The sequence below is a fragment of the Xyrauchen texanus genome, chromosome 3, assembly GCF_025860055.1.
Source record: "Xyrauchen texanus isolate HMW12.3.18 chromosome 3, RBS_HiC_50CHRs, whole genome shotgun sequence".
Lineage (NCBI taxonomy): Eukaryota > Metazoa > Chordata > Actinopteri > Cypriniformes > Catostomidae > Xyrauchen > Xyrauchen texanus.
In genome coordinates, this window is record NC_068278.1 from 4,232,729 (window position 1) to 4,293,676 (window position 60,948).

Sequence of the window (60,948 nt, forward strand, 5' to 3'; positions counted from 1 at the left end):
ACTCGCGTCATTACTGCAGAATACATTGAAGTCTATGAAGTGAGTGATATTTATACGTGTAAAGGTCATCACATGACTCGCGTCAGCACTGCAGAATACATTGAAGTCTATGAAGTGAGTGATATTTATACGTGTAAACGTCATCACATGACTCGCGTCAGCACTGCAGAATACATTGAAGTCTATGAAGTGAGTGATATTTATACGTGTAAAGGTCATGACATGACTCGCGTCAGCGCTGCAGAATGCATTAAGTCTATGAAGTGAGTGATATTTATACGTGTAAACGTCATCACATGACTCGCGTCAGCACTGCAGAATACATTGAAGTCTATGAAGTGAGTGATATTTATACGTGTAAAGCGTCATCACATGACTCGCGTCAGCACTGCAGAATACATTAAAGTCTATGAAGTGAGTGATATTTATACATGTAAACGTCATCACATGACTCGCGTCAGCACTGCAGAATACATTAAAGTCTATGAAGTGAGTGATATTTATACGGGTAAAGGGTCATCACATGACTCACGTCAGCGCTGCAGAATACATTGAAGTCTATGAAGTGAGTGATATTTATACGTGTAAAGGGTCATCACGACTCGCGTCAGCGCTGCAGAATACATTGAAGTCTATGAAGTGAGTGATATTTATACGTGTAAATGGTCATCACGACTCGCGTCAGCGCTGCAGAATACATTAAAGTCTATGAAGTGAGTGATATTTATACGTGTAAAGGTCATCACATGACTCGCGTCAGCACTGCAGAATACATTGAAGTCTATGAAGTGAGTGATATTTATACGTGTAAACGTCATCACATGACTCGCGTCAGCACTGCAGAATACATTGAAGTCTATGAAGTGAGTGATATTTATACGTGTAAATGGTCATCACATGATTCGCGTCAGACCTGCAGAATACATTAAAGTCTATGAAGTGAGTGATATTTATACGTGTAAACGGTCATCACATGACTCACGTCAGCACTGCAGAATACACTGAAGTCTATGAAGTGAGTGATATTTATACGTGTAAACGTCATCACATGACTCACGTCAGCACTGCAGAATACATTAAAGTCTATGAAGTGAGTGATATTTATAAGTGTAAAGGTCATCACGACTCGCGTCAGCGCTGCAGAATACATTGACGTCTATGAAGTGAGTGATATTTATACGTGTAAAGGTCATCACATGACTCGCATCAGCGCTGCAGAATACATTGAAGTCTATGAAGTGAGTTATATTTATACGTGTAAATGGTCATCACGACTCGCGTCAGCGCTGCAGAATACATTAAAGTCTATGAAGTGAGTGATATTTATACGTGTAAACGTCATCACATGACTCGCGTCAGCACTGCAGAATACACTGAAGTCTATGAAGTGAGTGATATTTATACGTGTAAAGGTCATGACATGACTCGCGTCAGCGCTGCAGAATGCATTAGTCTATGAAGTGAGTGATATTTATACGTGTAAACGTCATCACATGACTCGCGTCAGCACTGCAGAATACATTGAAGTCTATGAAGTGAGTGATATTTATACGTGTAAACGTCATCACATGACTCGCGTCAGCACTGCAGAATACATTAAAGTGTATGAAGTGAGTGATATTTATACATGTAAACGTCATCACATGACTCGCGTCAGCACTGCAGAATACATTAAAGTCTATGAAGTGAGTGATATTTATACGGGTAAAGGGTCATCACATGACTCACGTCAGCGCTGCAGAATACATTGAAGTCTATGAAGTGAGTGATATTTATACGGGTAAAGGGTCATCACATGACTCACGTCAGCACTGCGGAATACATTGAAGTCTATGAAGTGAGTGATATTTATACGTGTAAAGGGTCATCACATGACTCGCGTCAGCGCTGCAGAATACATTGAAGTCTATGAAGTGAGTGATATTTATACGTGTAAATGGTCATCACATGACTCGCATCAGCGCTGCAGAATACATTGAAGTCTATGAAGTGAGTGATATTTATATGTGTAAAGGTCATCACATGACTCGTATCAGCGCTGCAGAATACATTGAAGTCTATGGAGTTATATTTATACGTGTAAAGGTCATCACATGACTCACGTCAGCACTGCAGAATACATTAAAGTCTATGAAGTGAGTGATATTTATAAGTGTAAAGGTCATCACGACTCGCGTCAGCGCTGCAGAATACATTGACGTCTATGAAGTGAGTGATATTTATACGTGTAAAGGTCATCACATGACTCGCATCAGCGCTGCAGAATACATTGAAGTCTATGAAGTGAGTGATATTTATACGTGTAAATGGTCATCATGACTCGCGTCAGCGCTGCAGAATACATTAAAGTCTATGAAGTGAGTGATATTTATACGTGTAAACGTCATCACATGACTCGCGTCAGCACTGCAGAATACACTGAAGTCTATGAAGTGAGTGATATTTATACGTGTAAACGTCATCACATGACTCGCGTCAGCACTGCAGAATACATTGAAGTCTATGAAGTGAGTGATATTTATACGTGTAAATGGTCATCACGACTCGCGTCAGCGCTGCAGAATACATTAAAGTCTATGAAGTGAGTGATATTTATACGTGTAAACGTCATCACATGACTCACGTCAGCACTGCAGAATACACTGAAGTCTATGAAGTGAGTGATATTTATACGTGTAAAGCGTCATCACATGACTCACGTCAGCACTGCAGAATACATTAAAGTCTATGAAGTGAGTGATATTTATAAGTGTAAAGGTCATCACATGACTCGCGTCAGCGCTGCAGAATACATTGACGTCTATGAAGTGAGTGATATTTATACGTGTAAAGGTCATCACATGACTCGCATCAGCTGCAGAATACATTGAAGTCTATGAAGTGAGTGATATTTATACGTGTAAATGGTCATCACTGACTCGCGTCAGCCTGCAGAATACATTAAAGTCTATGAAGTGAGTGATATTTATACGTGTAAACGTCATCACATGACTCGCGTCAGCACTGCAGAATACACTGAAGTCTATGAAGTGAGTGATATTTATACGTGTAAAGGTCATGACATGACTCGCGTCAGCGCTGCAGAATGCATTAGTCTATGAAGTGAGTGATATTTATACGTGTAAACGTCATCACATGACTCGCGTCAGCACTGCAGAATACATTGAAGTCTATGAAGTGAGTGATATTTATACGTGTAAACGTCATCACATGACTCGCGTCAGCACTGCAGAATACATTAAAGTGTATGAAGTGAGTGATATTTATACATGTAAACGTCATCACATGACTCGCGTCAGCACTGCAGAATACATTAAAGTCTATGAAGTGAGTGATATTTATACGGGTAAAGGGTCATCACATGACTCACGTCAGCGCTGCAGAATACATTGAAGTCTATGAAGTGAGTGATATTTATACGGGTAAAGGGTCATCACATGACTCACGTCAGCACTGCGGAATACATTGAAGTCTATGAAGTGAGTGATATTTATACGGGTAAAGGGTCATCACATGACTCGCGTCAGCGCTGCAGAATACATTGAAGTCTATGAAGTGAGTGATATTTATACATGTAAAGGTCATCACATGACTCGCGTCAGCGCTGCAGAATACATTGAAGTCTATGAAGTGAGTGATATTTATACATGTAAAGGTCATCACATGACTCGCGTCAGCGCTGCAGAATACATTGAAGTCTATGAAGTGAGTGATATTTATAAGTGTAAAGGTCATCACGACTCGCGTCAGCGCTGCAGAATACATTGACGTCTATGAAGTGAGTGATATTTATACGTGTAAAGGTCATCACATGACTCGCATCAGCGCTGCAGAATACATTGAAGTCTATGAAGTGAGTGATATTTATACGTGTAAATGGTCATCACATGACTCGCGTCAGCCTGCAGAATACATTAAAGTCTATGAAGTGAGTGATATTTATACGTGTAAACGTCATCACATGACTCGCGTCAGCACTGCAGAATACACTGAAGTCTATGAAGTGAGTGATATTTATACGTGTAAAGGTCATGACATGACTCGCGTCAGCACTGCAGAATGCATTAAGTCTATGAAGTGAGTGATATTTATACGTGTAAACGTCATCACATGACTCGCGTCAGCACTGCAGAATACATTGAAGTCTATGAAGTGAGTGATATTTATACGTGTAAAGCGTCATCACATGACTCGCGTCAGCACTGCAGAATACATTAAAGTGTATGAAGTGAGTGATATTTATACATGTAAACGTCATCACATGACTCGCGTCAGCACTGCAGAATACATTAAAGTCTATGAAGTGAGTGATATTTATACGTGTAAAGGGTCATCACATGACTCACGTCAGCGCTGCAGAATACATTGAAGTCTATGAAGTGAGTGATATTTATACGGGTAAAGGGTCATCACATGACTCACGTCAGCACTGCAGAATACATTGAAGTCTATGAAGTGAGTGATATTTATACGGGTAAAGGGTCATCACATGACTCGCGTCAGCGCTGCAGAATACATTGAAGTCTATGAAGTGAGTGATATTTATACATGTAAAGGTCATCACATGACTCGCGTCAGCTGCAGAATACATTGAAGTCTATGAAGTGAGTGATATTTATACGTGTAAAGGTCATCACATGACTCGCGTCAGCCTGCAGAATACATTGAAGTCTATGAAGTGAGTGATATTTATAAGTGTAAAGGTCATCACATGACTCAGCGTCAGCTGCAGAATACATTGACGTCTATGAAGTGAGTGATATTTATACGTGTAAAGGTCATCACATGACTCGCATCAGCTGCAGAATACATTGAAGTCTATGAAGTGAGTGATATTTATACGTGTAAATGGTCATCACATGACTCGCGTCAGCCTGCAGAATACATTAAAGTCTATGAAGTGAGTGATATTTATACGTGTAAACGTCATCACATGACTCGCGTCAGCACTGCAGAATACACTGAAGTCTATGAAGTGAGTGATATTTATACGTGTAAAGGTCATGACATGACTCGCGTCAGCCTGCAGAATACATTGAAGTCTATGAAGTGAGTGATATTTATACGTGTAAAGGTCATCACATGACTCACGTCAGCACTGCAGAATACATTGAAGTCTATGAAGTGAGTGATATTTATACGTGTAAAGCGTCATCACATGACTCGCGTCAGCACTGCAGAATACATTAAAGTCTATGAAGTGAGTGATATTTATACGTGTAAACGTCATCACATGACTCGCGTCAGCACTGCAGAATACATTAAAGTCTATGAAGTGAGTGATATTTATACGTGTAAAGGGTCATCACATGACTCACGTCAGCTGCAGAATACATTGAAGTCTATGAAGTGAGTGATATTTATACGTGTAAAGGTCATCACATGACTCACGTCAGCACTGCAGAATACATTGAAGTCTATGAAGTGAGTGATATTTATACGTGTAAATGGTCATCACATGACTCGCGTCAGCCTGCAGAATACATTGAAGTCTATGAAGTGAGTGATATTTATACGTGTAAAGGTCATCACATGACTCGCGTCAGCACTGCAGAATACATTGAAGTCTATGAAGTGAGTGATATTTATACATGTAAAGGTCATCACATGACTCGCGTCAGCGCTGCAGAATACATTGAAGTCTATGAAGTGAGTGATATTTATAAGTGTAAAGGTCATCACGACTCGCGTCAGCGCTGCAGAATACATTGAAGTCTATGAAGTGAGTGATATTTATACGTGTAAAGGTCATCACATGACTCGCATCAGCGCTGCAGAATACATTGAAGTCTATGAAGTGAGTGATATTTATACGTGTAAATGGTCATCACATGACTCGCGTCAGCGCTGCAGAATACATTAAAGTCTATGAAGTGAGTGATATTTATACGTGTAAACGTCATCACATGACTCGCGTCAGCACTGCAGAATACACTGAAGTCTATGAAGTGAGTGATATTTATACGTGTAAAGGTCATGACATGACTCGCATCAGCGCTGCAGAATACATTGAAGTCTATGAAGTGAGTGATATTTATACGTGTAAAGGTCATCACATGACTCGCGTCAGCACTGCAGAATACATTGAAGTCTATGAAGTGAGTGATATTTATACGTGTAAAGGTCATCACATGACTCGCATCAGCGCTGCAGAATACATTGAAGTCTATGAAGTGAGTGATATTTATACGTGTAAATGGTCATCACATGACTCGCATCAGCGCTGCAGAATACATTGAAGTCTATGAAGTGAGTGATATTTATACGTGTAAAGGTCATGACATGACTCGCGTCAGCGCTGCAGAATGCATTAAAGTCTATGAAGTGAGTGATATTTATACGTGTAAATGGTCATCACATGACTCGCATCAGCGCTGCAGAATACATTGAAGTCTATGAAGTGAGTGATATTTATACGTGTAAAGGTCATCACATGACTCGCATCAACGCTGCAGAATACATTGAAGTCTATGAGTGAGTGATATTTATACGTGTAAAGGTCATCACATGACTCGCATCAACGCTGCAGAATACATTGAAGTCAATGAAGTGAGTGATATTTATACGTGTAAATGTCATCACATGACTCGCGTCAGCCCTGCAGAATACATTAAAGTCTATGAAGTGAGTGATATTTATACGTGTAAAGGTCATCACATGACTCGCGTCAGCCCTGCAGAATACATTAGTCTATGAAGTGAGTGATATTTATACGTGTAAAGGTCATCACATGACTACGTCAGCACTGCAGAATACATTGAAGTCTATGAAGTGAGTGATATTTATACGTGTAAAGGTCATCACATGACTCGCGTCAGCACTGCAGAATACATTGAAGTCTATGAAGTGAGTGATATTTATACGTGTAAAGGTCATCACATGACTCGCGTCAGCACTGCAGAATACATTGAAGTCTATGAAGTGAGTGATATTTATACATGTAAAGGTCATCACATGACTCGCGTCAGCACTGCAGAATACATTGAAGTCTATGAAGTGAGTGATATTTATACATGTAAAGGTCATCACATGACTCGCGTCAGTGCTGCAGAATACATTGAAGTCTATGAAGTGAGTGATATTTATACCTGTAAAGGTCATCACATGACTCGCGTCATTACTGCAGAATACATTGAAGTCTATGAAGTGAGTGATATTTATACGTGTAAAGGTCATCACATGACTCGCGTCAGCACTGCAGAATACATTGAAGTCTATGAAGTGAGTGATATTTATATGTGTAAACGTCATCACATGACTCGCGTCAGCACTGCAGAATACACTGAAGTCTATGAAGTGAGTGATATTTATACGTGTAAAGGTCATGACATGACTCGCGTCAGCGCTGCAGAATGCATTAGTCTATGAAGTGAGTGATATTTATACGTGTAAACGTCATCACATGACTCGCGTCAGCACTGCAGAATACATTGAAGTCTATGAAGTGAGTGATATTTATACGTGTAAACGTCATCACATGACTCGCGTCAGCACTGCAGAATACATTAAAGTGTATGAAGTGAGTGATATTTATACATGTAAACGTCATCACATGACTCGCGTCAGCACTGCAGAATACATTAAAGTCTATGAAGTGAGTGATATTTATACGGGTAAAGGGTCATCACATGACTCACGTCAGCGCTGCAGAATACATTGAAGTCTATGAAGTGAGTGATATTTATACGGGTAAAGGGTCATCACATGACTCGCGTCAGCACTGCGGAATACATTGAAGTCTATGAAGTGAGTGATATTTATACGGGTAAAGGGTCATCACATGACTCGCGTCAGCGCTGCAGAATACATTGAAGTCTATGAAGTGAGTGATATTTATACATGTAAAAGTCATCACATGACTCGCGTCAGCGCTGCAGAATACATTGAAGTCTATGAAGTGAGTGATATTTATACATGTAAAGGTCATCACATGACTCGCGTCAGTGCTGCAGAATACATTGAAGTCTATGAAGTGAGTGATATTTATACGTGTAAACTTCATCACATGACTCGCGTCATTACTGCAGAATACATTGAAGTCTATGAAGTGAGTGATATTTATACGTGTAAAGGTCATCACATGACTCGCGTCAGCACTGCAGAATACATTGAAGTCTATGAAGTGAGTGATATTTATATGTGTAAACGTCATCACATGACTCGCATCATCACTGCAGAATACATTGAAGTCTATGAAGTGAGTGATATTTATATGTGTAAAGGTCATCACATGACTCGCGTCAGCACTGCAGAATACATTAAAGTCTATGAAGTGAGTGATATTTATACATGTAAACGTCATCACATGACTCGTGTCAGCGCTGCAGAATACATTGAAGTCTATGAAGTGAGTGATATTTATACGTGTAAAGGTCATCACATGAGTCGCGTCAGCACTGCAGAATACATTAAAGTCTATGAAGTGAGTGATATTTATACGGGTAAAGGGTCATCACATGACTCGCGTCAGCGCTGCAGAATACATTGAAGTCTATGAAGTGAGTGATATTTATACATGTAAAGGTCATCACATGACTCGCGTCAGCGCTGCAGAATACATTGAAGTCTATGAAGTGAGTGATATTTATACATGTAAAGGTCATCACATGACTCGCGTCAGCGCTGCAGAATACATTGAAGTCTATGAATTGAGTGATATTTATACATGTAAAGGTCATCACATGACTCGCGTCAGCGCTGAAGAATACATTGAAGTCTATGAAGTGTTTGATATTTATACGTGTAAAGGTCATCACATGACTCGCGTCAGCGCTGCGGAATACATTGAAGTCTATGAAGTGAGTGATATTTATACGTGTAAAGGTCATCACATGACTCGCGTCAGCACTGCGGAATATATTGAAGTCTATGAAGTGAGTGATATTTATACGTGTAAAGGGTCATCACATGACTCGCGTCAGCACTGCGGAATACATTGAAGTCTATGAAGTGAGTGATATTTATACACGTAAAGGTCATCACATGACTCGCATCAGCGCTGCAGAATACATTGAAGTCTATGAAGTGAGTGATATTTATACACGTAAACGTCATCACATGACTCGCGTCAGCACTGCGGAATACATTGAAGTCTATGAAGTGAGTGATATTTATATGTGTAAACTTCATCACATGACTCGCGTCATTACTGCAGAATACATTGAAGTCTATGAAGTGAGTGATATTTATACGTGTAAAGGTCATCACATGACTCACGTCAGCACTGCAGAATACATTGAAGTCTATGAAGTGAGTGATATTTATATGTGTATAGGTCATCACATGACTCGCGTCAGCACTGCAGAATACATTAAAGTCTATGAAGTGAGTGATTTTATATGTGTAAAGGTCATCACATGACTCGCGTCAGCACTGCAGAATACATTGAAGTCTATGAAGTGAGTGATATTTATACATGTAAACGTCATCACATGACTCGCGTCAGCGCTGCAGAATACATTGAAGTCAATGAAGTGAGTGATATTTATACGTGTAAACGTCATCACATGACTCGCGTCAGCGCTGCAGAATACATTGAAGTTTATGAAGTGAGTGATATTTATACGTGTAAAGGGTCATCACATGACTCGCGTCAGCGCTGCGGAATACATTCAAGTCTATGAAGTGAGTGATATTTATACATGTAAAGGGTCATCACATGACTCGCGTCAGCACTGCGGAATACATTGAAGTCTATGAAGTGAGTGATATTTATACGTGTAAAGGGTCATCACATGACTCGCGTCAGCACTGCGGAATACATTGAAGTCTATGAAGTGAGTGATATTTATACGTGTAAAGGGTCATCAGGACTCGCGTCAGCACTGCAGAATACATTGAAGTCTATGAAGTGAGTGATATTTATACGTGTAAAGGGTCATCACATGACTCGCGTCAGCACTGCGGAATACATTGAAGTCTATGAAGTGAGTGATATTTATACGTGTAAACGTCATCACATGACTCGTGTCAGCGCTGCAGAATACATTGAAGTCTATGAAGTGAGTGATATTTATACGTGTAAAGGTCATCACATGAGTCGCGTCAGCACTGCAGAATACATTAAAGTCTATGAAGTGAGTGATATTTATACATGTAAACGTCATCACATGACTCGCATCAGCACTGCAGAATACATTGAAGTCTATGAAGTGAGTGATATTTATATGTGTATAGGTCATCACATGACTCGCGTCAGCACTGCAGAATACATTGAAGTCTATGAAGTGAGTGATATTTATACACGTAAAGGTCATCACATGACTCGCATCAGCACTGCAGAATACATTGATGTCTATGAAGTGAGTGATATTTATACGTGTAAACGTCATCACATGACTCGCGTCAGCACTGCAGAATACATTGAAGTCTATGAAGTGAGTGATATTTATACGTGTAAACGTCATCACATGACTCGCGTCAGCACTGCAGAATACATTGAAGTCAATGAAGTGAGTGATATTTATACGTGTAAACGTCATCACATGACTCGCGTCAGCGCTGCAGAATACATTGAAGTTTATGAAGTGAGTGATATTTATACGTGTAAAGGGTCATCACATGCCTCGCGTCAGCGCTGCGGAATACATTCAAGTCTATGAAGTGAGTGATATTTATACATGTAAAGGGTCATCACATGACTCGCGTCAGCACTGCGGAATACATTGAAGTCTATGAAGTGAGTGATATTTATACGTGTAAAGGGTCATCACATGACTCGCGTCAGCACTGCGGAATACATTGAAGTCTATGAAGTGAGTGATATTTATACGTGTAAAGGGTCATCAGGACTCGCGTCAGCACTGCAGAATACATTGAAGTCTATGAAGTGAGTGATATTTATACGTGTAAAGGGTCATCACATGACTCGCGTCAGCACTGCGGAATACATTGAAGTCTATGAAGTGAGTGATATTTATACGTGTAAACGTCATCACATGACTCGTGTCAGCGCTGCAGAATACATTGAAGTCTATGAAGTGAGTGATATTTATACGTGTAAAGGTCATCACATGAGTCGCGTCAGCACTGCAGAATACATTAAAGTCTATGAAGTGAGTGATATTTATACATGTAAACGTCATCACATGACTCGCATCAGCACTGCAGAATACATTGAAGTCTATGAAGTGAGTGATATTTATACGTGTATAGGTCATCACATGACTCGCGTCAGCACTGCAGAATACATTGAAGTCTATGAAGTGAGTGATATTTATACACGTAAAGGTCATCACATGACTCGCATCAGCACTGCAGAATACATTGATGTCTATGAAGTGAGTGATATTTATACGTGTAAACGTCATCACATGACTCGCGTCAGCACTGCAGAATACATTGAAGTCTATGAAGTGAGTGATATTTATACGTATAAAGGTCATCACATGACTCGCATCAGCGCTGCAGAATACATTGAAGTCTATGAAGTGAGTGATATTTATACTGGTAAATGGTCATCACATGACTCGCGTCAGCACTGCGGAATACATTGAAGTCTATGAAGTGAGTGACATTTATACGTGTAAACTTCATCACATGACTCGCGTCAACGCTGCGGAATACATTAAAGTCTATGAAGTGAGTGATATTTATACGTGTAAACTTCATCACATGACTCGCGTCAGCGCTGCAGAATACATTGAAGTCTATGAAGTGAGTGATATTTATACGTGTAAACTTCATCACATGACTCGCATCAGCGCTGCGGAATACATTGAAGTCTATGAAGTGACGTCACAATATCAGAGACCTCAGTTATTAAACTCATTTAAATTCACCAAGAAAACTCTTCTAAACATAAACAAGTTCTTTTATTACTTTCTGCTATCAAAGCGACTGCAATGTCCTCCTTGGCTTGGGTGAAGTGTGTGTCCTGGGAGGATATCTGTCTAGCTGCAGGCTGGGCTTCACCTAATACTTTTGCCAGGTTTTATAATATGGATGTTTCTTCTCTCTCTTCCAATATCCTTGCTGTGAAGGAGAGATCATATCTCTATGTTCACTACCCAGAGTGCTGGTGTCATTGTATATGCTCGTGGCCTGCCATCTTTGCCTCTTCTGGTGTAACGAGTTATATTTTTTCTACCCTGTTGTTTAGTGGCTTTACATTATTCTGTTTCTCTTTGACCATTCTGAACACTTTTCCCACCTCTTCCCCACCCATTGTTAAGTATTTCTGTACAATGTTTTACTACTATGTATGTAGTATTGTTGGTATATTTTCTAGCCATATGTGGTTATTAAATTCTCTCATTTATTCAGAGTTTTCAATATGAACGGAGACCATGTCGATGCTTTTCAAATATCCTATTGGCTAGTAAGCATTCCTTTGTGACTCCTTGATACATTGTGTGGTATGCAGTTCCCATAGCATTGGCTTCTTAATATTTAAAAAATTGCGACAACATTTGTAGGTCTCCTGAATAATTAACAGCATAAGCTGAGAGCCTATTTATTGTCTATGTACGCAAAATGGACATTACAGCTGAAATATCCACATAATAATGAAACTGAATTGGAATCTAATCAAATCGGGATGTCACTAGATCAAACCAATACTTATTTATAAATAATAAACAGTATTATTGATCATGTAAAATGATATAGTCTTTTGTACACTTCTTTGATTTTGTGTTGATAAAGGGGTATTTCAGCCTTACTGAGAAGTATATGTATATGCAGAACAAAAATGGCGGTTTCCTAATCAGTGGTTCCACGGTTTAAACCACTTTACTTGATTTGCTAAAATCGAGTGGTTGGTTCTCAATACCTTTCTCACCTCAACTTGTCTTAGCTCACATAGGTTAGGTTTCAAAAGTTGCCTATTTTGATTAGACGGTTGAAAAACATCCATCCCAGTTTGAAAACATCAATTTGATACTCTAATTTTGTTATTCTCCTTACTGATGGTGATGTGGGGTACTTACTTAAAAGGTTGGGAAACACTGCTTTAGATCTGTGGTTTCTAACTCTGTTTCTGGAGGCCCCCCAACACTACACATTTTGGATATCACCCTAATTAATCAAACACACCTGATTCAACTCATTAGCTTGTTAGTACAAACTCTAGGACCTGAATAGGGTGTGTCAGATAATGGAGATATACAAAATGTGCAGTGTTGGGAGGCCTCCAGGAACAGGGTTGGAACCACTGCTTTTGATAATAGAGTTCTTACGTGCATGCGTTGGCATTTCTCACCTAATAATACACCACATCAACAAGACCATTGCTGTCCTACTACACAGTAACACACATACATTTATGACAGACATGAGCTGATGGTAGAGATATCACAATCCCTGTTTGTCTTCATGTGTCTCTTTGTCTCTATTTGTTGGGTGTTTTTGTATCTGCTGTGCTTGTGACTTGTATGCTTGTATGTCCATCATGTCAGTGTTTGAAAATGTCAGTCACCATGACCACCACTAATTGCTCTTGTAACATCAACGGTCATTGCAGGAAATGTTCAGTCTGACCAGAAAGCTTTTATCGGCTAGTTAAATCTGCGAATTTTCATACTTCTCCCTGCTTTTGGATGAAGACCTCTCAGGCCAGTCTGTCTTTAGATGAGACAGCATATAAAGATCACATGCACTATCTGTATGTTTGGCAGAGGCCATTTGCTGAAGAGGGAGCTAAAGGTGAATGGACATCATCTAATAGGCCATCTGTATGTGCAACACAATTAGCCCAGACTTGCTCTTGAACATTACTGCCATTAGACTGCAGCACAACTTTTAAAGTGACTCTTCAGCCTCTATTCAATGGCCAGTGCACCCAAAGCCTCCTTATTGTGCCTTCAGCTCCCTTCATTATTTGTCTATATGAGCAACAAGGTCCTGTGTTATTGAAATTCCAGGGTCGCTCTTAAGTGGGTTCCCCTTTCAGCTAACCCACATCCTCAAATGGGCACTCACGCGTCTCTCTGCCGGCCATGAGAGTCATCTGTTGAGGTTCCTGCACGTCTGTCGCTGTCTGTGCTTTCATTATAAACTGCAGCTCTGTTGGGCTTTACATCAGCTCATTGTGTACTGATGAAAGTCAATGAAGTCGACTGACTATTGATCTGAGAGAGGTTAGAGCTCAAATCCAGCCAAAAGTTTCATCAGCACTTTTGAGGAGTGAAAACGATCAAACATGTTGTGCACAGCGGTCATGTGATTCTCTCGTTATCTTTGAAACCAACAACAAAGCTGTGATACTCCAGTTATAATATCAATGTTTTTGAATGATCTGCGAGCAGAGGCAAGATCTCAGTGGTCACAAAGACAAATCCAAATCAAATCCAATCAGACGCTTATCTATCATGCTCAGCTTGATGACAGAATGTTGCAAATAATTGCATTATTAAGAGCTGTAATCTCTATAATATGTCCAATCAACACTTCAACAATCAAGAAGAGAGTGAAAAGACAAACTCCTGAACACACAAGGGTAAATTTGCCACAAACATTTGATTTCCGTCATTTGTGACCCAGAGCAAAAATCACCTGCAGTTATATATTGGGAAATAATTCTATGAATTCTACTGAAATGATAAAAATCCCAAGGCAGATTTAGCTGGAACAGTGAATAAGCGATGTCCTTGTCTACATTAGGTTGCGCTATGACCTGATGTTCAGGGAAAACTATTGTTTATTCGTGTAACAGGAACCTGAAAATTCCATTCTGGTGTGCCTCCAAATAAAGGTCCTCATTACTTCTCCTTTTGGCTGAGTTTCCCATTGAATAACGATGTAGCTTCTCAGTTTTATCCAAGCTGAAGGGTCAGATCCCTCATCCAATCAGGAAAAACCTCTTCACTACTTAATCACATTTTGACTCATTCAACCAATCAGGAGGACTCAGTAACTTCAAAGGGGGCACAAGATAAGTTTAATTAAGTTATGTTAATAAAATAAGATCTTATTTGAATGTGTAGACATCCCTAGCACTTTTATCACCATGTCAGCAGAAGCTCATGAAGAAATATCAGTGCCTGTGTGAAGTGCTTTCAAATATTGTTTTGGCTCATTAGCTTTAAATGATGCATCATGTGGGGTCCGTGAAAGGCCTTCATAATATTTAATAATACTGATGAGAACATGTTTCAGGTCATTCCGGTTTCTAATGACAGGAAAAACTTTTCCCACAAAATGTGACTGTTTCAATGTGGTTTTGATGTTAACAGGGAACATTCAAATATACCATGAACACAATAATTTTGATCTGGTGAGACAGAGGCAAATTTTAAACATGGCAACAACAAAAAAAAAAACAGAATCCTGAGATTTCCCTTTTAATAATGTTATCTGATTTACATTCATGTTCTTTCCTGCATAACTCCAACAGCATTCCTCTGATGGGCTGTTCATTTCCAGTAAATGGTGGCTATAAATTTCGCAAAAATTTTGAATCAATATTCTGAATAATCCTGCAGGCTTGGATCATTTATTTTAATTACACTATGATGTAATGAACAACAGTTTTTCACTGGTCACATTGCAAACCGATTTATACACTTCCAGACCATAATCTCCACTATCTCTAGCATGCTACACTGTCTCTTAGCTTAACTTTTATTTTAGCCATTATTTTTTAGTGTTATTGTAGTCAAAAATAATAGTAAGTGGGGATGTTGCTGGTTTCAGTAGCATTATTAGCATTTTATTTTCAGATGGCATACAGTATGATTATACATCTATTTGAATATATGTATGAACATTTCTATTGGGACGTTTTCCTGATCAAATGAAGAGTTGATCCAGGGTAGGAAAAGGTCTTTTTTTCATCATCTTTCTGGGCTGAAAAAGAGCCGCACCACTCAATTTCAGAATGGTGGGTTATATTAAATGATTTATTATTTGGAGCTGTGGTGTGCCAATATTCTTAAAGAAAAAAAGAATTTGATTACTACCAACTTCAAACATGTGTTTTGACTGAGTCTCTTAATGTGACCTGATGTTTCCCTCTGGTGGACAAACTGCAATTACACAAGCAGTGATGTTATACTGAAGGAAACTGCAACAATGTCAGCATATTTATTGAAAATACAAGTAAAGCATCAGTATTTTGTCAGTAGATCTCTGCTGAGTCTGTAACCCATACGTCCTCCTCTCCAGAAACACAGATAGTAACTCACAGCCACAACACCCAGAATGCTCACCAAAACCGCCATGACGGTGACCACGACCAGCCACACTGTAGATCCACTCGAACCTGACAATATAAATCACAAATATATGACACTCATGATGCCAATGACAACCTTTAATAAACTCCTGTTTTACATGACCGACCGGGTTTCAAGCTCTGTGTGTTCAGTGTGGTGCTGCTCTGAGACTCATCCGCCACAATCATAAATGGCCCAAGAACCTCCCGTACTGAGAGTCCTTGGGGAGAAAATGAGGTCAGTAAAGAAAAATAAAAAGTACACTCCCGTAGTTTCAAACCCATATCACTTTCTTCAGTGAATCAGGATCTCAAAGCAGCTCTCATCCATACAATGTATATCTTAACTTCGTCAAGCTCCAAAAATGAAGAACAACTCCCTTCCAGACGTACAACACACTCACAATATAGATGACTGAACATCAGCATATGGAGTGGAGACGCTTTGCTGTATATCAATCATGGGACAAATGTATAAATGTGAGAAAAGTGATGGAACGGAGGTCACGTGACACCATGCAAGCAGACGTGTAAAAGGCAAACTCTTCTCAATACACCCCAGCTACATGTTTGTTTGAGGTAAACATGGCAAAGAAGTCAAAATCCTCGAGCTCTGGAGACATTAAAAGACACTTACGTGCTCTAGCTGAAACCTCTGATGGGCCTGCAGACCAGGGACTCTGTTTGGACAGCGTGGCGGGAGAAATCCAGCATCACGGACATGTTGGACAAAGTCATTTCTGACTTTGAGGATCTCGCCGTAATCGATGGATCATATATTACAGCGAGATCCTCAGAGTTGGTTACAAGAGTGGCAGATGTTGATAAATGGATCAATTATCAGAAGTCATCGAAAAGGGAATAATCAGCTCATCCGCTAGAGACCAAGATAGACGTGGACAGCATTTCAGAAAAACTGGAAGATCTTGAAATTTGGAGCCAATGAAATAACGTTTTGGATTGTTGGAATTCCTGAGCATGGAGGCAGAGATCTGGTGAAATTCCTAGATGAGCTATTCCTGAATCTGCTCTACATAACAGGCCATAAGCTGAAAATCGAGCGAGCTCACAGAGTCCCGGCTCGCAGATCTGCTGGAGGGAGATAGGCCCCAATAGGGAGATAATCCGATAAAGATCTTGTTTTGTGCCACGATTATATAAAAAAAAATTATATTCTAGAATATATCTTATGGACGGATTCAGAAGTCGCCAAATATCTGTAAGACCAAGATTTTTACACATCCTATTTGGCGACTTCTGAATCAGTCCATAAGATATATTCCAGAATATAATTTTTTTATATCCAAGTCTCATTTCATCTGTTGCTCAATTGGAAACATTTTAGTCTCAGATCACGCTCTGGTGAGTTTAGAGATGTTGCCACATACAGAGAAAAATAAATCATATAGTTGCCGCTTTAAATGCATCCCTTTTGCAAAATCCTGATTTCCAACAAATGTTAAAAAGGCTGAAATCAATGTCTATATGGAGACCATCTGGTCCTCAGTATCCTCTGTGGGGCGTGGCTTGGGAGACACCTTATGCCATTTTTAGGGGTCAGATCATACAGTACGCCTCATTCAGCAAAAAGTCTCATGGTGTTGGGAATATTAAAAGTGCAGAGGCAGAGCTGAAGCGGCGAATGTCGTCTGATGGCCTCAGAGAATTGACCTGACTGAAATGCAGATAAAACACTATTTTGTCGTGGAATGTGGAGTTTTGGCTATTCAGGGCAAGACAGTCATACTTTGAGTCAGGGGACAAAGCAGGGAAGCTTTAGGCAAGATATATAAAAGCAGAGAGTGTGTCTTTCTACCATTCCCTCAGTGAAATCTGCTGGGGGGGTGAATGGTTTACCTCAGCCATTGATATTCTATCTTGATCTTTATAGTTCCAAGTCTTCATCTACTGAAGATATTATAACATTTGTGGAACCATTAGAACTTCCTAAATTGACGACGGAGCAAAAAAAAAAAAATTCCGGGATAACCTGGGAGGAGCTTGACAAGGTAATTAAGGGCTTACCTACAGACAAGGCTCTGGGGTCAGATGGCTTTGCCGCTGAATTTTTTATATCTTATGCTTCAGAATTGTCTCCACTTTTGTTAGAAGTTTATACGGAAAAAATGGAAAGCTTCCCCCAACCATAACACAAGCCCGGATTAGACTGATTCTTAAAAAGGACAAAGATCCAAGCGAGTGTAAGAGTTAGTCCAATTTCCCTGATCCAGCTAGATGTAAAAATTATCAAATTTTGGCTAACTGATATTGAGTTGAGATCTTTTATACATATATATCAGGTGGAGTTTATTTGGAGCCGTAGCTCTTCTGATAACAATAGGAGTTTCATCAATATCATGTGGTCAGTAGCCAATGATCAGTGTCCGGTCACTGCCATTTGATATGGTAGAATGGGATTATCTTTAAGATTTTGGAATTGTATGGGTTTGGGAGTATATTTATTGGTTAAATTAAGTTACTTTATAGACACCCTGTAGCAGCAGTACAAACAAATGGATTAATTTCAGATTATTTTAATTCTGAATAGGGGCACCTGGCAGGGGATATTTTATTATTAGTTGCAGACTTCACTAGATCCTTGCCTCCACAGAATTATTAATTCCTTTTCCAAGTTTTCAGGATATAGTGTTTATTGGTATAAATCTGAAGTTTTTGCTCTGACAGCATACTGCCCAGTAATGGCTTTTCAGCTGGGTGCTTTCCAGTGGCCCAAACAGGGCATTAAGTATTTGGGCATTTTATTCCCAGCAAAATTGTGTGATTTAGTTCATTCATTTTGACCCCTTAAAACTGTTTGCGATGCGATGTGGGCAGGTGAGCTTCATTACATTTATCTATGATTGGGAAGGTTAATGTTATTAAAATGAATTTTATTCCAAAATTCAATTACTTGCTACAATCTCTCCCTGTAGTTGTCCCCCTCTCATATTTCATGCAAATTGATAGCATAGCGAAGTCCTTCATTTGGAATGGTAAACGGCCCAGATTACATTTCAATAAATGACATGGGCCAATTCACAAAAGTTGGGCTTGGTCTACCAAAGATTGCATTCGGTCTCAGACATTTGGCTCGTTGGTCACTTCCACCTGAGAGAGCCCCTCCCTGGTTTTGTATTGAACAGAATGTTCTTGCCCCTATCTCGCCATTGCAAAGCCTTTCTATCAAACTAATCAGAAAAGTTACAACCCTTTAGCTCACATTTGAACTTGGTATGGACAAGTGTCCAGAATGTTTGATTTAATTTTTTTATGTTGCCCCGAGCATACGGCTGAACTCCAAATTATGTATCAACAAGTCCCCTTTGTGCTGGTCAGAGTGGATTGGGAGGAGGGTTACTTCACTCCGTGACCTATATGAGAGCGGAGTGTTGAGATCCCTTCAAAATTTTGTTCAACTTTATGGGATTCTCAGTTCTATAAGTATTTACAGCTGTGCCACCTGCTCTGTACTATTTTTGGGGATAGTTTACACCCCCTAAAGCAGCAGATACTATGGGAGAGGTGATTACTGCTTTTGCAAAAGGTCATGAGGCATCAGTGTATCACTCACTGCTAATTCAGAGTCTAAGGGAAAGAACTACAACTTCTCTTAAGAGATTAAGGGAGAAAGATCTAAACTTGGTATTGGAGAGGGAGTGTGGACTAGGATTCTAAAAACGTCGAGTCTGCATCCAGAGATGCAAGGGTGCACCTTATGCAATTTAAGATTTGACAGTCTACTGGACCCCCTCTAGATTGCATAGGCTTGGCCCACCTCCTGGCAAGGTCTTTTGGGGATGTGTTAATATTCAAAAATTTTGGTGTAAGAGGTTGAGCTTTCATTTTATTTTGCTCTTCGCTATTTTACTTTCATTTTACCCCAGACTGTTTTTTTTAAGGGCAGTTAATGATGGGGCAGTCATTAATTTCGGAGAATAAGCATGTGAAAAACTGGGTCCTAACTAGGATCATGATTTCCAGACAGATTATTTTAAGGAGTTGGAAGTCGGCTGGAGCACGCCCATTTCAGGGGTGGTGTTCAGAGATGGCAAGAGTGGCAGCTTTTGAGGGGGTATCCAGAAGACTGGGGAGTCTAGACATGTTTGTGGAGAAATGGGGCAAATACAAGTCTTTTTTGGAGGGCTCTCGCGGAGGGACAGTGGAACGAGAGGTGTAGTCGAGGTGCGATTAGTCTATATATTTTTTCGTTTTTTTGTTTGTTTGCGTGTCTATAATTGTGACGGGTGTTGTTGGGAATGGGTAGTGAGGGTTAAAAATGTATTCTGCATGTATGTTTTGCTGTTCTTTAATTGATGAATCAAGAAAAAGTTAAACAAAAACAAAAAAAAAAAAAAGCAAAAAAGGAACAGTTTGCAAATGAACGATTCTGATGTTTTGTTCAAACTTATGAGAATCAAGTGAAAGTGGGCATTACAACCAAAACCAGGACTATGAGAACTTTTCTAAATGTATTCTTACAAGGAATGTTTAATACAAGTTACACTTTATTGACCGTGTTTGTGACATTATGTTGGTTAAATCGTGTTCAGTAAGGCACATAATGAAAAGTCAATTCCGGTACACAAAACATTAACTACAAACAGTTTCAAAAGTACAGCAACAATACTTAAACATAAATAAGTGTTAACATGACATGCGTGATAAAATATCACTTTGTGTAAAGTGTAGTATTTCAACTTAATTTTCTTTTTGCAATTTGAATACAATAGGCATAAACTCCAGTAACTTTTGCATGATTTAAACAAAAACAAGGGTTGACATGATTTGAGATTTGGGTTTTCATCATTATCTTCTGTTTTTGAACAAGCCGTTGTGTTATTCTGTCCATGATCAGAGGTACGGAGAAGATTTGATGGGAAATGTGCATCTAAACAAACAACTGCTTAATGTTTGGAGTGCCAGTAGCAGAACAGCAGTCAAGAAACACGCTAGCCCTGGTCTGGTTATAGACTGTGGTCCATCGGACCAGAGATTCTGATCTCCATACAGTCTTTTATACTAAAGTCAGCTTTCATATCTGGACCAGGAACCGCTGGTCACGTCCACGTGTGATTTTGAATTCTCCACTGAAATGCAACCTCATGCATGAGGCAGTGCTGTGCTTCAATGAAAGCGTTCCCTCTCATGAATAATGCTGAGAAACACTCAGAATCTAACGATGTAGACACGTACTTTAAACCAAATCACATTGCGTTTACACTTATACCTCATATTTTACGACATTGGTTCCAACTTTCATTTTTGAACCTAAAGAACAAAATTTGCTCAAAATAATAAAACGTGTGCCATCAATATTTTCAATGACGTGCAACATCTGCATAACTATCAATGAGAGAGAGATTCAGGTGAGTGTTCGAATACTCCCTCACCTTCATTAATGCAAACACACTAAATGTGACAAATGAAGCGTTTTGTGATGCTACAGTCCTACCTATTGGAAAATGTTGCTCATTACTGGGAAGACACACACTATTTAGAAAATAGCTGAACTACTGTAACCTACATTTTAGTAGTGTAACTTTTAGTTACTTTACACACTGGTTGATGTCACGCACCATTTTTGAACTTGAACAAATTATTTGATAGCTTCAGTGGTGGGGAAGAGCTTCAATGCATAGTAACTTCAATTTATATCCGTTCCTCTACTAGCTATTTGTTTACTACAGAAAACTTTTAATATCATGGAATATCACTGTTCTGTTTTATTCTGCTTTTCAGGCATTTGTCCATTTTGGAGCTTGACAGACATGTTCACAATGAACTGTTGCTGTATGGAAAAAGAGCTGCAAGTTTAAATATTAATTTTGTGTTCAACAGAAGAATGAATGTCATATGGGTTTGGAACTACATGAGGGGGAGTAAATGACAGTTTTATTTTCAAACAAACTACTCCTGTAATGCAGGAGTTTGTACCGTTCAGATTGTCTTTAATCCATGGGCAGGTTGACTCGCAGCATCTACATGCCATCCAACTCTGGGAAAGATCATCAAGGAGCTCCCATCTACAAGAAAGAAAATGTGGATTTCTTACGACACTGAATCCAATCAGAACTTCAGAGTAAAAATCTTCAACTCAACTCGTGGAATTAGTTTTTCCCTGATTAATTCACACATGGGGGGGGGAACTCTTTTAAATGAGTTTAACCTGCGGTGCACCTTCTTGTAGTAACAAGCCTTCATGTCGTTGTTCTTGAGCCACATGTCTCGCACCATTACGTCACAGTGCAGGAAAATCTGCAAATGAAAAGTGTTAGCTGAGAAAGACACTATACAGACCGATAAATCCTTCAACTAGTGCTTTAATAACGAAAACGTATCGGTTAACGTAACCTCGGTTCTCTCTAGATGAGGGAACGAGTATTGCGTAAGCTAGCTTACGCTACGAGAAAGATTCATCTTTTCTGAGATATTGAAGCCAAAAAATTATCCTTAATTTTTGTATCCATTGTCAACGCAGTGCGGTAGCTGCAGACCTTGAGCGGGCTAGCTAGTGAGCTCATAGGTTGCTCTGTGGCAACTGCTGCAGCCTATAGACGAGCTTGGGCGAACTCGCATCCAATGAGAGGCGTCCGCGAGCTCACTGCATCAAAGCCCGCCAAAATGGGCGTGACTAGAGTGCATATAAGCGTAGTTCGTAGGCTGGAACCCTGGTTTTCATTGACTGAAGCGAAAAGTCAGCGTAGGCGCGAAGCACGGCCGGCTACGCAATACTCGTTCCCTCATCTAGAGAGAACCGAGGTTACGTTAGGTAACCGATACGTTCTCTTCACGAGAGGTTCTCTCGTATTGCGTAAGCTAGCTTACGCTACGGGAACCCATTGTCAGCGCCGTCGCGTCAAGCATCCACTGTATGAGCCCCAGGGAATTAAGGGGGATCCGGGGAGCCCTTATGAGTGGGGAAATAATATTTGGCCGGCAAGAATGCGGGTCATTGATTGTGTAATACATAAGCACATAGTAGGACGGGAGCGACAGAGGCGGTGCCGGTCTGTGTGGAATGTGTCCCATCAGTGCAGCTCACCAGGGGAGCTGTAGCGTATTAAACCGCTAGTAGTTTTGCCTGCAGAGCGGGCACTTCCATATTGTATAAATGTATAAATCTGACAAAGGTGGAGGGAAGTCCATCCCGCTGCCACACATATGTCGTGAATGGAAATTCCGCTGGACCATGCCCACGAGGATGCCATGCCTCTAGTGGAGTGAGCCCTAATGCCCAACGGGCATGGCAGGTCTTTGTGCGCGTATGCAGCAGCAATAGCGTCCACTATCCATCTAGATAGTGTCTGTTTAGGCGGCGAGACCTTTGGTGCGCCCTCGAGCGAAGCGAAAAGCTGCTCGAGCGTCTGAAAGCAGCGGAGCGCGCAGTATACAATCTCAGTGCTCTGACCGGGCAAAGGAGATTGGCGTCGCGTTCGCTATCCGGTGCTGGCAGCGCCGATAGGAAATGACCTGTGCTCTGAAAGGAGTACCGATCACCTTGGGAACATAGCCCTGTCTAGGCTTTAAAATGACCTTGGAGTCACTTGGTCCAAACTCAAGACACGCATGGCTGACAGACAGCGTGAAGGTCTCCCACACGTTTGACTGATGACAGGGCAGTCAGAAAAGCGGTTTTGAGTGAAAGGTATTTCAAATCCACGGATTGAAGTGGTTCGAAAGGGGGCTTTCATAGTTTCGAGAACTATAGAAAGATCCCAGATAGGAACCGATGGAGGCGCGGGGTTCATCCTTCTAGCTCCCCTGAGGAAGCGGATGACCAGCTCGTTTTACCCCATGACTGGCCGTGCAGGGGTTCAGCGAACGCCGCAGCGGCCGCCACATACACTTTGGCGTGGATGGGGATCTGCCCTTATCCAGCAGCTCTTGTAGAAATACTGAGCAGCGGCGACACCCCACATGTCCAGCGGGTCCAGGTCTCTGTCGGTGCACCATTTTGAGAACACAGACCATTTTGGCGCATAGAGTCTTCTCGTGGAAGGGGCTCTAGCGTGTATGATGGTGTTTATTACTCCTTCTGGCAGAGCGACGGGTAGTCGTTGATCACCCACGCATGCAGCGCCCAGCGCTCTGGGTGGGGATGCCAGATTGTGCCGCTGAGCTTGAGAGAGGAGATCTGCTCTCACTGGGATGGGCCACGCGCTGTCAGTGACAGCTGCGTAAGCTCCGGGAACCATGTCTGATTCTCCCAGCGGGGCTATGAGGAGCACCGAGTGGCGCGTTTCCCTGATCCTCTGCATTACCTGTGGCAATAGCGAGGCGGGAGGGAAGGCGTAAGCGGGCGTCTGGGCCAGTCCTGGGCCAGCGGCGTCCTCGCTTCGAGAAAAATATTGGGCAGTGAGAGTTCTCTTTGGGCGCAAAGAGGTCTATCTCTGCTCTGCCGAATAGGTGCCATAGCGTCTGGACTGTTTGAGCGTGCAGGGACCATTCCCTGGGGAATATTGTCTCTGGACAGTCTGTCGGGCCGTCGTTCAGGTGGCCTGGCACGTGCGTCGCCCTCAGCGGCGCAGGTGGCGCTGGGACCAACTCAGTATGCGTTTTGTCAGATGGAAGAGGTTCCTGGATCTGACACCGCCCTGGCGGTTTAGGTAGGATACCACAGATCTGTTGTCGAGCGGACCAGGGCGTGGTGACCCTGAATGACCGGGAGAAAGCGCACGGCGCGTACTCGACCGCTATCATTTCCAGACAATTTATGTGAAGGAGCTTTTCCTGAACTGACCATAGGCGAAAACCGGAGAGCCCTCGCGGACCGCGCCCCAACCCGTGTTGGACGCGTCTGTCGAGATGACTTTCGGCGAGATACAGCTCCCATTGTCACTCCCGCTGATACCATTCGGCCACTGTCCAGGGCTGCAGAGCTGATATGCAGGTCTGAGTCACCTTGATGGGCTGGCGGCCTGTGGCCCAAGCCCGGCGAGGCAGCAGGTGTTTAGCCAATGCTGAAGCGGGCATGTGCAGTAAACCCAGCTGAAGTACTGCTGCGGCTGAGGCCATGTAACCTAGCACTCTCTGGAATTTCTTCAGAAGCGTGAGGCTGTTCATCTGAAAAGATGCGGCTAGTCAGCTGAACACGGCGTCGTGCGCTGTGTAGATAAGCGAGCCGTCATTGCCACGGAGTCTAGTTCTATTCCCAGGAAGGAAATGGTCTGACTGGGCTGTAGTGAGCTCTTGGTCCAATTGACTGCAAGACCCAAACTGTTCAGATGGCTGAGGAGAACTGCTCTGTGAGACAGAAGCTCCATATGTGACTGAGCCATAATCAGCCAGTCGTCCAAATAGTTCAGAATTCGCAAACCCTGACTCCGCCAGGAGTGCGGCGCCGCATCCATGCACGCCGTGAAAGTACGAGGTGCTAAGGACAGGCCGAGCGGAAGGACGGTGTATTGATAAACCTGGCCGTCGAGGCGAATCTCAAGAATGGCCTGTGGCGGGATTTATCTGAATCTGAAAGTATGCATCTTTCAGATCGAGAGAAATAAACCAGTCCCCTAGGCACATCGTGCGAGGAGTTTCCTGATTGTAAGCATTTTGAGCGGTCTTTTGCAAGCACCTTGTTCAAAACCCTGAGATCTAATATGGGTCTGAGGCGCCGTCTTTCTTGGGAACAAGAAAATAATGGCTGTAAAGCCCGACTTCAGCTCAGAGAGGGTGGCACTTTTTCTATGGCCCTTTTGCACAGAAGGCTTGCTATTTCTGAGCGAAGCATGCACGCTGCTTCCGTGTTCACAGTGGTTTCGAGCAGCTCTGAGGCGAGGGGGCTGTGATCGAACTGTAGCAAATAGCCCTGTTGTATTGTGCTTAACACCCACTTGGATATCCCTGGAATAGCTTCCCATGCTTTGAAGCGTAGCAGCTAGAGGGTGAATGGCCAATTCAGCTCTGATTGCCGCACACAGAGCTGAACAAAATGTGTGGCGGCGTTTAGTGTGTTCATGCATGATTGCTTCGCAGACAGCATGAACAGGCTGTTTTGTGAGTGACTTCCGATTGGAATGAATGGGGAAAGAGTCACATCTGTTACGTGATGCATAGTATAGCACGGGACTTACACACAGAGGAATGGTTGCTGGCCGTGTAACAGAGCGGGCAGAGAATGGTAGCGCATGCGCATTTGTGGGCGCATTTATTGACTCTAGCGCTCGGCGGTTCAGTAACCGCTTTATGTGGCGTGCTCTGGTGGGGACCACGAGACATGCAGTGCTTGTGTGCAGAAGTGAACACTGGATTGTGGGCACATTTTCTACACATAGGGCTGGTCGTGTGACAGAGCGGGCAGAGAATGGTAGCGCATGCGCATTTGTGAGCGCCTTCATTGACTCTGGCGCTTCGAGCGGTTCAGTAACCGCTTTATGAGGCGTGCTCTGATAGGGGCACGGGATGTGTTATGCTTGTGTGTAGGGCGAACACTGGGTTGTGGGCACTTTTTCTACACATAAGACCTGTTTGCTCTTTACAAGATTTATTTGGGTCGCCGTGAAAGCGGCGTTTGAGTCTGAGCAAGCGGGCAGTGTCACCGGCTTGTTGGCTGCTAAATTCACCACTGTAGTAGCCTGAGAGAAGGGGACTGACAGGGGGCAAAGCTTTGACGGTGGTCCGGCCGCGGCGGGACTGAGCCGTCGTTTGTTCAACACAGTTAGGAAGACTTCGGCTGCTCGGGTTTCAGCGTTACCTTAGATCGAGGCCAGCGGGCGGCAGTCTGCGGTGGCTGTCTGAGCCTGATCGAGGCGGCCGCCCTGTCGACGCTGAGAAGTCTGAGATTGTTGAACTGGACGCTGTGAAGAGGCTGCGTGCAGGAGGCTGATCACGTGAGCGGCCTGCAGAGGAGCTAGCGCGACGCGGCAGGAAGAGGTTCATGGCTTGGGTGGCTTTCTGGACTTCTGAGAAGCGGTCAACAATGCCACTCACCGCGGAGCCGAAGAGACCGGTTGGAGAGGCGGTGCGTTGAGGAACGTGGAGCGCTCTGCTTCTCCCATGTCGGCTAGTGTTAGCCATAAGTGTCTCTCGGTCACAGTCAGCGAGGCCATGCACTTCCCTAGAGCTTGGGCTGCAGCTTTGGTAGCCTGAAGGGCGAGGTCTGTCGCGCCGTAGATCAGTAACAGCCTCTGGGTGCCTGCCTTTCTCATCCCACTCCGAAGAAGGTCTGCTTGTAGGATCTGTAAAGCGGCCATTGAGTGCAGAGCAGATCGCGGCTTGGCGGCGGCGGAATAGGCGCGGCCAATATAGGCGGAAGTCGCTCTGCAGGCCTTAGGCGGGAGCACAGGCTTGGAGCGCCATCTCGCGGAGGCGGACAAAGGTGTGCTGCTACCGAGTCCTCGACCGGGGGATGGAGGAGTAGCCTCTCTCAGTGGCGCCGTCCACCGACGAGAGAGGTGGAGGCGTGTGAAGCGGGTCCTGGCTGAAAAAGGGCGTTCCACGACTTTGCAAGCTCCGTATGTAATTCCGGCAGGAAGGGAGCGGCCGGGCGCTGGGTGTAGAGCGGCGATGGCTTTGAAGAAAGCAGCCGTCGAGTCTGTTGGGTGCCTGCTCAGGGGCGGTGACCACTTCGAGCCCGAGGCGGTCGGCGGCCTGTGTGAGAGGCGTGTTTACTCCCGCCGACTCGGCGCGGGTCCTGCTGGATTCCTGGGCGAGGAGGAGGCTTGGGAGCCTGTCCACTCCTCGCTGTCGAAGCCATGATGGAACAGCGGCCCTTATCCTCCGCCTCGTCATCCGAGATGGCAGCAGTCGCGGCCGCTCGGCGGCAACTGCGGCGTCCGAGGCGGGGAGGGTGAGCGATGCTTTCGAGGGAGAGGCTCGGCGAGGCAGTCGCTTCAACCACAGTTTCCGGCAGCCTTTGTGGCGGCGCTTCTTCCTCTTGTGGCTGAGGGTAAAGCGGCGTGGCGGTTTCTGCTTTGACCGCCGAGTCGAGCCCGCAGGGTCGACACCGGTAGCTCCTCGCAGAAATCGCATCCGCCCTCAGTGAGGCGAGCTCTGCGTGCCCCAGTCCCAGGCAGAGGCGCCAGATGATGTGGCGGTCTCCTGTGCTGAGAAGGGCGACATGAGGCGCAAGTGGAGCGAGGCATCTTGAAAAAGACGCTCGTACTCTTTTGTGAATAGTTACGTGAGAACTAGCTTGCTGAATAAAAGGATACGTCGTCGGAGGGCGTAGCTTCGCAGGATGGCTGAAGGTGGCTGAGGCGGCCGGCTTCTTCTAGCGCTGTCCACGCTTGCTAGATGCCCCTCGAGCGGCGAGCGGCTTCCAGGTCAGCGATCGCGGAGAGCTTCGCTGAAGAGATGAAAATCAGGGTTCCAGCCTACTGAACTATGCTTATATGCACTCTAGTCACGCCCATTTTGGCGGGCTTTGATGCAGTGAGCCGGATGCCTCTCATTGGATCTTGAGTTACGCCCAAGCTCGATCTATAGGCTGCAGCAGTTGCCACAGAGCAACCTATGAGCTCGCTAGCTAGCCCGCTCAAGGTCTGCAGCTGCCGCACTGCGTTGACAATGGATACAAAAATTAAGGATCATTTTTTGGCTTCAATATCTCAGAAAAGATGAATCTTTCCCGTAGCGTAAGCTAGCTTACGCAATACGAGAGAACCTCTCGTAAGAGAACTACAGTTCTCACATTCTCTCCAAGAGCAAACTTAAAAGCTTCAATATAAAGACGGAGCTCAGACGGTTTTCTTCTCGGCAGAAACGTTGAGTTTCCTTCTTTACTTTCCATCAGACACCTACAAGAGCACAAAGATCCCAGAGTCAGATTAACATCAACAGCACTTCATTTACCTGTGCTGATCATTCCGGTTATACTGAACATTAATGATCCCTCAATACACTGAACAAAATATTCAACTCTTCTGTACTAAGTTTTTAATATTTTAATTACTTTGGTTTGAGCAGATGTTGTCATATTAACCTGCAGTTAATTTACCCACTTTTTAAAGTTTTGCATAAACTACATGTTTAAATGTCCAATTAAAGTGATCATTACATTATTTGAAAGCTCTCAATCGTATGTTTTGATGGCTGAAAGCGGTTTCATGATCAATATCTTATAACATATTTCGATAATATATGTAAAGAATAAACATCAAAACATTTGTAGCATACATCCCATTTTATGAAATAATTCTGCAAAAACATCTGTAATCATGTAAGATCCAGTATACTGGTCATTTGATGGCTTCACTAAACATCCTCCATTAGATCCTGTAGTCCAAAAGTGTGCAAAATAGTAGAAATTGGTGGATTTTTGGAAGTCTACTTCACATTTCTTTAGACCGAAACAATTCTTTTAAATATTCTACCAATTTATGCAACGAGTGTATTAGTGTGCTTCAAATAGTGTGTTGTCCATTCATCCAGAAAGAGATCACATGACAGTAGGATTTACTCGAGACTAATATGTTATGAATTTATAGATAATTATGAAAATATATGGTTTAGCTACATTTTTCCAATTGATTTCTGGTATTTTTATTGGTTTGATGTCTGTATCCTTTAAGAATTCTCCATCCATTTCTGAACCGGTTGTTTGCTATAGGCTGCATATTCACATTGAGCTCCATTGGATCTCTAGTTCCTTTAAGGAAAGTTTCATGTACAATTTCATAAAAATATTTAATGAAAAATAATTTCTAGGTCAATTCCTTTAAAAATTAGCTTTTATAACATTGTTTCTATATTAATTTAGTTAAATCTGACATCTGGGCAACAAACTTACAAGTGTCTGTCAAAATGGACCACAAATTATAAACATCCCTTTTTCAGGACACTGTATTTAAAAGATAATTTTGTACAAATCCAAATATCTTTACAGCTCTTTATTTTAAAGGGTTTTCCATGCTTGTTCAATGAACCATAAACAGTTAATGAACATGCACCTGTGGAACGGTTGTTAAGACAGTAACAGCTTACAGACAGGAGGAAATTAATGTCACAGTTATAAAAACTAAAAGACCTTTCTACTGACTCTGAAAAACACCAAAAGAAAGATGCCCAGGGTCCTGCTCATCTGTGTGAACGTGCCTTAGGAATGCTGCATGGAGGCATGAGGACTGCAGATGTGGCCAGGGTAATAAACTGCAATGTCTGTACTGTGAGACAGTGCTACAGGGAGACAGGAAGGACAGCTGATCATTCACGCAGTGACAGACCACGGGTAACAACACCTGCACAGGATCGGTACATCCGAATATCACACGTGCAGGACAGGTACAGGATGGCGACAACAACTGCCCGATTTACTCCAGGAATGCCCAATCTCTCCATCAGTGCTTAGACTGTCCGCAATAGGTTGAGAGAGGCTGGACTGAGGGCTTGTAGGCCTGTTGTAAGGCAGGTCCTTACCAGACATCACCGGAAACAACGTCGCCTATGTGCACAAATCCACCTTCGCTGGACCAGACAGGACTGGCAAAAAGTGCTCTTCACTGACGAGTCACGGTATTGTCTCCCCAGGGCTGATGGTCAGACTCGCGTTTATCATCGAAGGAGTGAGCGTTACACTGAGGCCTGCACTCTGGAGCGGGATCGATTTGGAGTTGCAGGGTCCATCATGGTCTGGGGTGGTGTGTTACAGCATCATCGGACTGAGCTTGTGATTGCAGACCATCTCAACGCTGTGTGTTACAGGGAAGACATCCTCCTCCCTCATGTGGTACTCTTCCTTCAGTCTCATCCTGACATGACCCTCCAGCATGACAATGCCGCCAGCCATACTGCTTGTTCTGTGTGTGATTTCCTGCAAGACAAGAATGTCAGTGTTTGGCCAGAGAAGAGCCCGGATCTCAATCCCATTGAGCACGTCGGAGACCTGTTGGATCAGAGGGTGAGGGCTAGGGCCATTCCCCCCAGAAATGTCTAGGAACTTGCAAGTGTCTTGGTGGAAGAGTGGGGTAACATCTCCCAGCAAGAACTGGTAAATCTGGTGCAGTCCATGAGGAGGAGATGCTCTGCAGAACTTAATGCAGCTGGTGCCACACCAGATACTGACTGTTATTTTTGTTAGTCACAGTCACAGTCTGTGAAACTTCAGTTTATGTCTTGATCATTTTATGTTCATAGGTTCTTTTTATGACGAGTTTACAAAGAGGTGATGAACTGCAGCCATTATAGGGGCAGTAGGAACAGGTTAAGAACTGGTAACTTAAAGGAAATTTATTTTTTATTATTTTAAATTGATTAAAATTGCCAATTTATATACATATATAATTTTAATTGGTAATTAAGATCTTCATGGGTTCTGGATCACTTTACATTTTTTGTGCTGCTGTAACAAAAACAGCACCACAAACAAAGTATCAAAGGATAACTATGTATTTGATCAATTGTGATGTTTCAATGTATTAATTGGTTTGTCTCACTTTAAAACATTCCATACTCTTTGAAACAAAGATTTAACAGAGCATCAATGACAGGACCACACCCAGCCAATATCCACCAAGTCAATGTAAAGAGTTCAAGCAATCCAGAAGTGCAACTTTATGACTTGCTGGGTAGGGTTCAAAACTCTGAACAAAGCCAAAAGATATGGATCTGTTTTTATGGTGGAAAGGAACTGTGAAGCAGTACGTCAAACTCGGAAGCTTATCAGACCAGTTTGTGCGGTAAATATCTGAACACGGGAGGAGCGCATTTTAGTCAAATTTCACCACTTTCTGAATAACATGTGAAATTTTAAAAATGTGTTCACTCAGACACAAACAATTCTGTCACTGATCACCTCTTAATGTTATTGGTTGTACAAAACAAGCACAGATAGGACTTGTGACAGAAATAAAGTACAGGGGCTGCAAAGTAATGCACAATTGAATTACCACAGAAGCACATTAAGTCTTAACGATCACGAAAATGCAGAACATGACGTTGTTTGCGAGCACTTTTCATGTGGAGCTCAAAGCAGTTCTTTTAGGGAAAGGGTTAGGTTCTCTATACCTTTGCTGGCAGTTTAGGTTCCCACCCTTTTTTGGAACTCTGCCTGTAGCTATATCCTTCTCTCAAATGGGCGAGAAAACTCCAAAAGAGGGTGGGGTAACTCCAGAAGGGGGCGGCACTTGCACACAGTTAGGGAATGGGTTAAGGGCTCTGTATTACTTTTATGGTGGTTTGGAGCTCCCACCCTTTTTGAAGCTCGGCTAGCAGCCATTCCCTTCATGCATCAGTTGCATCTCAAATCGCACATTGGCCATTTCAGTGGATCAAACACTTTAATGGATCTCTCCATAAGGTTTGACTGGCAGACCATGTAGGCAATAGTATGATGTTTCTATAGTTACAGGGGTCGCCCTTGTTTAGTTTAGAACAGTGACTTCAAACAGGTGTTCTTTTGGAGACAGTGAGCTACAGAGAAGAGGAGTCCTGCTGCTATAGGAATCATCACCAAATGAGCTTAGGAATCATCCAGTGGACATTTGTGGTACTGCACATAGAAGTTTTACAGAATCCTCATTAAGATATTGACCTCAATTTTGAACACATCTTGGTTAGACTTATGGCTTTGCTTTTCTAGAAATGTTAAGTTTAGTGCAGTACATTTTCAATGCAATAAACTTAAACATCTATAACTTATTACATTTTTATTACAGTTTAATACTTGTATATATTTTACCTATTACCAAGTGTCTTTAAATGAGACCATAATTAGGTCTGTAGTTTGAATGTCATTTTCCGGTTTAGGCTGAAAAAGGCAAGGTACTGCTCACTAGAGCACTTGATTTTAACACTCATGAAAAGCTGTTGAAAACAATCATTCTTACCCTGCATTGGCGATGATGGTGTGCACGCGAGTCGCGCGGCTCAGGTCGGAGTGTGTTGCTGCCACACAGTTCTTCAGATAAACCTGCAGTAGTCTGTCATCCTGCTCCTCCACTTGCACTCTGATGGGAATACTGGAGCCCAACTGGAACACTGAAGATGGAGCTGGAGCGCTGAAATCACCTGCACACATGAACGATGAGGGCATACCCTCAGGAATGAGTATTCAGATGATGGAACGTGGTTGTGGGTTCCACTAACTGTTCATGAGCTCCATGTTGAAGGTCACATCTCCTTCAGTCTGTTCTACAGGAACAATTGCTGGTAATTTATTTTCAGGTCTGTGTGAAAAAAAGCTCAAACTTAAATTCATCCCACAATAACTGAGAGGATGATGAATAGTGTAGATTGACGTTTGATCACCTACGAGTCATAAACGCATTGGACTGATTGAGATAAGGGCAGTCCCGACTGTCGCTCGTAGATCAGCAGGTTTGAATAAGTCACTTTGTCGTCAATCACCTGACAGAGCAGCGCAACACCATTAACCAGGAGAATTACATGCAAGCACAAAGTGAATCTCACTCGTTTGAGAATGTACCTGCTTCAGAAAGCCACAGTCGCTCAATAACACGTAGAACAGCAGCGTGTCGTCTGACACAATGAAACTGGGTGGGCAGTTCCCCAGCAGGGCTTTAGATGGATTGACCTTCTGACCTTCATCCAGCTGGGGCTTCCACTTCACAGTCACAGAATCACTGCTGCAGTCTAGAGACAAATCTGAACAAACACATACAGTAATTACAAATGTGATAGACCGATGAGTTGTCACAAGTCATAAGAGCCATAAGTATGTGACAATGTTGAGCCAAATGTTCAACATACATTTCTTCATGTTAGTGCATGTACAATGGAGCTGTAGCACACACACACACACTGTTTGTAACTGTGTACTGCAACATTTTGTTGATCCATGAGGTCCTCGCATGCAATGTCTAAAGGTTGATTTTGAAGTTATATAATTAACATTAAATAATATTTAAAAACGTAAATGTTACCTCAAAGCTAATGAGAATCCCTGAAATTATCACATTTATTTTGAGAATAAACTGTCAATTTTTTAATTTTGTTCAATGGGATTAAATTGATAAATAGTGCTAGGGCCAGTGGCGTTCCCACTGTCACTTCTGGGGCTTCATTGTGCCTTCTTGGGGCTTTCTCAGTGCCAATGGCCTTTGACTCACCAATTACCCTTGGGCCAAACAAGGCCAACTGGGGACTGAGGCGGGTTCAAGGCATTTCTCCCAACTTAACAGGTTGTGTAACCAGGGCACAATGGTAGAGGTTAGGGGGGAAAGAAAATGTGGGTACAGTACAAATCCCTTAAAATGCACAATGGACAAAGCAGTGTCCAAAGAAAGAACTTTCCATGGTTTGAGATCATGGACAGTATGCTGGGACATCGACAACTCACCGACTGTAACAAAGTTACATTTTATATAAATTTGAATGCCTCAATATGATACTGCAGCTTGAGTTTCCCTCTTGCTTGTGAAATGGGCTGGGTGTGTGATGTTGGCACTGCAGCGGTGTAGTAAGGGTGGATTTTTGGGTTATGCTGCGGGGCTATTGGCTCGATGGTGTGAACACAACTTGATTTTGATCTTGTGGCACGAGGCTATTGCCCCCGGCTGGCGAGTTGATAGCCCTGGCTCACATTGGCCCAATAGTGGAAAAGAAGCTGTTATACCCTAATAATAGGGTTCAGCGTGGCTAAAGGCCACACGGGGTAAAAGACTCCTTTGATTTTTTCCCAAAACACTAAATAGCAACAAAAACTACCACAGTTTTGTAAACACATTTTTGTCACTACGAACTGCTAAATGTTCCTGTAATTATTTTGGGAAAAATGTATCCATTTTATTCAGTACGATTAAATGTTTTTAATAACTGTCCCATAAGTTTTAGGATCATATTTTTAAATAGCACCCCAGTTGCAGGAGCTGAAAGCCCTAATAAAACATTGTTTTTTTTTTAAGTGGTGGAATTAGATTTGTTCTGAAGAAAGTTCAAAGTGGACTCGCATTGACTCTTTGTTTATTTATAGAATACTTGATGTAATAAAATGCTAAATGTGTTTGAAATTAGCAGGATATTGTGCACCCTTTTCTGTAGTAGTAATTCAGAGTATTATCTTCATTGTTACTCAGAAAAGTATCTTGCCATGTCAGTTATTTGCATAAGTTGATATTTTGCCCTATATCTATATAATATCACTATAAAATACTAAGGTGTGCCTTGAGACTCATTGTACCATAATTAATAACAATACATGTGTCCTGTGCCCTTTGTCCTCATATGTTTGACAGTTTCTGTTAAACGACTGTATTTTATCCGTGGATTGTTTGATGTTTTAAACATCAGAGTACAAAAGTTACCTAAATTAGCATTTTTTTTTATTAATTCCATCATTTAAAGAACAATATTTCTAATACAGCTGGTAACAAGTAAACATAAAACACTAGCTCAGATTACGTTAAGTGTCAGACGATTACACAAAAAAAATCCCTTTTAATCTGAAAGGAGATTAATGTCCTCACATGACAAGAGTATGTAGTCACAAATATTAGTTTTTGGTGCCTTCTCATATATTGTGTCAACATGTCTGTACGTCTCTTCCTGGCATTCACAGTGAAAACATTGAACTGCTCAAATGTGTTTCCTGCGCTGTGACGAACATTCACTGATTCTGAAACTGAAAGAACAGTTTATCTACCTTTCTGTGCCACTGCAGTGGCCACGAACATGAAGAGTAAACCACATGAAATCATCTTCCTGACAAACAGCAGTGAACTGTTCTTGTGTTTTTATGTTCTGATGATCTGCTGCTAATCAAGTCAACACTGATCAGCTGACAGTCATTGAGATTGAACACTCTCACTGCACTCAAGTATGAGTAGAAACAGAGGACATGAGACACTGTGATGTAATGATTCTGTTAGTATCAGAGTCTCATCACTCTGCACATTTCTGTCTTTGTTTGAGCTGTTCAATCCACAACCCTGATTTAATGCAGTTTAATTTGGGTGATAAAGAATACAACACAGAATCAATCCACATGTTGTTGTTTTTAATAAGGAGAATTATTCATTTTCACATATCAGAAGTTATTGTTGTTCATCTTCAAGATTCATAAATCTGTGATGTATAACTATAAACTAAATAACAATCTGATATTTCACTACAGACATTTACAATAAGAAAATAAACTTCCTCCTCAACCATGTTTTAAATGTTGACATCAGGACAAAGTGAACAGACTCAATAATATATTTCCCCTCAAATCACCTTTCTGATCCATTATAGACACTATATCATGACAGACTGTATAACTGCATTACAGATATGGATTTAAATGCTAAATTATGGCTGGAAGTCAAGAAATTTAAGAAACATTTTCTTAAAAAATATCATTTGTAATGCCACAACTGAACTTGCATATTATATGGCTTTATGAGAGGCGCTTCTTTGTCCTTTCCCATAAGATTCTTTTCACAGCAAATTACAAAGATTCAACACCTTAAAAAAACATTAAACATGCAGAAAATCAAATATTGTAGTTACGATTATTTTTAAATAACAGATATGACACGTTAACATTTATACAGTTTGAGAAAACAATTCAATCTTTAAACTTTCAAACCTGAAATTCAACCAGTAAACAAAACCAATAAACTGCAGAGAACATTCGAAGGCAATAATGTACAAAAATAAGAAAGAAAATGGCACAGTTCATTTTAAAACTCCAGAAGCTCCTGATGAGGTCAGAGGTCAGAGGTCAGTTCATTCATGTTTTGATCCTTCACCGTAGAGTTTTCTCAGACTGGAGTCCAGCAGGAAATCCACAGACCTGATGACAGACAGACAGCTTGTGAAAAAGTAGTTCCACACAAAAGTGTGTTTTTGGACAAATCTTATTTTTTCTTTAGTTATTGTTTTACTTGTTTGTTAAACTGTTGTATAAAAGCAACAACACATTCTGTTCTGCTGTTCTCTCTGTGATTACCTGCGGCCGTGCTGATATACGTCCATAACAGCACTCTTGTTTATTGGATGAGTAAGTGTTCTGTATCCTTTACGTTTAAGTGTTTTATGAATCATACATTGATATATTGTGATATTTTACTTGCTCGCTTGTTTTTCATTCATCTGCAGTGGACTCTGGTTATGTATTTATATTGTTTGATTGAAATCAAGTCACATTTTCCCAGCAGTGTGTGTGTGTGTGTGTGTGCCAGGAGCTGAAATGTAAACTAAAGCCTATTGGATATTTTGAAAGCTTCATGTTTACATAGGATTTATACAGGCCAAAGAAAACTGCACTTGTCAAGGCACATCAAGGGAACTTTAAGTGTTTCTGTTGTGCTAACCTCTTGCATATGACAGCGAACATTAACTGTTATTATAACAACTGGCTAGATTAATGTTAAGTTTAGCAAAGCACTTCTTTACTGCAGTTTCTTGCTAGATTAGATGACATTTTCTCTGCACTGCCATCTGTTGTTTGGAGAAAAGTGCAACTGCAGTGCGTGTCCAGAATTAATGCCTCAGGCACAATTATGCTGCCTGAGATCACACACAAACACACGTGCACAGACATAGACACAGACACACACACACACACACAAACCTGTCAATGGGTTTGATGATGAAGGGGATGGTGGAGAGGCCGATGGCAGTTGTCGTCCACTTGCGCACAGGTAACGGCCAGCGTGTGGTTTTTCCGAGCACAAACAGAGACGCAGCACACACGCGGTTAATGGTGAATCCAGGAATGGCCACTGAAGCCAGAGCCTGCCACACAAACGTGTCGACCACGGCAACAGCCACCTGTGCAGACTTACCGGGATTCTCATCGTGAGCCTTCAAACACAAACAGAACACTTAAACACGAGACATACAGATATATGAGTAACAGGGCACATCTCACCCCAATACATGAAATTATATTATGCATAAAGACAATGAAGCCTGTTTATAGGAACATCAATTTGTTTTTTGCATTGTAACTGTGGCGAGGAGGAGGGCATGACCGGCGCCGAATCAGCTGATCAGCGGGAGAGCGAGATAAAGGGCGGCCGGAGACGCCAGTTTGAGAGAGAGTTGCATACGGCCGTGTTGCACGTGTGTCTGTGCCCTTATGTTTTATGTTGCTTTAAGTTCATTATTTCATTAAAGTTTGTTTACTGTTCAGCCGGTTCCCGCCTCCTCCTCGCCCATCCTTTAACTGTTACAGTGCCATTAAAATGACAATTAAACATATTTTGCTGCAGAATTCTCGACTGTAAAATGCATCCTGGAGGGTTTTTTTTTTATTATTCTCATTCTCAGTGTTTTATTTGAATCTTTATTTTCTAATCAGATTTGTGAGGAACACTGTCTCTCTCTCTCTCACACACACACACACACATGACTGACTGCAGGTCATGTGATTGATTCACTCACCACAGCAGCTTTCTTGCCTTTGTCCATTGCATCAGCTGACACGTATGCCGTGGCAACAGCGTAACTGGCCCACACCAGACTGACTGGCACCAACGCACGGAACGCCTCGCCCACCTCGTTGGCATAACCTGCAGGTAACACGTGTGAGAAGCGGTTAAATATCTGTGCCATTTATACAGGAACATTCTGCTCCATAGAAACACAGTTCTGTATGCATTTATTCTCTCAGCACAAACACTGAAACTATCTGACAAACAATTACAGTTTTATGATGAAAAGCATCCTGTATCAAACAGAACCAAACGTTAGATCAGTGATGGGATTCACAATTGAGCACGTTTAAATGCGCGATATTACATGGATTATGCTAACTTAGGGTAAAGTCATAAACAATCTAATTAAAAACTATGTAAAAATATAAAACTAGCGATTTAAAGATGCTACTACAGAAACAATATAATCTGATTTTATAAAAAAACATTCAGATATATCAAATATATAAGTATTTTGAGAGTTTAGGGAGCGCGACTCATTGCGTCATTCACAGTGCATCATGGGAGTGGGCGGAGCTCTTTTGACGTGATTCTCTGATTGGTGGATCTCTCTTTTGGATTATGGGTACTGTAGTTCTTCAGCAGGAATTCCACAATTAAACACTTTTTTAAAATGACACTGACTGATGTCTTCAGCAGAAGCAAATAGCATCTATTGACAACCTCAGAGCTCATGCGAAGTCTGTCTTTAACGTTTATAAGCTATAACTCTGTAACTCAATGACTTCAAGTCTAGTGTAAATGCAGTTTTATTGTGTTGTTGGATTTCTTGAATAAGCTGATTTTTGGTAGCCATCAGTGTGTTGATGAAAAAAGAAAAAAAAAACATAATGCAAAAGATTTGTTGCAGCCAAAATGGACTTGATCAATTTAAAACTTTTAAGACTTCTGCTGAACTGATATTGACATCAGCTGTTCACATAAACACTCTGAAAGCTCTCCTGTTTGTTGTTCTTCAAAATATATGTTAAACGGTTGTTGTTTTTTTACACAGAGTTTTATTAATGATTTTTTCAGAATTGCTGAAACGAAATGAACATTATTGTAAATTATGTTAAAATAACTACGAAAACAGAACAAGATTGTGAATACATTTTGGATCTGACACGAGGAGGAACTTTCTCTGTAGGGCACTATATAGTCTACACCCTTTAGAGGCCTAAAACATGTCAACTGATCGTTGATTCTCAAGGACTTGACCCTTTATGAGTCTGCACACAATAACACTAATATCAGATTATATTCACCTGGAAACACCGATTTACTTTGTCATTTTGTCTTGTTCTTAAATTGGACACTCTGGGGAAGCATATGATGTTCAAAGAGATCAAAATAAGAAGTGTCGAATGACGAAAAAAGAACAAAAAAAATCTAAATTCGTGTTTGTGTCACGGTAGATACAATATTGTGTGTCATTCTGATGTGAATTCACAATAATATCAAGTGACATCTGATGTACTTTATAGTGTCTGAAAAAGAACTGCTTTTGCTTGATTGCGTTCTGGTGTCATTCTAACAGCTGAAAATGTTTCATGTTTAAGGGCAAATAAAGCATCGAGAAAAAAAAAAAAGAGAACAATAACATGAATTTTTTTTATATGATTTAAACTTCCTGTTGCCACCTTTCAGCATTAACTGACAAAACTAAAGTCCAAAACAAACTCATGACTCGTGCATTGAGCTCATTGCTAACTTATTAAATTAATATACAATAAACAACATTATCTCTGGGAAACACTGCAGTTTCAACCCAATATAACCTTTAGAAATGAAGAGCGTGTTTAAATCTGATGAGGTGAACAGACACTTCTGGAGGTCACTGGACTCACCTAGATATCTCACCCATGTGTCCCGGTAAATATCCACTTCTTTACTGTGTGAGCCAGGCGTGTGCTCCATACTGACCTGAGTGAAAGTTTAATGTGTGCTAGAGAACTGAACACTGAACAGTGTTTAAATGTTCAGATCTGATCTTCACATGCAGCGCGACGCGCCATACTGCAGCTCTGAGGGACCGTCGACAAACTACACCACTCAAGGTATATTACACTGTTGTGTAGTTTTATCTGACGCATCCGTCGTGTTTCAACGATTTTAAAACCAGTAATATAGAAATGATAATGTAACATGTGTCTGAACATTCATGAGTGAAAGATTACAGTAAGAAACTCACAGAGAATCTTCATGAATCAGACCGTAAAGTGTCTGTTTCGTTGAATGAGTCAGTGTTTGTATATAATGTGAAGTTTCATTAAACTGCAGTTTTCTTTCACTGTTTTGCTGAGGTGGTTCACAATATGTCAATCATTTGATTCGTGTTTAATCTGGAAATTAGACGCTGGTGTGAGTTTTCTTTGATTTCAGTCCGTTTGATTTGACCACAGTCCCTACATGAGCCCTTACGTAATATATTCCAGAAGGAAGTGGATTTCATAATCATAATAATTAGAAATAAAGAAATAAAAGCCTCAATACTTTATTTACATAGTATGTGACGCCTAAATTCTCCAAGTTTGAATGTCAAATATTTATATAATATTTGTCCCCAAGATGTTAGTTTTGGGTTTTCGTTTCGTTTCTATTATATTATTATTGACTTTCTTAAAATAAAAAATTAAAATAAAATGACTTCGCAAGATTATTTCACGTGTAGAGTAATTTATTTATTTTAAACTTAAAATTCGGATTTTAATTCTGTTTTGTCAGTACCGTTGCTGGTGTATGGGCGGGCTGACGTTTGATTGACAATTGCGAGAGCAAATAGGGACACGCCGTGAAACAGCTGCTGCCAATCGCGTGACAGCAGAGACTGACAGCATGAATGAGTTGGTGGCTGCAGTGTGAATTCAGCGGACGCGTTTGAAACCCTCTGAATAAAAAAATCATGATTTCTTTATCATCGCTGATTTTATTTGCGGCTCTCAGTTGGAGTATAGCTGATGACGGTCATGAGATGGAGGAGTTTTTAAAGAGGGAGTATTCACTGTCAAAACCTTATCAGGGTAAGACACACAAATAAAATAATACACAAAATGTGATAATAAATTCTCATGTAAATAATTCAATTGCATTCTGCTTCCATGCGTTTTATATGTGTTTATATTGATTCAAGTCGTCATTTGTATTTGTGTAGCGCCTTTCACAACACGCACGTTTCAAAGCACCTTTTCAGAAATTATGCTGTAGTCTTCCAGTCATCATTGTGCGGTTTGATGAAACACGTGATTGTAGTTGATGTCATATTTGTCATATGTTTTGAGGTGTTGGTGTGTCGGGTTCGTCTCACTGGGAGTTGATGGGAGATTCTCTGGTCACCACAGATCACATCCGTCTTACTCCAGACCAGCAGAGCAAACAGGGGGCCATCTGGAGCCGAGTGGTGCGTTTCCCTGCACAAATTAACAAACTACTAAAATAATCACTTATTAGTGCACATTCTATAGCATTCTATTCGGACGGGATTAGTTTCCCGACATATATCTGTAAACACTGGCGCCAGAACGAGTTTTGATGGGGGGGGGACGCCATCACAACACACACACACACACACACACACACACACACACACACACATACATACACATACAATACCATTAAAATGGCCAATTTATAAAATAAAAAAAAGACATAAAAAAAAATAAAAAAAATATGGCCAAGTTATACCAGACCAGCATCCAAGATTTAAAAAATCACAGTGAGAGACCGCATTATATTCACAGTTCACACATACAGTTGAAGTCTGAAGTTTACATACACTTAGGTTGACATCATTCCGTTTTTTTTTAACATCTCCGCAGATTTCATATTAGCAAACTATAGTTTTGGCAAGTCGTTTAGGACTTCTAATTTGTGCATGACATGAGTAATTTTCCCAACAATTGTTTACAGACAGATTGTTTCACTTTTAATTGACTATATCACAATTCCAGTGGGTCAGAAGTTTACATACACTAAGTTAACTGTGCCTTTAAGTAGCTTGGAAAATTCAAGAAAATTATGTCAAGCCTTCTGATTGGCTAAGTGTAGTCAATTGGAGGTGTACCTGTGGATGTATTTTAAGGCCTACCTTCAAACTCAGTGCATCATTGATTTTCATGTTAAAATCAAAAGAAATCAGCCAAGACCTCAGAAAAGAAACTGTGGACCTCCACAAGTCTGGTTCATTCTTGGGAGCAATTTCCAAACACCTGAAGGTACCAGGTTTATCTGTACAAACTAAAGTATGCAAATATAAACACCATGTGACCACGCGGCCATCATACCGCTCAGGAAGGAGACGCATTCTGTCTCTTAGAGATGGACGTAATTTGCTGCGAAAAGTGCAAATCAATCCCAGAACAACAGCAAAGGACCTTGTGAAGATGCTGAAGGAAACAGGTAGACGAGTATCTATATCCACAGTAAAACGAGTCCTATATCGACATAACCTGAAAGACTGCTCAGCAAGGAAGAAGCCACTGCTCCAAAACTGCCATAAAAAAGCCAGACTACAGTTTGCAAGAGCACATGGGGACAAAGATCTTATATTTTGGAGAAATGTCCTCTGGTCTAATGAAACAATATGGCCACATTGACCATAGTTCATAGGACCATAGACCATAGGAAAAAGGGTGAGGGTTGCAAGCTGAAGAACACCATCCCAACCGTGAAGAATGGGGGTGGCAGCATCATGTTGTTGGGGTGCTTTGCAGCAGGAGGGACTGGTGCACATCACAAACTAGATGGCATCATGAGGAAGAAAAATGATGTGGATATATTGAAGCAACATCTGAAGACTTCAGACAGAAAGTTAAAGCTTGGTCGCAAATGTGTCTTCCAAATGAACAATGACCCCAAGCATACCTCCAAAGTTGTGGCAAAATGGCTTAAGGACAACAAAGTTCTTAAACTCCAACAAAAATTGGAGTGGCCATTAGGGTTGTGCCGATGGACGATATCATCGTCCATCGTGATGGCTGACCAACATCACGATGTAGAGCCACCATCGTGATGCCACGCCCCCTTTTGCGAGTCTTGCTAGTGTGACTCACTAATCCTAGTCTCTTCTATAGTTAACCTAAAAACTTTGCAGGGATTGCTCTGTAAATTAAATTGAGAATATAACTAATGCATATATGCTATTTTAAATACTGTAGTATATGCCAGAGACGTGACGTGTTAGTCTGTGAAAATACCGTGTCAGGCAGGCTGCACAAATATTGATCTTGTTAGCTTCTTGTCTTTTTTTTACCTGTCTTACACTGTACATTTAGATTAAAATATTTTATGTTGTAGGCTACAAGAAAATAGCCTTTATTAATGAATTATTAGTAGTTGTAGTGTCTCAGAAAATCTTGCTCATTGTCACATAGCTCTTGTATACACTGAAGCGGCAGTTTAAGATAAACCCAGACCAGCGAACGTCAAATAACTTTTGTCTGGTTAATACTTTTAAAGAAAACTTTCCTTGGCCATAAATCCATAATGTCAAATCAAATGAAAGAAACAAGGTGAATATGAATAACACACATTTATTAAAACATAGAAGAACAACAAATAAAGAACGGGAAAACGGGAACAACACTCAGACCGAAATTCGGCATTAACATTTCACTTATAATTAGCAGCACAATTAACTTCATGGTCATTTCTGCCTCGACCTTTTGCTCATCAGTGAGTAAAATAACGAAATTATAGTTTTTAAGTGGAAAATAGTATTTATGTAAAGAGATATATTAAAATAAAAAGTGCACAACTCTTCTTAAGTGAAAGCTAAAAAAAAAAATGCTTCACGTGTCGTGCAACCTACTGATAAAGCGCCGACGAGTCATTAGTTGGGTTAGTAAAATAACGAAATTATAATTTTTCATATAATTTTTGAAAATTATATGAAATTATATAACCCCCCCACCCACCCCCACCGACGATATCATCGTCCATCGCGATGTTTTACTGTCAACATCGTCAACTGCCAATTTAGGGGACATCACCCAACTCTAGTGGCCATGACAAAGCCCTGACATCAATCTGATAGAAAATTTGTGGTCAGAACTGAAAAAGAGTGTGTGAGCAAGGAGGTCTGCAAACCTGACTCAGTTACACCAGTTCTGTCTGGAGGAATGGGACAAAATTACAGCAACTTATTGTGAGAAGCTTGTGGAAGGATCCCCAAAACATTTGACCCAAGTTAAACAATTTAAAGGCAATGCTACCAAATACTAACAAAGTGTATGTAAACTTCTGACCCACTGGGAATGTGATGAAAGAAATAAAAGCTGAAATAAATCATTCTCTCTACTATTATTCTGATATTTCACATTCTTAAAATAAAGTAGTGATCCTAACTGACCAAAGACAGGTAATGTTTTCTATGATTAAATGTCAGGAATTGTGATAAACTGAGTTTAAATGTGTTTGGCTAAGGTGTATGTAAACTTCTGACTTTGATAAGGTAGCTGTCTTCATTTTTGGATATTACTGGAAACTGTATTGTTCAATTGCGTGTTCTTGTGTATGGGTCCCTCTTTTTTTATGTGCCGTTTTATTGTTTCTGTCTGCATTTAACAACGTTACATAGCACAATATGCCCTGTGTTTTATACTGTTTTATTGTGTGACTTGAAGATACAAAGCAGTATTTGTTCATTATCCTTTTTGACTGATCTTCGATATCAATCTTGTCTTACTGTGAATTAAGTCAAATTTCCCTCTTGAAAGAAGAATAACACGAAACCCACATAGGATTTAAAGTTATTTTACTTGATAAACTTGATAACATTGTGCAAACAATATATCCTACGACTATCATATAAGTCATATAATGTAAGTTATAACTACTTGCATAAACATTTGGACTTGTGTATACCGGAAACAAATCCTTATGGTTCAACACGTGTCTACATACAACATAGAATGGCAGTGACAGCCCGCCCTCATCAACTTTCATTCATTTCTAGCTTGTTCTATTCATGTCCTGAGGTGTTTGTATATCAGTGGTTAGATGGACCAACCAGGCGTCTGCATTATTTCACTTTTCTTAGTGCAAACGGCATGTTCAGCTATTAAATGAATATCAGATATTAAAACTACATTGAATTATAGTCCTTACCAGGAATATACTTTAACGTCTGTTGTTGTTTATGCTTAAGGACTTGCTATTGGCTGTTGTCATTGCATAATTAATGAGGTACATCTGTGCAGGTTTTGGGGACTGTTTGCGGGTGTTATTAATTAACTTTTAAAAGTTATTGGGGGTTATAGTTATGTTTTATGTTCCATTTAATGTTAATGATGTCATTTTATGTTATGACATGGGTTTATTTTTTAGTTACTCTAGGTGAGATTAGTGTATATTAGAGATTAGTGTTTAGTTGTGAGACAGTTTGAGGTGATGATGCTGGGTCTCTGCATAAATTGGTTCAGTTGATTTGTATGTTCGAAATGTTACGCACTAGAGTCTCATGATTTGACCAGTGTGATGCAAGCCAAGACGCATTGGTTTAAAACAAATGATTAGTTAAGATTTCAATGCTTTATTAAACGACACTTGTTTAAGTTTGCTGAAGCCTGATTTATAGATTATTTGAGCAAGACATCAGTTTGTCAAGAACAGCAATGTGATTCAAAGCGGATAGTAGTCACTATCCAGTAGCTATCAATCAATTCCCACTTTTAATGCGCATGCCAAAAGTGTGCATATTTCTATTGTTTCACGGAAAATTTTGCAAAGAATTTTCCTACTCCTTGAAAGATATTAATGAAATAAGTGTCAGGTTTGATATCTCCTATCTCTATGTCAGCTCTAGACTCTGTAAACAGCAAACAAAAATGTGTCCGGTCTCTGACCCTTTCTGCCTGTCAATCATTTTGAGTGTTCTCATAGTATTGTATTATTAAGGCATTATGCCATTTTGATGCCATATTGTTCATAACCTTTGTCAGTTGAGGGCGCTGTTGTTTTTAACAACAGTTTCTGCTCTCAATAAAGCTCAATTGGTATCTTTGGAGTGCAGGGTTTTTGAAAGAGGGGGCGTGGCCTATTTTCATGGCTCAATTTGACCGCTTGTGGAAATTCTAGAATGGGTCAAATCGCATACAGCACCTTTAAGTTGTGAAGCGCATCTTCTCAGACTAGAATCCACTTCAGACTCTTGGCCACCTTTCAAGGGCTCACAGGGTGGAAAGTGCAGATTCACAAGCTTTTTACCAGCACGTCACTTTGCATGGGATGAATATTACCAGGGGTCATTTTTACAGGCCGTTTTATGGTAGGTAATATATGCTGTAATTTTTACCTGCTCGGGAATGCACAGTCTTTAAAGTCTGAAAAATTACTGATATAACTGATTCACAATTGGTTAAAATCACTGAGAAGATCTGGTGAATATAACATTACCCCACATCCCCATATAAAACTAATCCAGTTATAGACAGAGACAGTGATCCTGGGACTAAAAATCAAGAAACGAAAAAGAAACCGATAACGATCAAAAATGTTTGGCAGAACATAACTGGAAATGGGAACAAAGTATTTTATGAAACGGTTACAGTACATTTTTCATGTTGCCCAAGTAATGGGAGCTTCCCTCCTAAATCTCCTGACTAACACGGCTACCAAGTCCAATGTCACCGTAAGAACAAAACTACAGTTGTTGCAGTCCTCTGACAGACCAAGTGTTGTCCTGATATAATTATAATATAAATACAAGTTAAAACATTGTGGTAAAAAGTACATTTCTCAGTAGTTTCCCAGTCTACACTGAGTTATTGTTAGATATGATGCTGCCGGGTTTTGACTGAGAAGCAGATCTGTAATTAAAACAAATAATTAAAATAAAAGAATTCATTATTACATGTATAAAATAGGATAGATCTGGACTACATAAGATGCTGTCTAGTCCAAGCACGGCCAGCAGTGTGTGCATGCATGAAGGTAAAAGAGACTTTTGGCTATTCATTGATTTAGATGGTCAGATGTATATTTTAAACATATTGATGATATATTTAATATTAAGAATACGGTTACTGAAAATGTTATTTTAAATAGGCTGCTGTATACTTTACTTGTTATGATATCTATGCTGACAATTCCCCCATATGGGGGAACCTTTTTATTGCTTATTAGGGCCCAAGCCTTGAAAAGGCAAGGCCCTATTGATTTAGTTAGAATATTATTTTTCTTACGACTATTGGGGCGAAAAGAGAAACAGGAAGTGTGTTATAACTTCTGCATACATTAATTGATCTCGATGAAACTTCAGCAGTGTGTTCGCTGTAACAGGCCGATCGCATGGATGTGACTATTGCGAGTCAACGTTATAGCGCCACCAACTGGCAGAAGGAAGTGTTTCACTTTCAAAATGCTTTGAAATCACCCTCTTATTTTTACCCGGTTTACTTAAAACTTTAGGTGTGTAATGTAAACACACGGCAGATGTAGACATGTGAAAGGATTATTGATATCTTCGATACCTGTTGCCGCGGCAACGCTTCAAACTCGAATATTCTTTTTTGATGCTTTTGAGACTCTTAGCATACTTCAAATTGCATGAAACTCGATAGACACATCACATTTATTAGCTAGTAGACATGTGCAAAGTTTCAGAAACGGGCTTGGTGCAGGGGCTCAGTAGTGCCACCTTTTGACAAAAGTGGGGGGGTTGCTTTACACTTTGTCCCACAGTCACAAAACTCAGTAATTATATTGTTCTCATCGAGCCGGACAACTTTCTAATTTACAGTCATTAGCTCAGACCAACAGAAAGTCAGATATTTTGGTTTGAATGTGGATGTTTTGGAGAATTTTCTCTCCCTCTCTCACTGACCCTACGTCTCTCTGTGTCTGTGGGGAGGGTGCTGATTTGGCTGATGAGTGAGAATGCTTTTATTTTTATTTTTCAAGGTTTTGGGGCCCTTAACGTGCTCGAAAACTCTTGAAACTTTGCACACGGGTCGGAACCCGTGGCCTTCACGGCCGGGCCGAAGATGGTACCCGGGGCGTGGCAGGGGGGCTCGACAGCGCCCCCTGGAATAGGATTCGAACACTTGTCCATATATCAAACATGCTTGCATGTAATAATATGAAACTCTGTACACTTGTAGATCTCATCGGGCCGAACAACTTTCGTGCTCTAAGTTTTACGCCAGCCCAACAGGAAGTCGGCTATTATGGGTAGTTTGGAAACGCATGCTCTGGAATTATATATATTCCTCCTAGAGAATTAATCCAATCGCCACCAAACTCGGTCGGCATGAAGTCAAGACATTGAGGATGCTACATTCCGGACGGATTTTTGATATCTCGAACGGTTTGGCCGTGGCGAGGAAATTGAATTAGGACTAAAAAAGGACACATAAAGTGTGTTATAACTTAGTTCTATCTACAGTTACAAAACTCAGCGTGTATATTGTTCTCGTCGAGCCGAACAACTTTCTAATTTACAGTCATTAGCTCCGACCAACAGAAAGTCAGATATTGTTTTTTGAATGTGGATTTCTCTGAATTTTTCTCTCTCTGACAGACAAAGTGCCCCCTGTCAATTCTGTGTGTGTGTGTGTGGGGAGGGGAGGGGGAGGGAATTTCTCTGTTGGAACTTTGAAGCTCCAAAAAGCACATAAAGGGAGCATAAAAGCAAGGAAGTGTTATAACTTCTGCATACATTAACTGATCTCGAATGAAACTTCAGCAGTGTGTTCGCTGGAACAGCGATCACATGGATGTGACTATTGTGAGTCAAAGTTATAGCGCCACCAACTGGCAGAAGGCAGTGTGTCACTTTCAAAATGCTTTGAAATCACCCTCTTATGTCTCATGTGAGCAAACAGACCAACAGAAAGTCAGATATTTTGGTTTGAATGTGGAACACATTGCAAACGAGCTTTGAAGCTCCAAAAAGCACATAAAGGGTGCATAAAAGCAAGGAAGTGTGTTATAACTTCTGCGTACATTAACTGATCTCGATGAAACTTCAGCAGTGCGTAAATTATAATTACATTAATAAACCTGTACAGAGACCTCCGGATAAATACTGGCCTTCTGGATTAACACGTTTAAGTGCTGCAAAAGATATTGACCTATGACATCCTATGACGTTAAAAATTATTCTACATTTGAATTACCTCATAGATGTGACTCTTGTGGTTCACGGTCATAGGCCCTGTCCCAAATGGCACACTTCATATGAATTTTCAGTCTTGTGTACTTATTTCATGTGTCCATTAACTCCATGAGACCGTAGGGTGTGTCATTTTTCATTTTAGATATCAGAAGGGTGCTCACGCATACTTTGTGGTTGATATGTGCCCTCCATGCGCACTTTTGCAGAGCCTGCGCTGATGCGAGCTCTACAGCACACGTCTTCTCGACGGTCAAAGCGAGGTTACGTTATTGCCCATCGTGCACAGCGACCCTAAAGGCACGGGGGTGGTGGTGCCACCGGCTTGGGCCCGCCATCGCTGCTTGCAGCTATATTTTCATTTGAAATGGTTAATAGTTGGAAGGAGGCAGCAGAACACCGGAGCTCAAAAACAAAAAATGCAGTTTCTGCTCTGAAGGAAATTAAAAACATTTAGTTTTTAGTCCCTGGATTTAACAAAGACTGGTGTATTCCTGGATCAGCATCTTCTGTTAGTCCTGAAACAACACTCCTGTCAAACAGTCATTGTCCTAAACATAACCATAACACGTGTGTGTGTGTGTGTTTGTTTGTGCGCACGTGTGTGTGTGTGTGTGTGTGTGCAGGCATGTCATCTGAAGGATTGGGAGCTGCAGGTTCATTTTAAGATTCACGGTCAGGGCAAGAAGAATCTGAACGGTGACGGTCTCGCTGTGTGGTACACGAAGGAGCGCATGCAGAAAGGTCTCAACACCAAACCATTCTTATGAATAGATTAGAGTGATTGTGTTTGTGTTACATTGTGCGTTATATGTGTGTGTGTGTGTGTGTGTGTGTGTGTGTGTGTGTGTGTGTGTGTGTGTGCGCAGGTCCAGTGTTTGGAAACAGAGATTTCTTCACCGGTCTCGGTTTGTTTGTGGACACTTACCCCAATGAGGAGAAACTTCTGGAGGTACAAACATACAAACACATTTTATTATCCATCAAACTTATATGTGTGTTTCTTCAACTTTAGGCAATTTAGCCCTGTAGACTTCTAGAAAGTAATGTCTCATTAAAACATTTTTAACACTACTAACAATGTCCATCAGTGTGTGTTCATGCATCACAGGAGATTTCTGTCATTCTAATTATGAAAATTCATTTCCAGCACATCTCAAATTCTGTACTGTTTTTAATACAATTCTGTGCTCGAAAGGACATTTTACACAGAAGCTAATTTAATAACTATTATTTGAAGTATCTTAAATACACAATTAAATCATAGTGTGTTTGCGTGTGTGTGTGTGTGTGTGTGTGTGTGTGTGTGTGTGTGTGTGTGTGTGTGTGTGTGTGTGTGCACCTTACCCTCTGGGCTCCTCCAGAAACAACAAAAAGCCGCTACGAATGGCCACGTGGAATATTCAAATGCTCACAGCGGAGGAGTGGCTGCCACTCCTCTGTCAGGAGCTGGACTGGTACCGCCTGGATCTCTGTTGTGTGTTCAGGAGGTTCAGTGGACCGGCTCTGGCTCCTGCCATCATCATGTTGGGTGACTTCAATGCCCAAGTTGGTCGTGATGCTAGCACCTGGTCAGGCGTGATTGGAAGACATTGGCCAGATCAGCTCAATAAAAACACTGGGAGGCTGCTAGATTTTTGTGCAGCCTATTGGCTCGTAATTACCAACACACCGTTCTGGCATCAGCGCATCCACACAACATCATGGATGCATGCCGGGTCCAAGCAAGAACATCTGCTGGACTACATAGTGACAGAACAGTGGATGCGGGCCCATGTCCTTGACACCAGGACCTACCGTGGAGCTGATCTGCCCACTGGCCATCGACTTGTCATCTGTAAGATGCGCCTGCCATTCTTCCACTCCGGTGTTGGGTGTAAACCCAGGACCCCTTTCAAACCCATAGTGGCCTGGTTTAGGCTAGCTGATGAAAGTTGCAAGTGAGAATTTCAGCATCGCTTGCAGCTGACCACTCCTCCGGATATCATGGGGAAATGGACTAGATTTAGGACTGTGGCTCATGTAACTGCAATGGCAGTTTTGGGCACACGGTCCAGACCTCCTCAGAGACCCTGGCTGATGGAGGAGGTGTTCAGGCTGGCTGAGAAAAAACAACAGGCCCACTCTCATCGGCTACAGCATCACACGTCAGAGAATGAGGAGGCTTACCGCAGCCTTCACTCTGAGTTTCGGAGAGCCGTGAGGCACTGCAAGGATGGTTGGTGGTCACGGGTTGTTGAGGAGATGGAGTCTGCCTCGATGGCCCGCGATCACAAATCACTCTTTAATTCTATCAAAAAAGTTACTTGTAGCGCCACACCTATTACAATCATTAGGGGAAAGAATGGTGAACCAATCTCCAACCCCCAGGAACAGGTTTGCAGATTTTCAGAGAATTTCTGTAAGGTCCTGGGGGAGGGGAAGTCCCTCAGCCTGGAAAACATTGTGAGACAAAGTGGGGATGACCCTGCTGGGGCTGCGGTGCCTCAAATGTTGGAGGAAGAAGTCACTCCCTGTGGGTGGCTGGCTTAGGTGCCATCTTTGGAGGAAGTACTGAAGGCGATCCAGAGCCTGAGACCAGGAAAGGCACCGGGCAGAGATGATCTCCCAATCGAAATGCTGAGGGAGGGTGGCATTTGTGCACAGACTGCCCTACATGACATCATAGCAACAGTCTGGACCACTGGGTGGGTGGGTGGCCTGGTGGTCCCTCCCTTTAAAAAGGGAGACCGTACGGATTGTAACAACTATAGGGGCATCTTGCTCTTCAGTGGGTCGGGAAATGTCCTGGCAAGGATTATTCAACATCGCCTTGCCAGACACGCTGAGGAGAGGCTTGCTGAGCCCCAGTGTGGTTTCAGGAAAGGGCAGTCTTGCATGGATGCCATATTTTCTGTCCGTTGTAGGGAATTACAACAAGACCTACATCTCTGCTTTGCTGACCTAGTCAAGGCCTATGATACCATCAGTAGGCCTGGGCTCTGGGTTGTTCTTTGTGCTTTGGGAGTCCCAGACCCGCTGCTCGTGATCATTAAGGACCTTCATGTATCAGTCGGGCAGCATTATCTTTTCATCGGTTTCATAACGCTGTGTGGAAGCTACCTGGTTTGTCGCTCCGCACAAAGCTTCAGGTATTCTCGGCCACAGTCATTCCCTCCATTCTCTATGCTTGCGAAACGTGAACCCCCTAATGGAACATCTTTTCCAGTTAGAAACATTTAGGCTAGCCTGCCTAGATCCATCCTGGGTTTAACCAGGCTGGATTGTGTGAGCTCACAAATCTTTGAAAGATGTGAACAAAGTCCCATCGGTGAGCTCCTCCGACAGGCAAGGTTGCGTTGGCTGGGTCATGTACCACAGCATGTAACCCACCACATGCCTAAACAGTTTTTGTTCAACCAGATAGAGGGGGCTAAGTGGGCGCGGCACAGGCTGGAGAACAGATGGAGTGATGTGGTACAGGAGGATGTGGAGCTGAGTGGACTTGCTGATGACTGGTACCAGCGGTGTCAAGATCAGGCTCTTTGGGGAGGCTCATGAAGGATGCTACTAGCCAGTTGGAGGCAGTCGCCCTCCAATAACAATGTAGGGCAGAGGAGCGATGCTCACAACAACGAGTAGAGCGCCGGGTGGCTAAAGCACAGCAAGTTGGCACAGTAGGGGGCACAGGTGGTGCATCAGCCAGTCATCTCAGTCATTCGACCCGTGTCACCTGTTGGATCTGTCCCGTTACCTCCTGTCAGCGGGCGTTCGACACTTCACGTGGATTTAACGTGCACATAGCCTGGCACAAGCGTTGTGGTGACATCACTACCACTTAGTTGTTTTTGATGTTGTGCGCGTGTGTGTGTGTGTGCAAGAGCGCGTGTGTTTGAGAGTGTGTGTGCATGTATTCTCTGTTTAAGTGTGTGTAGAATTAATTCAATTTGTTTTCAAATGTATCTCTATTTTATAAGCAGTGTTGATGAAAAGTCTCTTCACCTTCAGTTAGATGTATATCAGTGTGTTTAATGAGGGAACATTAATTGAGTTTTTATGTTTTTAGGCTCAGAAGAAGAGATACACACCTCGCACCGAGGTAACACACACACTGGCACATCATGAGCTGACATGAGATATTTTTGACTATCTGAACGGATAATACAGCAGAAAACTTTAATGTCTATATGAATTCAAACTTGACACTTCCTGTCTTATGATATGAATTGAGTATGAACCATCAGTGTTGTAATTATGTTAATTTCACCAATGTGTACTTCTGTTATTTCTCTCTCTTTGTTTGTCAAATGTCAGAGAATATTTCCATTCGTGTTGGCGATGGTGGGCAACGGCACCATCAGCTACAATCACGATCGTGACGGTCGGCCGACTGAACTGGGCGGCTGTAATGCCATGGTGCGAAACCAGAAACACGACACCTTCATCTTCATCAGATATGTGCGGCGGCGACTCACGGTAAGTGACACCAGCTGTAACACACCTGTCCAACCTCACCACACCTGACATGGAACAATAGAAATGATTATATTTTGCACCAAGAAAACAAAGCCCATTTTTAGACCTTTACAGTTGCTGTAATAGTTTCATGACACATTTACCGCCATATTCAGATTCCTGTAATGTGAAAAAGCAGTATTTGTTGCACTCCCTTTAATTAGTGCTGATTTTCATTTAAAAATATCATTTTATTACTGTCACAGTGCAAAAAATCATTATGGCCCTAAAAGTATTGAGTATTGAGTAAAATATCATTTCTTATTTCTTTCTTGTAATTTGTGGAGTGAAATGTGACCTGAACATCATCTTGACAGGTTTTTGGACAGTATTTAACAACTATAATCTAATTACTTTTAGTACAAAAGGTAGTGTAATGCATTACACTTCAAATTCTTATCATCATTGCTTGCAATGAAGTTAATTACTTTAAAGTACATTACTTGAGTAACACATATTTGTGAAATAATATCATTTATATAGAATATATTTAAAACATGAATTAAGGTCATTTTATGGGAGATTATGTGGTGCTTTGTGTGTGTGTGTGTGTGTGTGTGTGTGCAGATCATGATAGATATTGACGGTCAGCACGAGTGGAGGGACTGTCTGGATATTCCGGGCGTTCGGCTCCCGCAGGGCTTTTACTTTGGTGCTTCAGCCGTCACTGGAGATCTGTCAGGTGAGACGGTGTCAGATGTGTGACTCTATCACTGACACACACTCTTACTGACACACTGTGTTTTCTGTCAGACAATCACGACCTGATCTCCATGAAACTCTACCAGCTCACTGTCCTGCGCAGTAAACAGGAAGAGGAGGAGGAAGAGGAAGTGCTGATTCCCAGCGTGGACAACATCGACTTACTCAGACGTAAATCCAGACATGTATATTCAGGGGGGAATTCACTGAGGATGAAAGCGCCGGTTATTTGCACATGCTAAAGAAATCCTGCAGATCAGGCAGTGGTGCAAACACTAACACTAAACCTAACACGATTCAGCTCTTTAATGTGCCAAACATGCGCTTGACTATAATGAGACCGATTTTCATCCAAAAGGAGGCATGTTTGTGCGGACCGAAATGACAATGACTTTATTTAAATACTCACATAATTTCACATAAGAGTGTTTATAATTAACAGGACATTGTGTTCTACAGTATAACTGTACATGTATTACAGTAATGACAAGGAGTTGTTTTGAGTGAGGGGGTTAATGTTGTTCAAAATATTCGTTATTTCCTTCAAGCAATAAGTCAGACATTTTTTAGGTGAACTATGAGCTGCATGTCTTTCATGAGATTGAGCCCTGTAATGTTCCCGTGCTTATGTTTGTGTTGTAATTGCTACACTCTCTGTGTGTGTGTGTTTTAGCGTATACAGATGTGGAGGGCATGAGCAGCATCGCCATCTTCTTCACCGTTCTCTTCTCCATGTTGGGTTTGTTTCTCCTCGTGGTGGTCGGACTTGTCGTTTATGGCCACTGGAACGAAAGCCGACGAAAACGCTTCTACTGACCGCACACACAGACTCTCATGCACATGAACTTATTCAAGTGTCTTTGAGGTTTTATTTATTTATATTTGTGCTTCTGACTGTTTTTACACTGTTTGAATCATGTAAACCACTGAAGGGAGTTATGATTGTTGTGCTGAAGATCACATGGTCTCAGTTGTGATTTACAGTTCAGATGCCCATCACCACACTGGCAATCTGAGTTTAAAGACACTCTGTTGTTTTATATTGTCTTCAATACCACTAAAGAATGTGTTTATGCCATTTTTATATGTATGTTATTACATTTCTCCTCAAGTGCTTCTGTTTTGTTTTTGTTCATTATCTGTTTGTCTCTCTGCAAGCAAGAAACAGAAAATCCATTTACAGCTGATTGCTTTAAATGAAGTAAAATAAGAAATGTGTTCAGAATTTAAATAGCAATATTTCAATCTATTTTTGCATAATTAATTGCAAACAGGAAGTCTGTAGCAGGAATATTCATGACAGAGTTTGGCACTCTTGTCACATGTTTTCCTCATTTTCTTGATCGATCCATGAGCACTAGTTCATCGCGTCTTCAAATGATCCATTTCTGTGTTAATCAGCATCAGCTGAATGGAAGATTGCTTCTTGGTCTTTTATATCTGTTTATTTAATGTTTGATCATTTATTTGTTAAAGTCCATCTTAAACTAATGCTGTTCAAAAGTGATTATGAGATGTCAAAGCATTGTCTAAATGAATCGCAGCTCTTCATTCTGTTGGATCATTCTGTTGGATCATTTGCACAATAAAGAAAGAACTCATGGATGAGTTCACTTTTGTTCATGGCAGTAATTTGGTGCACAGCTGTGTGGGATAGACTTACAGACCCTTCAGTTGGCTCTATTGTTGTTTACAGAGTTTGGGATTTTCCGTTTGACTGATGCCAAAGCAATTAGCGGCACAGTATTCATTGTGAGTATACGTGAGCTTAATGCCTCTAGTGGCTCAAACGGGGGACCCATCAGCACATCTAATACCAGACTGGGACAGTTACGTGCCAAGAAGGTCTCAGAAGTGTCACCCCAAGCAAGAATCTACATACCAGAGGGTGTCTGCCTATGGACATACCTTTAATAAGGTCATGAGTAGCCGCTATGGCCGCCACATATACTTTTGAGTAGGGATGGATAGAGTCCTGATTCCAATCGCTGTTTTATAAAAGAAAGAATAGTCTGCACAGGTCAATGCTTTGGATCCTCACAACGGAAGCAGTACCAGTCAGCAAAGAGATGCTATTTAAAGGCATATGCCCACCTCATTGAGGGGGCCCTGGCCTGTAGAATGGCATTTTACACCAGTTGCAACAACTCTATTGTGTCATACAAGCCCCATTCAGAGGCTCCATAGATCTGGCACAGGACCTTGCACAATATTTGATTTAGCAAGCTGATGGAGAAATGCATTTTCATATTTTGCATTTTGCAACGCATATGCATGTTTTGTCAAGAATGGACTCGATTAGGTGCCAACATGGTTACAGAGTAGAGTTTCATTCCTAGGAAGGAAACCTGCTGACTAGGCAGTCACATGCTATTTTTACAGATGCCCTTTCGGCCCCATTGCATTAGCAGCCTGCCTCTGTGCTTACATGCGTGTACCTTTGATTGAGCTATCGGCAACAATCATTGAGGTAACACGGTCGCCACTCGGTCTGAGCAGAGCGAGTGCCGCATCAACACATTTCATACATGTGCAAAGGGCCAAGGACAACCCGAAGGGTCGGACATTGAACTAGAATGCAGTCGTCTTGTAGGCGAATCTCAAGACTGGTCTTCAGCGAGGTATGTGAGAATGAGCTTTATTTCCAAGTATGCTAACACACACACACAATTTGTCATAGTGACAGAAGCTTCCAGTGCAAAAGAATGCAATGTATACACATACAAACATATACATTTAAACGTATATACATATAATGACATTAAAAATAAGATATAACAGATAAAAAAGAGAAGTACACCACAGTGCAATAATGTTGTTAGAATATTTGATATACAGTTGTGCAGGTGATGTAATGTATTGAAGAACAGGTAGGATTTGTTAAGGAATATAAATGAGATATGGATATAAGAAGTAATGGGTGGACAGAACATGGTTGTGTACAGTTCTAGCAGGGGAGTGCCAATAATCCTCCCAGCAGCAGTCCAAACTGTTCTATTAAGTCTTCTTATGTCTGACTTGGTTGCTGAACTAAACCAGACAGTTTATTATTCGTCTCTGACCCTTCTAGATCTATGCCTTGCCTCCACAGAATTATTCATTTCCCTTAAGTTCTCAGGATACAGATTTAATTGTCTGTGACAGCGTACTGCCCAGTTTTTTCAGCAAGGCGCCTTTCAGTGGCCCAAACGGCATTCATTATTTGTGTATTTTATTCCCAGCAAATTTGTAAGATTTAGTTTGTTTATTTTGACCCTTTAATAAAAAGGTTTTCGAGCGATGTGGGAAAATGGGCTTCATTACATTTATTGGCAGAGGCAGAATGGCCGTCAGGAGAACTGGGACTTTTTCTGAAGGGCCGGCTGTAAAATGGGGCCGAATGGAACCATGATATGCTGAAATGGGCTACCGTGCTATCCGCCCCTGTTTATCTATGATTGGGAAGGTTCATGTTGTTAAAATTAATTGTATTCCAAATTTCAACTACCTGCTACGGTCTCTCCCTGTAGATGTCCCCTCTCTTATTTCAAGCAATTCGATAGCATAGTGAAGTCCTTCATTTGGAATGGTAAGCGTCCTATATTACATTTCATTAAGATACATAGGCCACGGTGGGCTAGGCCTACCAAAGATTTTGTTTTATCATTATGCATTCGGTCACAGACATTTGGCTCATTGATTACTTCCACCTGAGAGAGCCCCTCCCTAGTTTTGTATTGAACAGGAAGTTCTTGCCCCCTTCTTGCCATTGCAAAACATGCTATTTAAAAAAAAGAAGTTAATAGATACATTTATCGTTACGATCTACCAGTGTTGAAGTATTGCTTGTTTGAGTTTACATTGGATGTGCAATATTTGAGCCACTTGTTATGACTGTAGGTAAATATAGGCTTGACAAACAGCTTGCTTTTTACAATGAAAAGAAAAAGAGAAAGTTACATCGTTTGTAGCTGTTTTTTGTTTTTATTATAATATTATTGAATGTATTAGTTTAGTTTTAGTAGGCGATTGCATGTGGATATTTATTAACCCCCGATATGCAGTACAAGTGTATACAGTGATTCAGTAAAATAATTCTTGGATGTATATTTTTTGTTGTGAAATATTCAGAGATCAAAGATTTAAAATAACACTTCGAAATCTTGTTAACAAATGCTTATCGTGACAAAGCCCCATGAGCCCTCCGGTTCATCACCTTATAAATTCACAAAAAATCCCCTTCCTTAGACTAGACAACAATTGGTCTCATTTTGCTTTCCATATATTTAAGGGCTGCAAGTCTTTCTGTCTTGAGATTTAACTCAGTGGCTGTTTTTAATTAGACTATTATTGCTTGTTTTTATTTATTTTTAGCAGACGAATGCGTGTGGAGAAACACGCCCATTAAATTTACAATTATTAATAGTACAAACATTCATTGAGTAAACGAATTCTTGCAAGTATGTTTAGTTAAAAACTCTTTTAGAACTGAATAAGGCAACATTGGTATATTTGATAGTTTAATTTGCGCTTGAATAATTACCTTAATAGTTTAAAAACAATTCCTAAGAGAGGTGATGCTTTGAAAGCCGAGAATATATACCTGTATATAAAAAACTTCCTGTAATGGTTTAAGCTATGAACAGGTGACAGCTTCTGTTTAAGAGGGACACATATGCTTCCTCTGCAAAGTATTTGTCTTGTCATCATTCTAAGCCCAATATCATTTTGGACGAGCTACGTGAAAGGACTGAACAGAAACAATGTAAGATTCTTTGTGTTAAAGGTACATTTTATAATGCATACTATTTCATTTCAAATTTAAGACATTTTGTTAGTGGTACAGCTAAATGAAATATTGTGTTTAGTAAAAATAACCCTGTTTGTTAAACTAATACCAAAGTTTAAGTTTGATAAACCATTTTTCATCATTTTAAAGTGACTTTGTTGTGTTTGACAATCTGAACATTTGGTTTAAAATACGTATTAGCCTCCGGTAAAAGTAAAATAACACTTTGTCTTTGTTAACCATTTATTCATTATTTTAAAGTGAACATCTGTCTTTGAGTTTGCTTCAGTCACTGTTTAGAACCACGTTTTATTCTCTGGTAAAAGTAAAGTCTTATACCAAGTTTTGTCACCAAGCATTGCAACCCATTAAAGACACATCATTTAAACACATTTTAAACATAATAACCACTTTTTATGTCCTACAATAATAATAATAAATAAAATGTCCCCACACACATTACTTTATGTTTTTGAAAAACATCTCAATGATTACATCAATGAATGATTTAATCAATCACTATTTTTTAGTCTGAGTTAAGAGAAAAAACTATTCTTATACCATTATTTTTGTCATCTCAGTTTTCCATTAAACTTTGTACATCATTAAAGATTAATAATTTGTCTACTCTTTTAAATACACAGATGGTCTCGGCTACAGCATTGGGATATCAGAACAGCCACTTCATACTACTTCCTGTACAGAACAGCTGACCAAACAACTCATATCATATCCTGTACAACTGCCGGAGGGAGGGGTGGGGGGGGCAGGAAGAAAAGGTCAAATATAATATAATGGCTTCATACTCGAGTACCGAGATGGGCATGGCGCCACGGCACATACCGTGTGTTTATCACACATACTTGCCATCAGACTTTCAACCCTTGGACAGACCTCTGTTTTCTGCAGACAGGAGTCCCCCTACAGCAGGTGTCCGGATGTGTCGTGGTCACAACAGATGCCTCTCAACTGGGTTGGGATGCCGTGTGCTACGGGCACACAGCTGCTGGCTCCTGGACGGGGCCCCGCCTGCATTGGCACATCAACTGCCTTGAGTTGTTGGCTGTACTCCTTGCCCTGCGGACGTTTGTCCAGCTGATTCAGGGCAAGAACGTCTTGATCCGTTCAGTCAGCACCGCCACTGTAGCGTACATAAATTGCCAAGGCGGCGTACGCTCTTTCGCGACAGGTCTCGCTCAGCAGAGAGTGGCGGCTCCACCTCCAGGTGGTCCAGCTGATTTGGGGCCACATTGGCAGGGCACAGATAGACCTCTTTGCCTCCCAAGACAACTCCCTCTGCCCACTCTGGTACTCCCAAACGGAGGCCCCTCTCGGCACAGACACGTTGGCACACAGCTGGGGGCTGCACAAGTACGCATTTCCCCCAGTGAGACTTCTTGCACTGGTGCTGTGCAATGTCAGG

At 41.3% G+C, this 60,948-nt stretch overlaps 2 protein-coding genes across 2 annotated transcripts; one reads left to right on the plus strand and one right to left on the minus strand.

Annotated features, from left to right (window-relative positions):
• Positions 1–36,030: 36,030 nt before the first annotated feature.
• Positions 36,031–40,474, minus strand: mtfp1 (mitochondrial fission process 1). The gene is made up of 4 exons (XM_052096463.1): positions 40,299–40,474; positions 38,417–38,544; positions 37,602–37,834; positions 36,031–36,821 (listed from the first exon to the last, which is right to left on the minus strand). Exons 1-4 carry the CDS (start codon positions 40,366–40,368, stop codon positions 36,755–36,757), a joined length of 498 nt encoding a protein of 165 aa, XP_051952423.1. The 5' UTR covers positions 40,369–40,474; the 3' UTR covers positions 36,031–36,754.
• Positions 40,475–41,304: 830 nt separating this feature from the next.
• On the plus strand, positions 41,305–56,380 carry lman2la (lectin, mannose-binding 2-like a). The gene is made up of 9 exons (XM_052096346.1): positions 41,305–41,471; positions 41,730–41,848; positions 50,188–50,305; positions 50,431–50,513; positions 53,607–53,639; positions 53,855–54,016; positions 54,623–54,737; positions 54,809–54,928; positions 55,431–56,380. Exons 1-9 carry the CDS (start codon positions 41,354–41,356, stop codon positions 55,571–55,573), a joined length of 1,011 nt encoding a protein of 336 aa, XP_051952306.1. The 5' UTR covers positions 41,305–41,353; the 3' UTR covers positions 55,574–56,380.
• Positions 56,381–60,948: the final 4,568 nt, after the last annotated feature.

What these genes read in the sequence shown, in the direction of transcription:
- mtfp1 (XM_052096463.1), bottom strand. Translation starts at nt 40,368, where the DNA reads ATGGAGCACACGCCTGGCTCACACAGTAAAGAAGTGGATATTTACCGG. An exon ending in CACATGGGTGAGATATCTAG is followed by an intron (nt 38,545 to 40,298) that starts GTGAGTCCAGTG and finishes TGTTACCTGCAG; the next exon opens with GTTATGCCAACGAGGTGGGC. An exon ending in AAGGCAAGAAAGCTGCTGTG is followed by an intron (nt 37,835 to 38,416) that starts GTGAGTGAATCA and finishes TTGTGTTTGAAG; the next exon opens with GCTCACGATGAGAATCCCGG.
- lman2la (XM_052096346.1), top strand. Translation starts at nt 41,354, where the DNA reads ATGATTTCTTTATCATCGCTGATTTTATTTGCGGCTCTCAGTTGGAGT. An exon ending in GGGCCATCTGGAGCCGAGTG is followed by an intron (nt 41,849 to 50,187) that starts GTGCGTTTCCCT and finishes GTGTGTGTGCAG; the next exon opens with GCATGTCATCTGAAGGATTG. An exon ending in GAAGGAGCGCATGCAGAAAG is followed by an intron (nt 50,306 to 50,430) that starts GTCTCAACACCA and finishes GTGTGTGCGCAG; the next exon opens with GTCCAGTGTTTGGAAACAGA.